Raw genomic sequence first — 72089 nt, 5'->3', positions numbered from 1 at the left:
TTTTCCTCTCACCTGCTCTTTAGTTGAATGGTAAGTCATTGTCTTTGAGCCCTTTGTGTCCAGCTCTTGCCTTCCATTTAATTCAATTGGGAGAGCTACCCAATTCATTACAGTGACACCAGCCTACAATGTGGATGACTACCTACCTAATCATAAAATACATTACACCAGCCATATTATATATCTATATACTATCTATAATATATATATATATATATATATATATATATATATATATATATATATATATATATATATATATATATATATATATATATATTCCCTGAGTAAAATGTATTTATTTTTATTTTTTTTATTTACCACAAAGTAAAACTTTAGTTTAGTTAGTACTTGTATTATACTTTTTAAAAAATCTCCCAAAACTAAACAAAAAGTATTGAATTGAGTGTTCACAACAGTATATGTCGTAGAAAGAGACCAGAGGTGGAGTAGTTTATACAAACTAGGGAGTCTCCAGGGCTTTCTTCCAAGCACATCTTTAGCTAATGGAAGTGCAACATCGCTAAGATTTATGTAATTATTTTGTTAGCTATGATTACTTTAATGGTGGTTGGAGTCTGAGTTCTGCTGAGGTTTAAAAAGTTTGCAAAGTATCCTGCAGGATGTATTGATTTATAATCCTTATAGGAATAAATGAGGCAGTCAATTCCACTGTTATATCATTTGAGAAAATCAGACTCGAGTATTTGAAATTCACCCTACCAATTACAGTGCTTCCATGTTATGAGACAGGCATTTATATACCTGGAAGAAGCCAATAGGCTGTATGGTCATGGCTCCCGTTTGTCCCATAATGCCATTATACTAGGCTGAAAAACAAATTGCATGGTCTCTTACTTATGGCTCCACTGCCCCACTCTGACCTTTAATGATCACTCCCCAAAGTTGATAGAATATCAGCACTTTTAATAACCCAAAGGGTGACTTCAATTGCTTCAGGATTACATAGCTAATGGGTGATGCAGGGAGGCAGACAAGTGCCTGCCACAGATGTGACCTAATAAAATGAGGTGGAAGGAGGGCAAACCTAATAAAGCCTTTTATTTCCCAAATTGTGATTGTAACTGGTAAATTCCTCTCTGCTGGTAGGTTGACAGGCTTTGTGGTTGGCTGTCAAAGAGGAACCTCATGAGAATGTTTGCCATGATAGATGGTTGACAGGTTTATAGAGTGGCCTGCCTAAAAATACTAGTCTGTCGCTGTAAGGCAAAAAAGCCTGCCTACCTCTACCTTCTGGATATTAATAGTTTGGTCATCAGTGGCTGTTACACACCACGGTAAAAACCAAACAGAGTTCAACATGTAAACAACAAAAACAGACACAAGATGATAAGATGCCAGTGGCCATGGAACTCCCTCTATGGTCAATTTGACCTTTTTTTTATTAAAAACTGTAAATCCACATTGAAGCACTGTAAAATGTAATCGAGGGAGATGGACTGTTTAGTTTCATAGACCCCAATCAGGACTAATATGAGACTGCGCAACATCTGGTAGCCCAAGATGAGAGCTAATCAGAGTCTGTGAAACCAGCTGTAAGAGTGGTCCTGTGTTTAAAATGCCAGGGCACAGTACCCCGTGCAAAGCAAAAAAATGAGGTCCCACTTTCTGTTGGTGAGTTGCACAGATGCAAATATTGTTTTTTCCAGGATACAAGATCATATGGAGTTATATGGATAACCCAGATTCAAATCAACCACTGCATCTTCTTTTTTATTACAAGAGTTTTCAGAATACATCCTGTAAACATAAAAGTACCTTATTTCTTCCAGGTTACAGTTCACGTTTACCTTAGCTTGTAAAGCTGTTTGTGGCGAGTGTTTCTGCTCTTGTGGCATCACCATGAGCTCAATCTACAACCACACTCAAATCGCTGCTCTGTAGTGATACACAAAATTCCAGACAAAGGAATTGTTAGATTTGTGAATTGCAGAGTGTGGTTCTGGATTTCTCTGTCTATCTAACGAACCTGAGTGAGCTCAAATTTGTCTGAATTCTCCCAGACTGGTATGCAGAACAGGTTAAAGGAGCGCTGGACGAGGGAAAGAATGTGTCAGATGTCAAAGTAAGAATGGCATTTCCATCAAAGGATTTTAAAAATCTGGAATTGATCTGATGCGATCAGAAACCCAGAGGCACTGTAAACTGTGCCTGTTACTGTAGTACGACAAGGGTTTAATTAACAGCTAAAATTGTTTATGCCAGACTTGTTAGAAAATCTGTAGCAAAATGGTTGATTTTTATTGTAGATATGTTGTAAATATTACTAAGACTGCACCCAATGTGCAAAACGTTAAAATAAATGAGTTCTGCACCATATAAAACAGAAGTGATTTTACCTGTGCTTGCTAGTCTAACTAATTAGAAGGCCTTTTTTGTTCTCCAAGTTGCTGCAGTGACATTGTAGATGCTAGTATACCGAGCTACTGTAAATGAGATACTTCTTTAGCAGGCAGATTTTATTAACTAAACATTTATTTGAATCTTTTTAGAATTAAAAGTATAAATGCAAAACTGTGTTGCATTTTTCTTTGCGACCATGCTAAGTGAAAAATGGCAATTCCAAAACCGTCAAAATCCCTCCAACATAGCAAATCAGGCAAATTTAATATCAGCCAAAATGTCCTGTTATTTGGTATGTTCCTGCACCTTACAGCATTTTTAATTAATGTTTAGCGATGCAATTTCCTCCCAACCTGAATTCAGACTTTAGTATTCAGGCCAGCCCGAGGATTGAAATCGGACCAGAGAATTCGGGCTCCCGCTCGAATTGGGCGTCAACTTGAGTAATTTAAAAACATGGAAACAGAGGTGTGGGTGGGGGGCAACTCAAGCACGTTTCCAGGTAATGTGGCTCATGGAAATCTGATATAAGGCTCAACTGCAGGTGTGGCAATACAGCTTTTAACCTCATCTCATCCACAGAGGTAAGCATCTGTAAGACAGTGCATCACGCAACAGTGCTTGGTACAATCTCCCCTTTAACCTTGACCAGCGGAAATGAGATGCCTAATTGTATTTCATTTCAACTTCTGTTTGTTTTTATTTATTTATTTATTTATTTTTTAATCTGCATTTTATAGTCTATTTTTGAGTTATTTAATTATTCATATGCAATTGCTGCAGGGAAAGTGTTCTGCTTTCTTTTCAATGTTATTTTGAGATTGAAGATTAAATTATTTTTTTTGCATGTGTCTGTAGCAATGTAGAGCACACTGATGTACTCTTTAGCAGCAGAATAGATCTGCAAAGTTATAAGTTTGATTGCTGTAGTTCTACCAGGCTTTCTAGTCTGATAGTGTCACACAACACATGGGGGTCTATTCAATTGATCTAAACAGCGGTGGATCTAAAGACCATTTAAGTCTTTAAAAGTTTTCATAGTTTATATTCTTCAGCCCTCTGTTAATTATTTAAACAGTGGCAATATTTATATCAGTAGAATACAGAGTAGTGTGTGTTTAAAAAAACAAACAAAAAACAAGCGGAAATTAGACACATTTGTTCCATTTCAGAAATATCCTCTTTAAAAATCAGTGTTTATATCTATTTTGAAATTTGCTCATGCCCATGCTATTAGAGGGTCTAGATGTAAGGTGTGATAAATGTACACAGAAATGCAGTTTTTGGGAAGGTTGTGATTAGTGAATTAAAGCAGCCTTTGCCAGAGTGTTACAGTGGTGGCTAAAATAAAAGCTAGAGATTAGTATTGAAATGTTCCCATCCTGGTTTGCTGATCACAGGCCAGGTGTTTGTCAGTCTTGTTGAAGACTCGGAAAGGTCTGTGGTGTTTTTGCATGGATGATTCAACTTCTAAAACACTGCTGTTACTCCAATACCAAATAGATTACTGTGAAGAACGGTTTTCATAGACAGCAGGTTTATATCCAGCTGAAGAATTAACACTTTACTTGGATCAACGCTATGCACAGCCGTTGTTTGCTTCCCAATAGAAGCTGCTTTCTACAATCAAAGTCTGGTGCTCAGATTGAACGCCTGCTGTGGGAACAAAAAAGCAGATTTGTTGTTGGAAGGAGGTTTTATTGGATGCAAACACAGGATGTATGAATGCAAAAACTTTTTTGTTGATACAAGCACCTGCAAAATTATGTGAATATTTGAACAAGTGAATACTCATATCAAAGCAATCAGATAACTTTGAAAAAGATGAGTGTTATAGGTATAAAATCCTTTAACTGACATTAAACATGCTTTGTGCTTATCTGGAGAATTGTAAGTGCCAGCAATGAAAAGCGACAATGTAACCCTTTACCCCTCTTAGCTCCACCTATATAGACAAAGAGACTTTGGGGCTGACAGTCGAAAAGTTATTTCTCAGCACTCAATGCCAGATAAAGGCTGATTTAGGGCAAAACACAAAAACTCTGGAGAAACATAACCCACAACCACTCAGAATTATTACAAACACAATATAATAGTAATGTGAATGTAAAACAAAACATGTGACATGACATTTGAAGCTACTTAGTTTAAGTACTGTACCATGGCGAGTCTATTATAAAAGTTGTAGGGTTTTCGACAACCCTGTAAATGATCAAGATACACAAAAGAAGCTGAAGTAAACAAAACGGCAGCTTAAGAAGCGTAGGGAAAAAAAATGAAATGTCCGGGGCATAAAACCCTGGTGAAGCTGCTAATTTAACAAACAGAAATCTTCTCTATACACCATAGGATTCTTGTAATCATGTTAAAAAAGGAAAAAAAAAAAAAAAAAAAACGCTTACTGAAATGACAATTTAAGAACATAATGTGGAATTTGGAAATGTGAAGTCCAGATGTGAATATAACATTTTAAACACATGAAACAGACTTCAAATCTGTTGATAACTAAGACAAAAGGATAGTTTGACAAAATAAGTTAAATACATTTACCAAATTAAACACAAACACATTGTGTAATGTTTGCTTGAATCAGGTTCTGTATTCCTCAAGTTAACTTGTGTTACCTAACCTACTTTTCCCTTTGCACCTGTGTCAGAAAGTAAAGATACTTTAGTGTTATTTATCATGTTCTGTCTCTGTTTTGTTCTGTTTGTGTTGGTTTATTCCAGCATTCATTTCCTCTTCAGTTGCAGGCAGAAACATTCTGTTTTTAATAAGTCGAAACAGACGGCAGGAAATGGAGGTCCCAGTGCTTTGCCAGAATGTATCTTGGTGTGTAACCAACAATCTGTGTCATGTGTTGACAGAATGGGGCCAGAGGAAGTGAAAGAATAGGGAAGATGCTACTTGCTGCACAGATACACTCATTTTAGCGACATGCAAGAAAACATGGTATTTTTTAGACATGTGGTCCTTTTTTAGATTAAGTTTCATAAAAAGATAAGTTGCACACCAAAGGAATTAATATTTTATAATCCATTTTCTTACATATTATTATCATATTTATCTCTGGATTCCTGTTCTGTGTTTCCTCCCTGCACGTTATTTTAAATCTAGAGAGGCATATAGACAAGTCTTGCATGCTGAATAACAGTTTGATTGAGGATATACAAACATTCACCCATATCTACTGTCCCATCAACTTTGCATCTAACTCCACTTCCTGCTAACGATAAACGATGAACCTTTCATGTCAAAAAACAACTTAAAGGGAAAGGGAATATACTAGTGGTTTGCAGATACTTGTATTTCCTTTTAGGTAGTTATAAATTGTTAGGTATTAATTCGATGTAATAAAACATGATAATTACATTCCGTCAGTTGTCTTGTTTACACAATGACTCATAACAATCTGGCAGTACGATTTGATACACAACCTAACATGATCAAACTATTTAAACTATGTAATACAAAAATGACTACAAAAGATTTAGAAGTGAGTAGTTTTTCGAGATTTACGATTATACTGTATTTACAGTATAATCGTAAATCTCGAAAAACTACTCAATTCTAAATCTTTTGTAGTCATTTTTGTATTACTTTAGTATAAATACATGTTAATTTGGATTCATATGTTGTTTTTTTCTGACTTTATGTGAACGAAAAGACACACATTTGCCCGTTTTCCCATTGGAAATAGTGATATTTTGAAATATCACTGTCCTGGTCACAAAAGCAAAGTTTGTGGGGAATAATAGCCATTTTCTATACCTTCGAGGCATAAGCAATTAGGAAACAACACTTACTACCCAGGAACAAAAAAAAAAAAAAAAAAAAAAAAAAAAAAAAATTGTTACACGGTGTAATAAAACAAAAAAACTATAAAAACACTATATATATATATATATATATATATATATATATATATATATATATATATATATATATATTATATATATATATATATATACACACACACACACACACACACACACACACACACACACACACACACACACACACACTGAGTGTACATAACATTAGGAACACCTTCCTAATATTGAGTTGCACTCCCTTTTCCCTCAGAACAGCCTCAATTCATCAGGGTATGAACTCTACAAGGTGTCGAAAGCGTTCCACAGGGATGCTGGCCCATGTTGACTCCAATGCTTCCCACAGTTGTGTCAAGTTGGCTGGTAGTGGATCTCTACTCCGAATAGCTCGTTCCATCTCATCCCACAGATGCTCAATTGGATTGAGATCTGGTGACTGGGCAGGCCACTGCAGTAAGCTAAATTCACTGTCATGTTCGTGGAACCATTCCTGGACAATCCTAGTCTTGTGGCATGGGGCATTATCCTGCTGAAAAAATCCATTAGCAGATGGATACACTGCTGCCATGAAGGGATGCACCTGACTGGCGATGATGTTCAGATATCCTGTGGCATTCAAACGTTGCTCCACTTTTATCAAGAGTCACAATGTGTGCCATGAAAACACATCCCACACCATCATACCGCCACCACCAACCTGCAATGTTGACACATGGCATGATGGATGCATGTACTCATGTGGTTTTATCCATACCCTAGTTTTCCCAATCCTTCAGTGTTCAGTGTTTTTGTTCCTTAGCCCACTGCAACCGCAGTTTTTTGTGTTTTGCTGAAAGAAGTGGAACTCTGTTAGGTCGTCGGCTGCCATACCCCATTTGTGTCAAGGTATGACGAGTTGTGCATTCTTTTATGGGTCTTTCGGCACCAATGTTGTACTGGACTGTCGGTTGACTAACTGTAGCCCGTCTGTTGCTCTGCATAATTCGTGTCAGCCTCCTTTGGCCTCTTTCATCAATGAGCTGTTTTCAACCAGTGGCCTACCATTGGCTGGTTGTCCTTTGGGTGGTGGACCATCCTTGATACACATGGGAAACTGTGGAGCGTGAAAACCCCAGCAGCGTTGCAGTTCTTGACACACTCAAACCAGCTCGCCTGGCACCTACTACCATATCCCATTCAAAGGCACTTAAATCTTTTGTCTTGCCCATTTACCCTCTGAATGGCACATATACACAATCCATGTCTCAACTGTGTCAAGGCTTAAAAATCCTTCTTTAATGTACGGCATAGTACCATAAGTGGGCTTTCATTTGACATAAATGCATGCGTCATGATGTTGAAGTTGTTAAATTAGATCTAGGGTATGTTCATGTGTATGTAAAGAATGAATTGCATTTGCTAATTTTGCAACATTTTTTCATTAGCAGTTTACAGCCTCTGTATGGCAATAAAAACATGTCAGCATCTCGGGTGGAATTAAAACTAGCTTACAATCACTTTTTAAATCACTCAGTGAGGAAGTAAATTGTCATTGATTATACTTCATTGCACTCGTGAGAGAAAGGCAGCTTTTCTTCTTGTGAAATTAGTACATTCATTATAAATCTTAATTTAATACCTGCTGACAATACTGAGAAAATACAAATATTGACACACTCCTACAATATAGTGTATAACTGCAGAAACAAGTACATGGGCTTATGCACCACAATTTACTATGCTGTTGTATAGTAATGCCAATTCCTGTAAAAGTTTATTATGGAACTATTGCACTGTAGTTTTGCAGTTTTTTCATGGCTACACAATATGCATTTATCATAGTTTATCATGATTTTCCATGTTTTTTTTTTTGGTTTTGTTTTCTTAAAAATATGCTTCCCCATACCTCTATGAGCTTTACCATTCTTACCTGTGCTTTATTTGACTATGATTTCAGAACTGATGGGTTTAGAAAAACTAATATATGAAGCTAAGACAAAAGCAAATACATGGGTATGAGCTTATACACCTACAGTATTTCTGTTATCATACTGTACAGCTTAAAATGCCATTTGCACGTTTGTTTGGTTATTAGTTCTGCTTCTTCAATATGAAAAACAACAAGAAACTCATTGCAAAAGACACAGCAATATCATACAATACATCAGAGAACCCTTTCCAAAGAACCTTCAAGCTGACTCGCTATAGTGGAAAATGATTAGATTTAAAAACTGAACACTTTATTTTTAACAGCACGATTCTTAGATTTTTAATACTGTTGCTTTTTAAAGACATGGACAAAAAAATTAAATGAAAATGTGTTATGTAATGTGACCATAATAAAAATAAACAAATGAAATCCAACGGCAGGTACTGCAACAACTCAAAATATCGAAAATATGAATTAAACAAAATCTATTGAGCTCTAACTGCAGAACACCATTAAAAAAAAAAAAAAAGTTTTATTAAAGCATAGATGGCACAATAGCCCCAAAACTGGCACAACCCACAGTGTAATTAACCTGTTTGTTTCAAGCATCCATTTTATGTGATTCTGTGATTTTGCAGCTATCATTTCAGTAAAATCCAGAAAATGCTTGAGACTTGACACTGTTCTTAAAAAAAAAAAAAAAAAAAAAAAAAAAACAGCGCTATGAGTGTTTCAACCAGTGACCCTTAATTAACCCCGGATTCCATGTGCAGCACAGACGAAGGAAACTTAATTAGTAACCTCCACCAGAGTGCAGCTTGCCTTAGGCTCAAAAGTGACATGAAGCCTCACCAGCATATTGCTTCTTTTCATTGAAAAAGCAAGCAGTATCATAACAGCATTAAATCTGCTTGCTTTTTCAAGGATATAATTTTATTTTTTTGGTAGAAGGTGGCGTGTCAAGCTGAATACTGTCAGTGCCTGTCAAAACAGTTCAATGTAAGTTCTTCATTCCAAGTAATGGCAAATTACCACCTAAAAAATAGATGTTGCTCATTTCACCTACTCAGAATATCAGGGGCAGGCCTTCACAGTGGTTGCATGTGTCAAAGTATACTTTTGTGACTAGAAGGATTTCCTATACCCTCTATATGTTATTGAGAATCAACAATCACTAACTACTGTAAGTTACATATACTCACTGTGTCCCTCAGCTATTACTATATGTGTATAAAACAAAAATAATTACCTTACAATTACAGTTTAACAATCCTATAACTGCATTGTGTTTTCTAACAATTAGTCAGTAATTATAATGTTCGATGTGTTTCAAACAGGAAATACAGTGTTCTATTAAAAAGAAATCACAAAGCCAAGTCCATGAGGTCTAATAACTACATATGCATGTGATGTACCCATGCACCAAGCTTCAGTGCCAGGCAGCTCTCTGGTGAGGTGACCCCTGTCAATTTTTGGTGTATATTTTGGGTTCTGATAGCAGTTTGGCAGGCCCCTATTTCCCTCCATTCCAGCCATGTGAGAATGGCTGTAATGGGGGAAACTGGGGATTTGATTGATTGCTCAGTTCTCCAATCACTCAGTTTGATTAATGAACCCACAGTTGAATAGAAAAGGATATAGAAGCCAAGTTCAGGGAACTAGTCTATAAAAATAGCTTGTATTGTAAGCAGCAGAAGCACCGATGAAATGCTTGACATGCTGATAAAAGATTATTTGCTCAAGGTAAGAAAGAGCTCCTGGGCTTGATGGTCTGCATGACAGTCTGTATCTGTGCCAGAGGAAGCTGCACCTCCCCTTTAAAATAGCCTGAAGATAACAACCTGATTTTTTGTTAGCCAACAATAAAAGTGATCTGTAATCATTTCTTTATATTATACCTGCCATGCCTGCCTGACTATTGTCCATCCTGTCACACTCCTTCCAACATTATGAGTAAGATAACATGCCTGGCTGCTATTGTGGAGCCATCACAGCGTAACAGTTACCAGAGAATGATCGGCTTTCTATACATTTGCAAACCGTGTGGAATTGAAAAGTGTAAAGAAAGGCTATCTGGCCATGTTTAACCCACAATCACCAGTCCAAAACAGTCTCTCTTGCTTGCCTTGCACAATATATTGTAAAAAAAATGTATATCTTAAAGCTGGCTTTAAGCCAAGTTCTTAGATGTTAAAAAGTGAAGAAGTGGTGGGGTAATGACAACAAGCTTGATGTAAATGACATTTACCAATCTTTTTTTATACATAACAGCTCACAGTAATAATGTCCATGTGAAAACATGCTGCTTCCAAACTTAATTTACTGATGCTGATTTTATTCTCTGTAATTAGTTGAAAACATTTGATAATGTACTTAATTCATGTGCATGTTACCCTTTTTGATTTTTATTAAAGAAGCAAAAAATAAAGCATTGATACTATATATATATATATATATATATATATATATATATATATATATATATATATATATATATATAGGGAAGTAAAGTCATTCACAAAACATGAAGGTTTTAAAAAGCATAAAATACATTCTAGAGTCATTTCTCACAGTTTTTAAATTACAGTCATGTATATAAGCTATATTGTGATCATTTTATTGAGGTACCACAATGCACAAAGAAAAAGAAAAGAAAAGAAAAAAAACAAATCAGTCCCTCCCTCTGGAAACAGGCTGGATCCAGCAGAACAAAGGCCAGATACTTGTTTCTGCCTGGCCTAGTTTGACATAGAACAGCAAGTTTCTCTTAAAACCCTAGCAAAAAATAGTTGTATAAAAAACTGCAAATGAAATCTCAAATAAATTAAATACGGTGCTTCTTAATGGGTCTCTGCGGTTTAGTGAATAGTTCATACCAATGAGCTGCTCTTTACAGACATGTTATTTCTTTGTGTGTATGTGGGGGGAGAGGGGGGAGTTCTCTCTCAATCTCAGTTCTAAATATAGCATTTCACTTTTTACTAAACAGTGAATTTAACAACGTCCGCATGCCACAGACTGTATGCATGCATGCACAGTATATAGGACTATGTCATTTATTTTAGGCTTATGCCCATAATTTGGATTCTTGTTACTGTCCTGGTCCATGGAGGAACAATACTGTCAGTATGAATTATCAGGGGAAAAAAAGTTCAAAATGCAGAATATATACGTATTGTTTTGTACTGTACCTCCCGGTTAACCTTTGTACACAAAGGATATGTTTTAATTTTTTTTTATGACATTTGTGTCCGTGAGCAGGTAAAGACAGTCGTTATGACATGTGCTTCCCACAAAGGTTGGTGTTCATCTGGCACAGGCATGGTCAGGCCCCTGGGAATCCCACATCTATTTCAATATCAGTTCTCTACAAAGAGACTGAGCACTACTGGAGTGGGGTCAAGGAAGAACTCAAGTGAGATTGAACTTTCTCCAGGTTACGAAAATAATGGTGGACACAGCTGATAATTTAGTATTCTACAGCGGGTTCATTTGTAGAATTTGTTTTACTCTGGGACATCTATAAAGCATTTACCAAAGCATTTATACCAACAATAGTGTAAAAGTAGCCCAGGAATAAATGCCAAATCAATTATAAACTTGCAAAAGATAGCATCAGAGTTTTTGATGAATTTATAAATTATGAAACTGAAAATCTAAAGAGCTGTCTTCCACCAGTTTATAAATCACTCTTACTATATATATATATATATATATATATATATATATATATATAGTATAGATATCATATACTAAATATATGTGTATATACATATATCACGGTAGTCGTGTTTATAGAGCAAATAATCAAAATACTTTTTTTGAATCAAAAATAAAACTTAATTTTCCAACCTAGTTTAAAATGGTTCAATAAATAAGTACAACGAACCATCAAAGTTGCGAAAAAAAAGACATGATTTTTTCAACGCTTTTTAAGGCTTTAAGGTCTTTTTTTTGAGAAAAGTACGGGGAGACGCCCAGGCTACACTTAAAAACTCTTTTCATGCCCTCTGCTGTCCGAGTATATAACACGCTCTGCTGCAAGACTTTTTTTTGAATGAAAGCGGTTCAGAAACTAAAACTGTAAAGATTTTGTATATTTGAAAGCTGTACAAAAACGGCTATGGGTTCCTTTTCGACATGCAGGTGAGAAGAGCTAGGACCTATGCATTCTGAAATATTAACATTACAGATTTGGCATTGCATTACTTTTGAGCATTACATCACAAGGAAATAAAATTACAAAAGTAACTATGTTATAAATATGTTATTCTTTGGTTTGCTGGTTATCTTCTACAGCATTTGCAGTGAAAAAAAGTTGTTCAAAAAAAAATTAGCCTTTACGTGATGGCAGGCTGGTGAGTGGATAGAGGCCCAGAGACAGTCTGCAGTTCAAAAAAATAACAATTTTATTATAAAAAAACAAAAATAAAGTGCACAAGGGCAAAATAACAGATACTCAAACACAAATAAAGCAAAAACAAAACTCACAAAAATAAAGTTTCCAGGCTGGGCAATGCCTTCACTGGATTTAGAAAATTCAAAAACCACAAAACAAACACACCAACCTGCTTCCTCAGCTCCCTCCTCCCAAATGAGAAGCAGAGGCCTCCTTTTATATCAGGTGGCTGGGCGCTGATTGATCGTTAATCAACCTAATCAACTAATCAACCCCAGCCACCTGAACATAATAAACCCAGGCAGGCAGGGGAAGTTAACCCCATCCCTGCCAATTTAAAGGGCAGAGCTTTGCTCTGCCACACACCTCCCCCCATGTACAACGTACACCGGCCGCAATCGGCCAACTCCCCCCTTCCCCCCACCCCCCAAGAGTCCAATTATGTCCCTTGGGTGGGCTGTTATGGTGGGTGGTGGTGGGCGGGGTTGATGTCGGAGCCCCCAAGCCTTCTTTGGTTGAGGGGGCCCCGAATGTCCAAGGTAGCATGGCGACGGCGGCCCGGCTCCCTCTGGTGGCGGAGGCGGCGACGGCGGCGGCCCGGCTCCCTCTGGTGGCGGAGGCGGCGACGGCGGCGGCCCGGCTCCCTCTGGTGGCGGAGGCGGCGACGGCGGCGGCCCGGCTCCCTCTGGTGGCGGAGGCGGCGGCGGCGGCCCGGCTCCCTCTGGTGGCGGAGGCGGCGGCCCGGCTCCCTCTGGTGGCGGAGGCGGCGGCCCGGCTCCCTCTGGTGGCGGAGGCGGCGGCCCGGCTCCCTCTGGTGGCGGAGGCGGCGGCCCGGCTCCCTCTGGTGGCGGAGGCGGCGGCCCGGCTCCCTCTGGTGGCGGAGGCGGCGACTGCGGCCCCCTCCCTTCCTCTGGTGGCGGAGGCGGCGGCCCCGCCTCCCTCCGGCGCCGGCGGGGCGGCGGCGGCCCCGCCCCCCCCTGGGCGGCGGCGGCGGCCCCGCCCCCTCCGGCTCTGCGAGCGGCGGCGGGGGCTCCTCCCTCTCTGGCTCTGAGAGTGGCGGCGGCTCCTCCTCCCTCTCTGGCTCTGGGAGCGGCGGCGGCGGCTCCTCCCTCTCTGGCTCTGGGGACGACGGCAGATCCTCCTCCCTCTCTGGCTCTGGGAGCGACGGAGGCTCCTCACCCCTCTCTGGCTCTGGGAACGACGGCAGCTCCTCACCCCTCTCTCTGGGAGCGACGGCAGCTCCTCACTCCTCTCTGGCTCTGGGAGTGACGGCGGATCCTCCTCCCTCTCTGGCTCTGGGAGCGACGGCAGATCCTCCTCCCTCTCTGGCTCTGGGAGCGACGGCAGATCCTCCTCCCTCTCTGGCTCTGGCTCGGCGGCGGCGGCTCCTCCTCACCCCTCTCTGGCTCTGGGAGCGACGGCAGATCCTCCTCCCTCTCTGGCTCTGGGAGCGACGGCAGCTCCTCACCCCTCTCTGGCTCTGGGAGCGACGGCAGCTCCTCACCCCTCTCTGGCTCTGGGAGCGACGGCGGCTCCTCCTCCTCTCTGGCTCTGGGAGCGACGGCAGCTCCTCCTCCCTCTCTGGCTCTGGGAGCGACGGCAGATCCTCCTCCCTCTCTGGCTCTGGGAGCGACGGCAGCTCCTCCTCCCTCTCTGGCTCTGGGAGCGACGGCAGCTCCTCACCCCTCTCTGGCTCTGGGAGCGACGGCAGCTCCTCACCCCTCTCTGGCTCTGGGACGACGGCAGCTCCTCCTCCCTCTCTGGCTCTGGGAGCGACGGCAGATCCTCCTCCCTCTCTGGCTCTGGGAGCGACGGCAGCTCCTCCTCCCTCTCTGGCTCTGGGAGCGACGGCAGCTCCTCACCCCTCTCTGGCTCTGGGAGCGACGGCAGCTCCTCACCCCTCTCTGGCTCTGGGGAGCGACGGAGGCTCCTCCTCCCTCTCTGGCTCTGGGAGCGACGGCAGATCCTCCTCCCTCTCTGGCTCTGGGAGCGACGGCAGATCCTCCTCCCTCTCTGGCTCTGGGAGCGACGGCAGATCCTCACCCCTCTCTGGCTCTGGGAGCGACGGCAGCTCCTCACCCCTCTCTGGCTCTGGGAGCGACGGCAGCTCCTCACCCCTCTCTGGCTCTGGGAGCGACGGCGGCTCCTCACCCCTCTCTGGCTCTGGGAGCGACGGCGGCTCCTCACCCCTCTCTGGCTCTGGGAGCGACGGCGGCTCCTCCTCCCTCTCTGGCTCTGGGAGCGACGGCGGCTCCTCCCCCTCTCTGGCTCTGGGAGCGACGGCAGCTCCTCACCCCTCTCTGGCTCTGGGAGCGACGGCAGCTCCTCACCCCTCTCTGGCTCTGGGAGCGACGGCAGCTCCTCACCCCTCTCTGGCTCTGGGGGCGACGGCAGCTCCTCACCCCTCTCTGGCTCTGGGGGCGACGGCAGCTCCTCACCCCTCTCTGGCTCTGGGGACGACGGCAGCTCCTCACCCCTCTCTGGCTCTGGGGACGACGGCAGCTCCTCACCCCTCTCTGGCTCTGGGAGCGACGGCAGCTCCTCACCCCTCTCTGGCTCTGGGGGCGACGGCAGCTCCTCACCCCCTCTCTGGCTCTGGGAGCGACGGCAGCTCCTCACCCCTCTCTGGCTCTGGGAGCGACGGCAGCTCCTCACCCCTCTCTGGCTCTGGGAGCGACGGCAGCTCCTCCCCCTCTCTGGCTCTGGGAGCGACGGCTCACCCCTCTTTATTGGAGTGACCGGGGCATCTCCCATGTCTACCGCCAGGTAATTAACCACCATGAGAGCAACCTCTGGGAAGGACATTGGGTGGTGTTGTTCCTCCCACTGTTCCCACCTCTCCCCATCCCGACGCCACAGCGTGTTGATAACTATGGGGAGATCGTGGACGAGGTCTGCCTCAGGGTGCATCAACCAGTCCCAGATCTCCTGGGATGGTGGTGAAGGTGGTGGTGCTGGAGGTAGTGGGGTGGCCCCTGATGCCCGGGGTGAACACTGCACCTCTTCCTGGGCCTGGTTGTAGGGGCATCCTGCCCAGTTGTGGCCGTCCTCCTCACACCAGCCACACCAGTTTGCCGGTGGCACATCTGGGCAGGACCGCCAACGATGGTCCTCCTTCCCGCACCAGGAACACCAGGGGAAGAGGCTGGCCGGGTCCTCCAGCAGGTGGCTGCAGCAGCTTACATTTCTTCAGCTGCTGCTTGTCCTGCCTTTGCCACTGTCTGCTCTTCTTTCCCATTTTTACAAAAAAAAAAAATAAATAAATAAATAAATACTGCTCTGAGCCTCTAGGTGGCGCTATCCCACTTCTGACACCAAATGTGGCAGGCTGGCGAGTGGATAGAGGCCCAGAGACAGTCTGCAGTTCAAAAAAAAATAACAATTTTATTATAAATAAACAAAAATAAAGTGCACAAGGGCAAAATAACAGATACTCAAACACAAATAAAGCAAAAACAAAACTCACAAAAATAAAGTTTTCCAGGCTGGGCAATGCCTTCACTGGATTTAGAAAATTCAAAAAACCACAAAACAAACACCAACCTGCTTCCTCAGCTCCCTTCTCCCCAAATGAGAAGCAGAGGCCTCCTTTTATATCAGGTGGCTGGGCGCTGATTGATCGTTAATCAACCTAATCAACTAATCAACCCCAGCCACCTGAACATAATAAACCCAGGCAGGCAGGGGAAGTTAACCCCATCCCTGCCAATTTAAAGGGCAGAGCTTTGCTCTGCCACAGGTACATATAACGGTACTTTATGTGAAAGCTAATTCACCTCAAAAGTATGTAGAACACCAGCAGTTTCTTAAACGTGAACTGTAACAGACTAAAGTATAATTGAAAAATGGGGCTTGTGATGGCCTTATATTCTTCAGTGGAATCCTGCAGTAATTTTTTATTAAGTTTTGTTCCAAGGCTTCAGGGTATTAAAAAGCTCAGCTGCTTTTTGTGCATATGCAGATATGTGCTTTCTTTGTCTCTTTGGTGTCCCACTGTGTGATAGACCTTGAAGAATCTCTTTATCAGCCTTTGGCAATGGTTCTAGCTACAGCATTACCGAGGAGTCAGAATCAAAAGAATAGCTGGCTGTACACGTGTACTGACAATGAGTGAGCAGTGAGCATGTAGTGAAGCAATCTGTTCCCACAACTGTGGGTTGGTAGGTACGTAATAATAGACCGCTGGCCCCGTTCATTCCCAGTCCCCATATGACATGATCTATTATCTTATTATTTGGCTGTCATGAGACGTCTGACAGACACCCTGTTTGCTAGAGATGTCTTGTCATAAACAGTATTAATAATAAAACGCTTTTTTTTTTTCTCAAAAATTCATTTTGCAACACATTTTTGGGACCTTTGCTGATGTTTAAATCCCAATTCTTATAAAACTTAAATTAACTGACGTGCAAATGGCTTGTGTTAATAACATGTATTTAATTATTTGTTAGTGGTTAGTTCATATATTTATAAACATTTAGAAACTAATGTTGTCTTAAAAATGCCTTATAAACATATTTAAATCCCTTTTCATTAATAATCAAAGAGCTTAAGTAAAGCTGCACTTGGCTAGAAAATGAAAATAAACCACTGGATATTAACTAACCATAAAATAATCATTCAAAAACAGTAAAATAAAGATATTAACATGTTAATCAGCTAATTAGTAATACATTCTTAACTACTATAACGACCAGTAAAATAAATGTTCTCTTAGTCTCTTATACGAATTTTGTGTCAGGTGTAATTATTTTTGTGTAGGTCAAAAGGTGAAGAAATGCAATCAGTGTGAAAAAGCTTGAAATACAATTGGATACTGTTGATCTTTCATTTTTGTTCTTGGATGAAATCAATAATACAGTATGTTGTTTCAATAAATATGCATGCTTTGCAGTTCTCTTACTCAATTTTCATACAATAGTAACACTCAATTCAGGGTCAGTTGGAAATTGGCCATCTAGAAAGGGGGCGGAGTCATAATATCAGAAGTCATCGCCTTAATGCTGTAGGCGAGGTGTCAGTCATGGATTGGAGGATATGTGATTGCACTCGCTGATGGGGACTGCAGGTATATCAGGGGATGTGGCCAAGCAATCTGTTAATCTGTTATGGTTACAGAATGACCTGGAGGAGTAACGAGAAACTGTGAGTGTTTAGTGTTGCACTGTCTGTCTGTTTAACTGTTCTTATTTTTCATTGTAGACAGCTAAATATCGGGGAGCACTGCATCACCTCTACATCTGTGCAATACAAACCACTTTGCCACAGACATACAGACAGATTGATTATTGGACAGACATCCCTCTATAGCCACATAATCGGGTATTCTCAATAACTTAACCAAAATTCATAACAATTTGATAAATGGTTCTCCAGATATACAGCACACAAAAATGTAAGGGTGACATACAAATGGATGGACAGATAGCCACACCTTTTAACCCTAGATATTTTTTAATAACTTGCACTAAATAATGTTAATACCACGTTTCATAACAATTGGATATGCGATTTTCCGGATATATGGAGAATGTACTGGTACAAGAGTGGCCCCTACAGGGAAATGGAGGTTGTGCCGTTGTTTTTTGTGCAGTGGTTAGTAATGGGTTGTGGATACATCTTCTCATGTTCACATCCAGCCAACACCAGTGAAATATTACATAGAACAAGTTTTAAAGTTTTAAAAAGATATACATGATTAATAAGAGTTAGTAAGCACAATCTTTGTTTTGTGATTTAAAATACATTAATTTGCCATGTGTAGAGTGTCCCTTATCAGAAGTGTCCCAAACAGAAATTATTCTGCACACATGTCTTACAACCATAGGAGACACTCTACACAAAACGTATTAGCTATAACCTCAAATCAGCCAGATTCTGGAAGATTCTTTGAATAGTATCTTACAAACAATGTATCCCTTGTCAATCACAGCAAATTCCATCACACTATACCATAGTTCCTATTGTTGTAGAGTGAAATAATTGCTTGCTCTGTGTGATAAAATGCTCACAGACCTGAATATTTTCCGCTATTTCAGCTTCACAAGACTGAACAGATGATTAGACCAACAGAAGAGCTTCCATTTTGTTGCAGCTTCAACCAATTGGAGCATGTCAAGGCAATCTGGAATGCATGACCCCCTCCTTTAGCCTAAATGTTTATCATTATTACAGTAATGGTGGTAATGACAGCTTGTCACATTGTCACACCGAGTGACTGTCACTGAAACAAAGAAGAGATATATTTTGCCAGATTCATACAAATGCATTGAAGTTATTATAAATTGCCTTTATATTTGTGCATAACAATCTGTTTTTTTGAGACAAGGACATTCCTTATATTCAATAGCACTGGTCTCCTATTACTGCTGTTCGTCACCCATCAGATACAAAGTGCTTTAATAAAACACTGGAGAAAACTTTGCTTTTCTTTTATTATTTTTAGATAACATCTAAAGTATGTCTTTATATTTTGCAAAGTATGTGCCTTAAACACTTCAATCATGGGATTGTAATTGCTTTCTAATATTTTTTTTTTAGTGTACACAATCTTTTACCAGGATTATTCCACATTGAGTGATATAGACATGTCGATGCTTCTTCTGATGATTGACTTTCCAAATGCATACTTTCTTGTTATTATTGTTAAAACAATGTTATAGCAAAATGGTTAATTTGGTTAATTCATAGAGTACAGCCAGTTGTCTGTATCAATGAGATAGTGAAAGGGTTCATTTCAGTTCATAGAGTACAGCCAGTTGTCTGATATCAATTAGTTCGTGAAAGGGTTCATTTCGATTCATAGAGTACAGCCAGTTGTCTGTATCAATTAGGTAGTGAAAGGGTTGTTTTTTTAATGGACAACACTGGTAATGGAACTTAAGTGGGGAAATCTAATTATTTATAGCAAGACTAGGGGTAGGGATTTTATTGCCATTTTTCCTCACACAGACCTATTGTAGTACAATATATAATAACAGAAATGTGACGCTTGTTCCAGTGGACGCACTAATATCCTGTCAAAGATATTACAGAAACCACCTAGAGCCAATTCATTTGGGTGAATGAGGGTTCTTTGTTTGAGTACAATGTCTTGTTTCCACTTAACAAAAAAAACAGGAACCTTTTGATAAAAGCATGTATAAGTCAGGTTATGTTTCTACATCTCTTTTGGATTCATATCTTGTAGAGACTAGCTATTTTTGGATTATGTGGTATACAATGGTAGATTAACTAAAATATGGAAATTGAACCAAATGATCTGCAATGGCAAGGCAAGGTCTGTGTACTAAGGGGCAACAGTACTTGCAGTAGCAATGGTTGCCATGGCAATGTATCAGTGCCAGTGTTTATTGCGATTTTTTTATTGTATTGCTCTCCAATTTATTGTTAAAGTATTTTTTGGTCAGGATAATACATGGGGTATTATAATTGTATTCTGATAGTTTTTTCAGTAAGGGTAAGATATTGTAATCATTCAGCAAAAGGTACGAGTGACCAAGAACTTGGTCACCTCCAAGATTGGTAGTTTTTGTAGTAGCTGAACGGTAGTGAGATTCCCTTGTGTTTTACTAACTAAAACAACAACATTTTCATTTGCCAGGTGAGTGGGGAGAAGCTAAGTGTTTCTTTAATCTTTATTCCTGTTCAGAATAAGGTATAGAGTGTTTAATGGACAGAATTAGTAGGCTTGTAGGAGGCAAGAGGTCCTGCGTCTCTAACGTTACTCCTGCATAGAAAATTAAACTAAAAGCTTATCGGGTTGCCAAGACAATCTGATGTATATGATGTTGTGGGAGTGTTCCTGCTGCAGGACCGAAACATGAATCAAAACCTGAAACAAACTGGATTTACGTTGCAAAATTAACACAAATTAATATTTGAAAAGTTATATAAGGGGGTTCTTGAGTGGCTCACCTGATAAAGGCATGTCTACATGATGTGTAGGGTGAGTCATACAGTTAGGGGAGCTGGTTAGGGAACTAACATAACCAGGGACTGTTTTACTCTCCATGCTACAGTAATTACTACTAGCCAGGTGTCCAGTGAGCTGAAAGCGAACACCTGCAGGGCTGGCTTTTGTGCTCCAGGGTCCAGTAATCGCCTAGTTAAAGAAGTAATTGGCTTGGTCGTAAGATTAGAAAACCTTCATTCTGTTAAGCTGTTGTGTGGTTAGCTGCACTGAGGGATCATAAACTGGGGAGAAAAATGGCAGTAAAATAACTACAATGTTATATGATATTATAATACACTGTTGAAATATAAAAGAAAAATGGCTTGTTTTATAATTTAAATACTTTCAGGTAGTCTAGGTCAATGTGTTAATTTAATCATCAGAATCTTTTTCAATAGAAACAGAAGAATAAAAATAAGCAAACATAAGTGAATTTTAAACACCAAACTTAAAAAGGACTTTAATGATTAGGGCTGTTCCGAGCAACACCTCTGTTTGTGGTTACTGTCTGTTATACTGCTGCAATTGATTAAAATAAGATCGCAAATGAATGTCGTAGAGAGAATCACACTTCATTATCGCAAATCTGGCCAATATACTCCTTTGTTATTATTATATCAATTACATAATAATATTTTTAAAAAAGCAATGTCCAGCAGTAAATATTTACTCTTTACCAAAGAAGTTGTCCGAATAAATCATTAAGCATTTCTTTGATCTACATCTTACAAAGCTTACAGTATTTGATATCTGTTGCTATCATTAATTAATCATATTTGTAATAGCTAATTCATTTTATTATTCTAACCAGTGAATTAAAAAGAGGGTGATTAGGGTTGCATTCTTTTGAAGAAAAAGAAAAGTGGCAATTATTTTTTTAGTATTATTCAGATTTCAGAACGGTTGTGGGGAAAAAAAAAACAGCTTTGTTTTAATACTTTTATTGATACAGATCAATAAGTCCTGTCTTCAGGCACATGGACTGGCAATCATTTGTGCAGATCCATCTAATCCTTGTGCACTGATGTCAGAAAAGCTCTATTGAAGCCAAATGTGAGGCATGCTTACAGTGCATGCTATGAAGGGCAAGCTCTTGAAAAATGAAGGACAATTTCACCACTATGAAGGATGCTGTTTTTTTTTTTTTTTTGTTGTTGTTTTTTTTTTTTACATTTTTATATGTTTTTACCAAAGCTAGAAATTCATGTGCATTGATTTGATGCCTATTTATATTTCACCAAGGTTCTGTGACATAAAATCTCTAGGCTGTGTTTTTTAAATTATCTTAGCTCTTGTTTTAGTGAAGTTAGAGTTCCACGAGAAAGTGCAAAACCAACTTAAAGTGGCCAGTTAGCTAAAACTGCAATTAAGTGAATATAAGCAGTTACTGCAGTACATTTTCATAGTCATTTTGTATTTCCCTTTGCTTTTACTATGATTATATAATGCAGTTACCTTAGTTTAGGTTTGAATAACACAAAACACTGCATTAGACTGTGGTTTACTGTATAACCTGTATTTAGTTTAAGCTTGTAAATCTTAGAGGCACCTTGAATAAGCGATTATCACAGTTTTTAAATACATTGATCACAACTACATTATCACTGACCCCCCCCCCCCCCCCCATCTTCTGTTAAGATCTTTAAATTCTGATACAGGAACAAACGTGCAGATATTATCATTAGTGTTAAAAAATCCCGTTTTTAGGGCATGTGTCTTGTAGCACAGAAATGATTAGATGCCAGGTAGTTTCCTAAAACATTCTTCTGAAAATGTTGAAATATCAAGTTAAAGTATATAAAAAAAACGAAAACCAAATTATCTTTAACATATGAAAAGTTGGACCTGTGATAATTCTGCAAATGCTAATAAGAGGTCAGAAAACAGATTTTAAAACTCTTGTTTTGTTAGCAAACACAAACACTCTTGACTGGTTTCATGGACCCTGACGGTCTGTGAAACCAACCGTTCATTATTTTTCTGAGTGTTTCATTGTACTCCGCAGGAATTCATTCGGTATGAAAAATATTGTTGTGAAAGGGTAAGCCTCTTACTCAAACTGGCACATTTTCAGATTTTTTTTCAAAATTTAAACAACAGAGAGATTATCCACAGAGCAGTGTCTCAGATAAAAAAAAAAAGCAGGCAGAATATAAAAATGAATACAATAGCTGTCTTAGAGAAGCTGTTTATGAACATGTTTATATCATTGTTGAAGCAGCTCTCCATTTATGTAAATATTTCACTGAATCAATACTGTTTCCTCTGTCCACCAAGCTTTTAAACTATAATTAGAACTTTGAAGGATAGCGTATCCGTTTAGCATACATTACAGTTTCTACTTTCAAACACCAGCAATTAATCATTGGTTTAATGGCACTGTAACTATCAGCAGAAAAAACGTATTTCATTTTCAGTTCAAACAATTTCATCTTCAAAGGTGCAGCATCACACCACAACACTTAATTGGAAATTAATTTCTACTGCTGTGTTTTCTTTTCCATAAAGTTAATGGAAAAATAATCTCACTTCAGTGCATATAATTCACTTTCCCAAGATGGAGCAGGTAAGCTCTGACAAAGGAACTGTTTTAATTTTTGAACGTGCTTCATTGCCTCAGATTTCAGAAAAGTAGAGCTGACTAAGTACGAAGGTGAAAAATTCATTTTCTGAAAGTAGAAGAAGGTTTTTGCAGCGACTCATTGTCTTTCGTTACCAGATATGGCTACAGATGCCAGCGACAGTGGAAGTGCTGGCCGTCATAGCAATGGATTCAAGTAAAAGTCTATAGACTTCAGAAATAGTTGCTATCTATAATTGTTTACAGTAGAATCGTGCTAGTTCAACCCAGTTGGGACTACACCCTGTTCAGATAACTTATTTGTTCATGCTGATCACAATCTGTAACATACTATAAATGCTTTGTTGAGTTTCTGTTTTTTTTTTTTTTGTTTGTTTTTTTAATATAGCAAATGTCTTTTTCAAATGCTTTCAGCATGCTTTTATTATGGTTCAAGTTATAGGTCATTTTGTACTACTGGGGTTTGGAAAAGCAAGACTCTACTGTATTGACATTGCAATTTAAAATCACGGACTAATTTGTTGTTTATATAGTTCATGATAATACTTGGAAAACTTGGGTGGATTTCTGGAAAGAGAATCTGCCCTCTAATCAACACATCATATCCAAGCGCCAAAAAAAAAACTCGGTGTGGCTTTCATTCATGTTGCTTCTTTTGTTTGACCACTCAGTCACGTGCGGTGAGGCCAACAGGGAGACGGACGTCTTTAGAGCCTCAAGGAAGGGCTACCCTCAGCCATGGATTCCCTAAAGTTTCCTCCTACCAGCGAGTAGGGGGGGTTTCCTTACCTGAATGCCGAGCGGTTCGTATTTAGTTTCTGCAGGGTGCATGGCAGGCTGGAAAGGCCGGATTCTCCCGGCCTTTCCAGCATTTAATGATTGGGGGGTGGGCCCGTGTCTCAACTGTTTACTTTTCATTCATCCTTTTCCTATTTTTGGCAGGCATGGTTTGGTGGCTTTGTCTTTTGGGGGGAGGTGGCCCTACAAATCACTTCCTATCTGAAGCACTAGACTGCATGATGTCATTGTGTATTCGCAAGTCGGCCAACATTGTGGATAGCTGTCAGCACCCATGGACAAGGTCTTTGGCAAAATTCATCATCCGTCATAAATTGTCCGTTCAATTGCAATTTAAATCATCCACATTGCAGATTCTTTGTCCTGAAAACCCAGCGTCAGAAGTAATTTACAGCTCTCGCCAAATGTTTTGCATTACAGAGAATTTTAGGATTGAGACATAATTTAAAAGGAAAAACTATATGAACACAATTTAGATGTTTTATTAAACATCATGTAATCAAAGAAGCTACAAAATGATACTGTAAAAGTCTACTGGAAGCAATAGTAGTAGTACAGTAGTTCATGTTAAATTTCAGAATGTCACATTTTTCCATTGTTGTCAGTTTTTCATTAAGTATGTGAAAAACTACTGGTATGTAATTCAATATGTTAACTTAACATTATTTGGAAAGATTTAATTTGACTTTATGAAGCAAAATGAATTAATTCTGTAGGATGATGCAAAATCTTTGGCCATAGCTGTATAATCAATACTTCTAACAAATTAAACATGAATGTACCACTCTTTGAATGCACTTAAGATAGCTGAATCTAATTACTGTAAAATAATGGAAAGCATAATGTATAATGAACAAAAATAACTGATCTTTTGTCCATAAAAAAGTGAGTGTCCCCATTAAAGTGTTATAAAACACCCTTCGGTATTAGCAAGAAACACATTGCCTTTGCTGTGACACATGCAGGCTGTATCGCAGTGTATCCAGATCATGCTCCTTTCTGCAGCAATGCTGGTTTTCTGTTCCCACATTTCAATAACTCATTTCAATCAGAGCAACAACAGTGTTTCAGGAGAGAGCGCGATCTGGACACTGCAATGTTTACAAGAAGAAAAAAAAAACACTTTTTCCGGGATAATGCCCATGTGTAAAAGTTGAAAAAAAGTAATTCCTTCATTGATTTACCCATGATGTGTGAATTAAAATATCGAATCAATCGGGATTATGTTGAAAATATATTACAGCGATAAGATAAAGTAATAATTTTTTTAGTTTTTGTCTTTTTAAATTAGACTTAATTATACATAAGTACCATTCTTTTCAGACAGCACATATATTCAGATTGATAACACATTTATTAAATTTAAAAGCAACTGACCAATATTATAACAATTTATAATACAGTGAGGCCCAAATTTATAAAGCGTCAAAATAACAACCTATTTTATAATTAAGTAAAGCAGATGATTCTGCAATCAAACAATTTAGAGAATTACACACCTCTCACAATAAACAGCAGGTTTGGGTCAACCCTGCGTGTGTAGGTTACACATTCCAAAAGAAAATGAATGGCACACAAAGACCTCAGCCTGGTACTAGCCATGGTGATGAGAATGTTCGGAAGCGAAAACTGAAATTTACCAATATGGAATTGGAGAGTTTGGTACAAGCAGTACTTGTACACATGAAGATTTGTTACAAGCTTGACATACATCACCAGGACACATGAATAAAATATGGAATGTGCGATGGCTTCTTAATAAACAAATGTACCACTTCAGAATTTGTAGTAAGTTCCTTATACATTATGACGCATCATCCAGTTACTGTGCTTCGCATATTAGTTACAACTTCTTATTTCATGTAGAATAATTCCAGGCATATAGACTGTTATATATTACTCTGCAGGTGCAGAGGGTTGTTCGCATGCACAGCAGTTAAGAAATTGTTACAGTGAATATCAACAGGTGTAAGGCCGCGTGTTTGCTGAGTGCATCTAAACACATGTAGGGCCGTGTGTTAGGAGGGTATAAAAGGGGGTTCTTGGGGTTCTGAGTTCTGTGTGTAACTGTCTAAATAAACACTGTTTGATTTTGTACAGTTATCCTTGTCTGGGCTCACTTATTTCCAGACCCAAAATACATAACGTAGACTTTCAAACTTTAGAAATAATAGCTTTTATTTACTACATCCATGGCAGTCAAACAGGTGGATAATCCTTCCATCGTTGTACAGCAAATATGTTCAGCAACAATACAGCTGCATCAGTTTAACTAAGACATAGCTTCTTAAAGTCTTATGCAGTTATAACTCTCCTATTTCACAAGTATTGTTAAATACCAGAATGCCACATTACAAAAAATACATTCTGTAGGCATTACTAAAATAACAGTGGAGGATGAGCCCTCATTGTATATGAGACTTTATTTTTTTCTGTGTGCCTCGGAATACCATTTCATCTTTTCTTAATCTCCTCCACCGTTCTTTTAATAATGCCTACACTCTAAAAGTAAAGGCTCTCGTTAGAACCCTGCTATGGGGAGACCTTTTTAGGTGCTTCTAAGAACCAATTTTACATGGATTCTATATTCGCTATTTGCAGACTTTCTGTTTTGTCATGCAAGCTATGAAACGTATTGAAAATTGGAGTTTGCAAAAAATACGTTACTGAGATTATAAACCATAATTTACAAAATGACTTGCTAGAAGGGTTAAAAAATTAGCACTTTGCAAAATGTTATTAAATGTTTCTTTGTCCTTGAAAACAATGTCTCCTTGCTGCAGACAAGTCTCACACATCACCTTGCCTATTATATAGCCTACTGTCTGACTGTGGCAGATTAACACCTGCGTTCTTAAAATAATCACGCAAATACAAGGCCTGCAATTATCGGCAGCTTTAATAAATGAGAAGTAATATTTAATAGACCTCATTTGTATAATCCCCTCCCAATTTTAGAAGTTTCGTTCAGAATTGCCACAGAATTATATATGCATATTCAGAATTACGTATGCATCAAGGACTAAAACACACAGAGACATTGCCCCCGCAAATCATGTATTAATTGTGTTTTTATGCCATTGCGTGTGTTTTATAAATCCCATCCAAGAATTCAGAACCCTCAGTGCCCGTCTTGCGGTCATAAAACATATGGGCCTGAGACTGCATAGTCTTCCAAATCGTGTAGTGTTTTTTTTATATGATGTGTCAACTGGGGGCGCAGTTGAGACCACAAACTTGAGACCCAAGTGAATGTCACCAGCTCCCGATGTTTTAATGTGACAATACAGTAGCTTTTGTGAAATCTTTACAGCATCTTGGATGAAGATAGTGAAAACAGTGGCTATAGATTAGAAATAAGCAGCCAGGCTTCAGCTGTGATTAAATCTGAGGCAATGAGGTTCAAGGAGATGCCTTTTCCATCTGTAATTGAAGCATTAAACATGATTTATGCACAAATCATCTCTAGTATTTGGTTAGAAAAATGAATGAAACAAACAGTACCTTAGAAAATAGAAGAAAAGCTGAATTGAGTACATACTTATTGGTTTATTCTTCTAGTACCCTCCACCCCTGTGTCCAGGCTGGAAAGCAATATGTTTGTGTAATAATCTTTTTGACGGCTTCTTTGAGTTCCATATATTATATATAGATTATATATAGACCATATATAAATTATGTTAGGCCTCTATATTTTGAATTATTTTTTTTTTTTTTTTTTTTTTTTTTTTTTGGGGGGGGGGGGGGGGGTAATTTACAGCCTTTCATGATTACTTTGAATGTGAAGTGTAATAGGAAATCATTCAGATGATGTGAGGATTGCAGTATCACATAGATACAATTGCAAGGATATTGTTACCAAAGTTCCCATTAGTTCCCATTCACTGTGGCTGTACATGTTGCTCTGTGATGGAAATCAGCCTCCATTAGACTGCATCTATTCAAAGCAAATAATAAAATACAATTCGGAAAGGTATCAATATACTGTACAGTCCATATCCATCATGCATTACTGACATCAGTACCATGAGCACATGGTTTCCCAAACACATGTAGCTTAGCCTTCAATTGCTCAATCTGTCAGTAGTTGGTATTGTAAAAAAAAAAAAAAATAGGTTATACAGCTATACCAAGCCACAATGTCACTGCAATGTGATGATACAGTCAAACCTGTTTAATATCACCCTTCACTTATTAGCACCACTGTAGCAGGGTGGTAGGAAAGTCCTGCTGTTTAATGTATTTTGTTTATTTATTTTTAGAAGGGTTCTCCCCCCTCCACCCCTGTGTTATTTATGTATTATGATTTATTGTACTTGTTATAAATGAAGGCGTAGACGTGGGTTTTGTATATGTTTTGCAGCATGGATAGGAAGCCCCATCCACGTTGATTTAAAAAACCTTGTGTGAATGTGTGGCTGTCAGCTAGTGCATTGGTAAACTAGCTGGCAGTCACACATATTAATAAACGCATGCAGATTGTAGCCGAGGGGGTAATAGAATAATTACGAACTAGTTAAACCCCTCGGCCAGGGTATTTAAGGGTGCAGCTCTGCTTGCTCTGGGTAGCTGTATGGAGGAGAGGGAGAGGGAAATTTAAAATAAGTATAGGATCAGTGAAGGTGAATGCCCAGCCTAACCTGGAGTTTATTCTTTTGTTTGTGATTCTTGTTTACATATTTTGTTTTGCTCTGTGAGCAAGTGTTTATTTTTGTTTAAATATTAAATTTTGTTTTGGTTGTTTGAATAAAAGACGCACGCAGTGTCTTTTTCAGTGTAGTACCTGTTTGGTTGTTATTCTTCCACCTTCTGGTCTGAGGTCACTGCTCTGCCATTTCCTGCCACAACCACATTGAGATGTCCCAGCCAGAATAAAATGGGTGGCAATAGCAACCTGATAATGTCACTTTGGTTATAATAACACTCTATAGACTCGACGTAGATTACATACAACTGTCATTTAACAGTCAAACTGATTTCCACTCCACTTATTATCACAATACAGCACACGGAACCCTGTAATGAGTATGTTATTCTGTGTTGTAATTCTTATAGTGTCAGGTTGTTGGTGAACTCCTGATAAAGTCATCTCTGCTTATTGTCATTGTCGAGGCTTTAACAAGGTTTCACTGTATTCTAAAATATGATGTTTTTAGTATTGGCTATTGAGTCTGATTTGAAATCCGAATAATAAAGTACATACCAAATTTTCTAAAATACATGTGGTCAAAAATAATTCCAGATACCATATGTGCAAATATATACTCCAAGAAACCTTTAACCCCCAGGGATCCCTGAGTCGCTCATCCAGTTAAAGCACTGCTTGGATGGCGCCGGTTCGCACCCAGGCTGTGCAAAGAGGCCAAACTTTGCTGGAGACTCCGAAGGGGAAGCACATTGGCTCTGATGCTCCCAGGGTGGGGGGTGGGAAACCGGCAGGGACTCTTTCTCTTCATTGCGCAACATCAAACCCTAATGGTCAGACACCGTCAGAGTGGATTAAAAGCAGGTCTGGCCTCTGTTCTTTGGGATCGGTCGACCTCCTACTTCTGCTCTGTATTACTCAGTGTAAAAGCGGTTCTGGCTTTAGGCTTGTGAGATCAGAGGACGCTCACATGCCCTCAGAACGTGTGTGCTGTGTGGGGACCCGCTGTTGTGAGAAAAAAAAAAAAAAAGAATTGGACATTCCAAATTGGTGGAAAAATAAATACAATTAATAACTGGTCAGTATAAATACAAATTTAAATTAAAAATGAAACCTCTAACACATGCTTTGCTCCTGGAACTGGCTCCTGTGCTTCATGGAGACTGAATACAGTTAATGGACTGAACTGTTATTCATTTTAACACATGTACAGGAGTTTGCCCTTAAGGCTTACTTTATTCGTCGTTTGTTTATTTCTACATTTTATATTTAGTGATTATCAATTAGATGTTAATGTCTGACATAGCAGGAATTGTGGCTACAGTGAGTGCCCTCAAACACAAGGTCAAATATGTAGCAGATAAAGCCTGCTGTGGTAGATAATGTCATTGTGAACTGAAAATAATTGTGTCTGAGGACATTGTTTTGTTTTTTGGCTTTATTTTTTTGTAGTTGACATAAAGCTCCAAGGCATGTTACCTGAGTATCATGACCTTTCCTCATAGAACCCAAGTGCATAAAAATGTGTGGTTTATAAAATGATAAGGACGTTTTACAATGTATCAGTTTCTCATCTGTTTAACCTTCCCTAAGTGAGCATTGTTGAGATGTTATTCTCATCTGCTTACATTTGTGTGTGCCTCATGTGCTTCTGTCCTTGTCTGCTGTACATCATTCTTTGACTGAAAGGCATACCTCCTTGTTTATTTTGTGAATTACACTTCTGTTGTCTACCTTTTGTAGAGGTCTTCAGAGAGATAGATTACTTGGCTGCCCCCTTCTTTCTAACCCCTCTAAATGTAGCTCTTGGCTGCATTCCTGTTCCTTGGAGTTATGTACTCAGACAGCGTGTTCAATTGCACCAGAATTCTCAACACCATTAAGCCCTTGAAGCCTGGGTCCATTGCTTACATTTTAGAATATCTGTCTGAGCTTATGTATCGACCCAAATTACACCTGGGAGCCATGTCACAGAACAGTGGTTAATACGTGTATGTAAAATAAAATAAAATAAAAGACCAGAATCACAGCCTTAAAAAAAGAGAAAAATAAACTCACCGAGCAGATTTGCTCACCCAGGAGAGTCAAAAGAACTAATAATCTCACAATCGCTCAATTCAGTATGTTGTTATAAAACAAAAGTTTAATACAAGACTCAAATATTGCATGTACTATTTTTTTTTTTTTTACAATCACTTCAAACGGACTGAACATAATGCGATGGAGTTGACATCACCACTAACCTGTGAAAATAAGGATTTAAACAAACAGGTGCCTGTATTGCTGCTGAACTCAATATAGTGCTAGGTATTGGATTGATTGCAATAGTGTCCATGTACATTGTGCAACACATTATAATAACCTGTAAGGATACCCATCACACATGTGCTACTTTATTTATATTCAATGGACTACAGCAACGTACTTGCATGTAAGCCTTCTAATCATGCTTTTATTTCACATAGTGATATGAAGTGGAGTGGCAATCAGTTGTATCAGTAAATGTAGGTGATAATAACCAAAGTGATATTATAAGAATCTTGTTTCAATTGATATTCTGGCTGGGACATTTTCGATGCAGTGACAACAAGCCTGTGTGACATTAAAGACATATTTCTGATAAAGGAATAAAATGACAAACTCCTAAGTTCAATTTAATAGAGAACTATTCTCTTTATTGTTGGTTTTAAACCAATTTTCCCTCCTTCAACAAATGCCTTTTACTTTGTACTTCAAAATATGGCCCAATGTCCAAAATCTACGCTTCACAGCACAGTGGAGATATTAAGCCAGTAGTGGTTACTCCTCAAGCCAGGTTTCTAAGCTGCACAAAGTTGGCAAGTTGCTGAAGGTCATTTTAAAGGAAACATTTAGTATTGAAGAGCTCATCAATTTCTTTCCCAGCCCTGAAAGATAAGCTTCTTTCTGACATAAAATGAATACAAAACCCAACAAAATGAAGACCTTGAAACTATTGGCAGGAATGTGTTTTCTGTTCAAGGTTTTCATTTACTTTAATCTTTTTTTTTCTTAACTAACACATTTCATGATCACTTACCTTAATATCGTGGGTTCAGTAATTGATTTGTACAAATGAGGAAACTTATTAATTAAAAAGTAAACATTTGCAAACATTCACTAGCCTTGGTTTGTGTCTGCTGCACAAATAATTCCTCCCACAGATGCCTAGTATAGATTTTTACTGTCTTTTGTTTCTCCTCTGTGATGATGTATTGAAGGCACTATAGCTAATGAAATGATTTCATAAATCTTAGCTGATGTGCACTGTGTATGTCTTACATTTGTCTTTTTTTTAAAGAACTACAGACATATTGACTCTTTTAAACAAATAATGTCTGGCACCATATTAGGTTAAAGAAAGCTCTATAATCAAATGACACTTTCTTTCTTGTCATTACCCTTGTAAAAGTTACACTATAGTAAAAGCATCACAAAGTGTAATAAAACATACAGTAAACAACAGGTAAGCAATATAAAGAATGACTGGGTATGATAAAAAAAAAAGGCAAACCAGGTTAAACTATGGTAAAAGCATAGTATAATCATGGGGGAAGTATGATCAAACTTCAAAAATACTGTGCACAAATAATGTTATAAATGGCATAATATAAATATAATTAAGCCACATAAGTGGCATAAATTATTGTATATCATATATATGTATAACAGAAGAAAGAATGACCTTATAGTCTGAATTATTTTGAATGAACTGCTAATTAGGCAGTGGTATAATTGCTGGAGACTACTGTAATTAAATTGGTAAGCTCAACCAATTTTGTCTTTGATACTGCATTCCCCTCATGTTTTGTTTTTTTACATTTGAATTTGAAACCAAACAGTTATCTGAAGCAAGTCTGCTCAGCCTTGCCTTAATTCAGAATATTCCAAAATAAACACAATTTGTTTCTCATACAATGCACTGATTTGAAAACTGGAACACATGATTGCAGACCAATACTGTACATTTAAAGCAGTTCCATTTATTTAAGAACAAGTATTATAGACAAAAAAGTTGTATACAGGTTCACATATACAAATAGCCGCATCTTTACATACAGTACAGTAGTACACTTGGTTAATGATCAAACATTTTTTTTCCCCTTTCGATTTTTTTTCCTGTATTTATATATTTATTTTTTGAAGACACTAGAGTTGTATAAAGGCAACTTCTATAAGAATCAAAAGTAGGTAAATCCTTTATTAATATGTCAGTTATAAAGTCCTTTTCACTTGTCAATATTGTTAAATAAGCAAATTATTATTTTGACTGGAGTGTCAAAAATAGTCCTGTCCACAAGTGAGTGCGAATGAGGGACAGAGCACCATCCATCTTTTAATGCCAGTCAAATGAACGGTTGACCATTCTATAAAAGTTCTGGTTGTGATCTTTGAAGTAGGCTTGGAGCTGCTCCAGCACGGTACTGTTCACCATAGGATGGGGACGACCTTTGGACTCATGCAAACATCTCTCCCGCCCATCACTCCGGATGCAGTAAAACCCCTTGGTTTGATTGAAGTAGAAGTTTGAAGACATTATCCTGGGACGCAGATTGAGGAACTTTTCCACTTTTTGTAACTCTGGTAGTGGGTCTCTAATCAGGGTGTCCCCATCTACTATATGAATTTGGTCTAAGGAGAAATATTTCAGCCAGTTCTCCATATGGACATCATAGAGACTCCTCTGAATCGCCTTGTATTTTGTGTTCAGTGCCCCATTCCGAATCACGATCTCTTCGATCACCTGGACAGGTTTGCGATTTTCCAATCGGTTGTAATAGACCTGCGTGTAGTCAGATATTACTCTTTCTGTGGGATCCCTCAGAATCAGCAGAAGTTTGATAGAGCTGTTCATCTCATGAATCCTTTCCGGGGCCAGGGATGAAGTGAAGTAGCCCGGTGTCTTCTCCACTGTGATTTGGTTTTCATAAGAAAAAGGCATCATATTCTTGTACCACTTGAATCCTTTTGAGTAGTTCTCATCCCAGTCAAAGAAATGAACCTCGGTGGTGGCCACTACAATCTCAGGATGGATGTCCAACATTTCTAGCAAGGCTCTGGTCCCTCCTTTACGAACCCCAATGATAATACTTTGAGGAATTCTTCGGTTTGTCCCTGGAGGTTGGACCTGTGGGGAGTAGTTCTCAGTTTCATTAGTGAGCAATCCCACTTGCAGTTTCAGGGAGTCCAATAGCGCTCCTCCCTGCTGAGAATATTCTTTAGGAGCGCCGTGTGCCTGAGCCACAAGTAAGAAAGCCAAAACCAGTAGGTAGGCCATGAGGAAAAACAACACAAAAAAGTAAAGGACTTTAAAAGAGGGAAGTTTCCACTGAAATGCTGGACGAGCCTCCGAGATCAAACCACCTGAGCAGGAAATCTTGAGCTAGCATCTGATGGAGCACTTGGGAAAGTTGATTAGGGGATGCCAATTTGAAGTACATCTGTCAGGAACAAAGAAGTAAAAATGAATTAAATACATTTTATTCAATTGCATTATGATTTTGCTTTAAAAGAACAACTTATAAGTACGCAAATCCAAGGACTATGATAGTAAACCATTTATCCCCAAAGTGGACTTCTTGAATGTATTCCTCTTGACAATAATAAGAACTGTTTTAAACTAGATAACTGCAAAGAACAGTCACTTTGAGCTACTCTGCAAGGAATGCTCTGAGAAGGAGGAATAAGGCAATGCACTACCAATGTTGGATGTGTATATATACAAACAATGATTATCTAATTTACCATTGAAAAACATTTCAATCATTGTATTATTTTATTGTTAACATATATTTTTTTTTACTCTGCATTTTGGTATTAACTGAATATTGTACTGGGAAATCTGAATAAAACTAATTCAAAAATAAAATGAACATACACATTTGTCATAACCTGTCCTTGGAAATTTATATAGGTGGAAATGTAACACTAAATGCAGGACAGTAATTGGGTTACAGTTAGCTGGATTTAGTGTTCAGGAATAATTCAAAACAAATTGAGAAACCAAATTGCACAGGCCTAGACGCAGCAAAGGAACATCTTGAAGCCATCCTTCCCCTCATTTATAATGACAGGGTTCATTAAGAACCTAACAACAAAAACAGAATAGATTTTTGCCTCCCAGGAAACCCAATCTATGGACTTCCTAGTCTAGATACCACATGCTGTAAATCACGACTCTTGAGAGATGCAACCTAAAAAAAATATAACTTTTAAAATCCTCACATCTGTTCATTATTGTGAAGGTTATATAGTCATGATGTGACTGCAGCTCTGTTAATAGCACACAGAGAGCGTGACAGAGAGCGAATGAGTCTGAGTCAACAATCTCCCTCCCAACCTGTGAGGGCATGGTTTAACAGGAACAGTGTGCCCCGGACTGGATGGTTTGACATTTCATTCCAGGGTCAGTCGGAAGTCGGCCACCCAAAAAGAGGGCAAAGCCACAATACTAGAAGACAGCGCCTTAATGCGGTAGACGATGTGTCAGTCATGGACTGGAGGAGACGTCACTGTACTCACTAACAAAGGGGGAGTGATTGAAGGTATATCAAGGGATTTGGCCAAGCAATCTGTTCAAGCAAGTATGTTTTCATGTATTAGATGCATGAAACATATCATTAGCCAACACCAGAACAGTTGTTATTGATTCCATCAAAACATACTTTAAATTACCCATAAGTTTTGTAAATACAAACCCTTTTACACTGTAATAAAATGGCACTTTTTTAAATCAGTGTGTATCTAAACTATATTCTCAAACATTACATTTAAGTAGATGTTATTTATTTATTGAGCATACACAATTATTTCACCTGTTTCTCTCCTAATTCCCCCCCGCCTTTACACCTAGGAGTTCAAGAGCAGATGCTGGCAAGCTAGTGGCCACTGGAGGAATGAAGGTCAGCCCTGAATGTGTCTGCTTGAGCTCACTGGTGGGTTGGCTGTAGCATTGTCAAGTTATTTGTTCTTTGGGTTTTAACAATGACAATTGGAAATGTCTTGCGCCACTAATTCTTTTAATAAGCTTTATCTTCAGAAATGTCATAGGAAGCAGATAATAGACAAGCAAAAAGGCCTTCTCTATTTAAAGAAAGAAATTAATACTTCTCAATATTGAAGCAACTTCACTGAGAATGACTGCAAACAATATAAAAAAAGGTGAAAAAAATCCAAACATTAAAATGTAGTTATCCTCTGACCTCATGAATATTTTTTGTCAGATTTTCAGAAAACCATAAGATTTACTTTTCTGGTTCTTGCAATACCATAGTTCACTAATTCAGTTGGGAACGTCAGGTTGCAACATGTCAAGTTTCATAAAGGGCTGGTGTTTGGTTTCGCATGCATGGACAACAAGCAATGTGTTATAATACCCAAAGGTAAAGCTCCTGGGTCTTGTTACTGCAAGTCAAGCTTAGATTTCTGAACAGATTTTGCACATTAAAGTGATAGATTGTAGTAGAAGTACTACTCTTGCAGCGAAATAATGTACAGACCAAGTAGCGAGACCATGCAGTATCTGACACCGACAAAAACTACAGCCGGGCTTCAAGAGCCTGTTGTCTTTAAGCCGGTTGCCAATAACAGCTTTGGCCTCACATCTGCCATCGCTTTCTCTTTTAAGGTACAATTGTAATTCTTATATCACACAATGAAGCAGGTTGAATGGGCACTTTGATGATCACAGCAGGCTTAGTATGCATTACGGGCTGGTACTTTTATTTATTTTCTCTTATAATCTCCGATCTAGTTTCCCACATAATGCGGCTCTGTATCTTTAATGTAATTAGGTTGCTGTAAGTTTTCTTTTACATTTATTGCCAACAAAGAGCAACCAGATGAATACTGGGGCTTAAATGAATGTGCTATGAAGATTGGTTGAGGGAATTTAATGTATTTAGGACAGAAAGTAGGAGACACTTCCTTATACAAAGTTTTGAGATCAATCAGTAACTTGGAATCAGACATGCACTGACAGGCCAAAACGCCTACTCTTGTTCGTACATTTTCTTAAGTTGTTAAAAGAAAATATTAACACATTAAATTAAGGTTGATATTAATAAACTGTTTAACAAAAGGCTTGAACATTCTCATGCATATACAACTGTATTTAACCCAAGAAACCAGCTTTAATAAATGTAATAATCTAAACAGTGATCTAACTCTTTAACTGCTGGTGTTTTCCCCTAGGTGTTATTGATACACCACCTTTTATTAACTTCAGTTACTAAATATACACTACCTGGCTACTTTATTTGGACCTGTCTACCCTATTGGATTGGGCATCGCTCTGTATTAGAGATGGAAATTAGGCTGATATAGTGATCCCTGCAGCACTTTAAAGTAGTAGGAGCAACATAGCTGCAAACAGTCAACCAGAAATGGGGAAAGGCAAAGATCTAACAGCATTTGACAGTGGCACGGCAATGGATGAACATCGAGCAGGTGCCACAGTAGTGAGAACAGTCATGGTTGTAGGGCAATAGCAAAACAAAGGGACTGGTTGCCAAGAGAGACAGTTGTGGCTGCAAAAGGTTGGTGATAGACAGAGAGAAAAGACTAGAGAGGCTTGTTAAGTCTTGGGCCAACCTGATATTAGGCAGCAGTCCTAATAAAGTGGATAGGAGTGTATATAAAAAATAGGTCAGAGACAGCAGGGGTGAATTTCCAATTTAAAAAAAAAATAAAAAAATCTAGTCCTTTCAACAAGCACCCAGGATTCAGGCCCTGTGGATTGATTTGTTTGAATGCAGGAGCTATAGAACGATCCATTGTTGGGGTAATGTTGGCTGCTCTACTTTAGAGTGGTAAAATAAAAGCAGAATGTCAAGGTTTTTAAAATGTGTATCACAATTAAGCTGCCTTTTATCTTAAATGTATGCCAGATAAGCTTTATGGAGAATGATGAAAACTCCCAGCCCCAATGCCCATAGAAATCACAATATAATAGAAAAAATAAACTGACCTATTACATGTTCATATTTACACTTGAATAACAATATTTTTACTAGATTTTAGCACCCCCTGGTGGACAGATATCCCAATTTGACTATTTTGACCATTTAAAACTTTCTAATTTGAATGCATTATGGTGTGATATTCAGTAAATACTTTTATATCAATGGGCTTGTGACAGGGTGACTGGTCCCTGTTACTATTTAGAATCTAGTCTCTGTAAAGGACTGTAAAATGTATTGTGTAGATCTGGCAAGGATAGGATTTACCCTGTAAGGTAAATTGACGCATACTTTCTTTCTAACTGGGCAGGCCAGTCAAACATGTGCAGAGTGTGTGTGTGTGTGTGTGTGTGTGTGTGTGTGTGTGTGTGTGTGTGTGTGTGTGTGTGTGTTTGGTTACGAAGCCTGACCTAATTGGAAGAGAATGAAAAACAAGTGCAGAATGTGTTCAGGTTAAAGTGACAACTTGATTGCCAATTTAAACTGGCTGCAAGTTTTAAAGCCCAAGGCTGACTAAGACAGTTCAGGGAAGATACTTGTGGGGAGAGGACAACATCAAGTGGCTTGGTACAGCTTCAAAGAGTTTATTTGCAAAGTATCTTTTGTTTTGCATTTTGGTTGAAATGTAAGTTTATTTGTTTATTATAAAATAAAGTGTGTCCTGTGCCTAAATACATTAATGACTCCTGCATGACCAACAGTTGTTACAGGGCTCATACTTTCTAAGGTATTTATAGAAATTAAATTAGAATTTGAAAGACTATCCCAAGAAGTCAGCACCTTTGCCAATGAAGAGCATAAAGGCACAGAAATGCCACAATACAAGGTACAGGACAAAAGAATTCCACAGGAGAATGACGCAAATCTCAATTTCAAGAGTATCTAAAACGAGCTAGAGAATCAAACCATGTGACGGTGATTTAAGTAAACTATAGAATATTTTATCAATACATAATTGTAAATGCCTTGAAGCATCCTCATCAATACACACAAAATCTGATGTACAGAGGAATTGAAAATGACTGGATAATTAAGTACAGCTTTGCTTTCAATTATCCAGATTAGCATTAAGTGAGACCTTGAGAACCATTGCTTTAATGTGCATAGTTAATCTCATCCTTATAACTACCCATGCCGATTTCTATATATATATTTGTAGGGTTACATCTGATTCATTTACATGTTCAAAGTGTGCATTTACCATGTTATTTCTAAACAGTAAATAGCTTTGTGTTTATTTTTCTTCTTTTTTTTTTTTTTTTTTTAAACGATCTCCTCAATTACTATGCATTTTTTTATTCTTTGATAAGTTTGTTTGAAGGTGCTTTCACCTGAGTTCAGGGACTGCTCTTTCGTTCTAGTTGCTTGACAGATACATCTATGGAATTAGGAGCTATTACTAGTAATCTTCTCATCCTGTGTTTTGTTGTTTTGTTGGTAATACACTGCTGTGCATTAGATGGTGCTGGCACCTTCTAATATAAAGACACTTGGCTGATCTAGCCTATATTAAATATTCCTATGGCAGGCCACTAGGGGATGATGTAAGTAAAGGTGCAATGCAAATAATTGTGGATGCAAAATTGAAATTGCATTGCGGCCAGGCAATTATTTTGGATGCAAAATTGAAATTGCATTGCGTCCATACAATTATTTTGCACTGTGCCCCATGTAAGCTCAAGACCATTGCAAATTACTCAACAAGCACAAGTAATGAGACGCAATTATGATAATGAAGGTCTCAATGAGCGCATTAGTCTATTTAGCGGCCACACTTGCAGAGTTAGAAGTACAGAGAGCGGTAGTTGCTGTATGACATTTGTGAAGCACGAAAATACAAAATAAAAATAAATAAAAAAAAAATATGTCACACGAAGGGCAGCAAAGTCCTCTTGGCACACATTTTCTAAGAAGGAGCTGAGAGGCCTTATGAGGTCACTTAACATGAAACTGAGTTGTTGGGAAAGCCTCGGCCAACATCAGTTATGCTAATATCCTTAGAAAATATATATATATATATATATATATATATATATATATATATATATATATATATATATATATATATATATATATGCCTACCTGAGACCTTTTTAGCATGACATCCAGACATTTGCCTAGCACTCTGGAAAAGGTGAATTGGGCTATTCCGCCAGACATTCCAGTTGTGGTCTGAAAGGAACCAGAGGCTAAATAGTGTAGCTCATCCCTCAATTCAGCTATGAGGTCAAGGATGACCTGCGGAGTGAGATGACAACGCTCTAGTACCGTATTCTCCAGCATCCCAAACAAAGTGACCCTGGGATTGAATATGCAGGGTCTTCTTCGACTTGCCCTTCTCCTCCTAACGTGTTCATGCCTCTCCTCAACAAGAGCCCAGTGTCGCCGCATCAGGAATTGTAACACAGCAGCCATTCAGAAGCCAATACAGCTGTTAGTTACTCGCGTCTACAATGGTTTGCATGTTGTAAGAAGAGGTGTAAAGTTCTTTACCTTTACCACTTCTGATCCAAGGTATTTAAAGCCATCAACCTGTTTCAGTTTTCCTCCATTTGTCTCCTCAACAGTGGTCATAGTATCTCCTCTTCTCTCCATTACCATTATTTCAGATTTTTCTGCATTCATTTTCAGTCCACCCTTTTCCAGACTCCTCTGCCATTTGAACACTTTCTCCTGTAGTTCTACTTCTGAATCTGCCATCAGTGCCACATCATCAGCAAAGATGAGTTCCCAAGGCACTTCTGTTCTTGCCTCCTCTGTCAGTGTGTCAATAATGTTTATAAAAAGGAAAGGACTTAGTGCTGATCCTTGGTGTACTCCAACTGTGATTTCAAACTCTTTTGTCTCTCCCCGTTGTGTGATCACCTTTGTAGTTGCATCTCTATAGGTTGCTTGAACTAACTTCACCATGCCTTCTGGTACTCCTTTCTTCCTCAAGCACCAATACACCACCTCTCTGGGCACACGGTCATATGCCTTCTCCAAGTCCAGAAAGGCCACATACATCTTTTTCCCTTTCTCTAGTGTCTTCTCCTGTAACTGTCTCATCACAAAAATGGCATCTGTTGTGCTTTTCCCCGCTGAGAATCCAAATTGTGAGTTGTGGATCCTGACTATCTTCCTGAGTCTCTTGTCCAGAATTTTTTCCAGGATTTTCAATCCATGTTCCAGAGGTTTTATTCCTCTATAGTTTTTACACTCCATTGGGTCTCCTTTCTCCTTGTAGATGGTAACCATACTGCTTTTTGTCCATTCTTCTGGAATTCTCTCTTCGTTTGCAATATTGTTTAGCAATCTCGTCAGCCACTGAATCCCCTCTTCATCAAGGTTTTTAAAGTGTTCTGCTGCTATTCCTGATGGTCCAGTTGCTTTGCCCACTTTCATCTCTTTGATAGCTTCTGTCACTTCCTTTACTGAGAATTCTTGGATTGGTCCACACACTACTTCTGCCTTCTCCATCCTTGAGTACTGCCACCCGGATAATATCTTTTTTCTGTCTCGCTCTATGTTTAGCAATCTTGTAGATTTGGTCATCTCCTTCCTTTGTTTCAAGTTTCTCATACCATTCTTACCAGGCTCTTTCCTTTGCTCTTGCTACATTTCTTTTTGCTACCTTCTTTAGTCTCTTATATTCTTGTAGTTCTCCAGTGCCACCTTTCAGTGCTTTGTATGCTTTTTTCTTTTCCTTCAGTGTTTCCTGAACTTCCAAATCCCACCACCACTCTTCATTTTCCCTCAGTCTGCCTCCTCTTGTCTTTCCACAAACCCTGGTAGCAGCCTCTTCTAGGATGTGGCTCATCTCAGTCCACTCTTCTTCAACTGAAGGCTCCTCTGTTTCCTCTGTGTTGTTTTTCATTTCTCTCACCAGCCTGTTGAAATCTACTTTGTTTTCTCTCAGTTTCCACACTTTTGTTCGTGCTGGGCATTTTCTCTGCTTTATTCTTCGCTCCTTCAATATTGTGATGTCCATCACTAGTAGCCTGTGTTGTCTGGTAACAGCCTCATAGGGCAGGACTTTAGCATCTTGGACTTTCGCTCTATCAGTTTTTCTCACTAATATGCAGTCTATTTGGGTATCATGGCCTCCACTCCTGTATGTCACCTTTTGCTCATAATTCTTCGTGAACCCTGTGATCACTGCAAACAATTCAAGAGCTTGGAGTGTTTCTAGTAGCCTTCCGCCTTCTTCATTTCTCTCTCCTAGCCCTCTCTGACCATGTTCATCTGGATAATCTGGGCATTTCTCTCCTAAATGTGCATTGAAGTCTCTTCCAATTACCACCATTTCATTTCCTGGGATTCTGATAACCACTTCTTCGAGATCTTCCAAGAAGCTATCCTTTTCCTCCTGTGATCTTCCTACCTGTGGTGCATATACAGAGATGATATTCCACAACCCGCTCTCAAAGGCCACCTGTACATTGATAATCCTGTCTGAGTGTCTGACCACCCTCACTATCTTGTCTGCTAGGTCTTTGCATACTATCACACCCACTCCATTCATTTTTGTACTCTTTCCAGCGTATAGAATCTTGTATCCCTCTCCTAGGTGTCTTGAGCTGTTTCCTTTCCACTTGGTTTCTTGCACACACAAGATCTCCACTTTTCTCCTTGCCATAGTTTCAACCAATTATCTCCCTCTCCCTGTCATGGTACCAACATTCCAACTCCCCACTCTCATTGACTTAACATTCCTTTCAGGGCCCTTCACCTTGTTTCTTTTCTGTAGACCCCACTCTACAGTTTTCCCCACAGTAGCATAATTTCCATTAGTACCCTGTTGGGACACAGCACTAATGGCAGCCGTTGTTAACCCAGGCCCCGACTGATCCGGTATGTGATTTGTGTTCTTTGCAACCATGGTTTTGGCAAGATGGTCTTACGTCGGATGCCCTTCCTGACACAACCCTTTTAGTCGCCTCTTACGACAGGCAGGGATACCCAGGAGGTATTCTGATCCCCCTCCCGAGGGACAGCAGTTGCCTAAGTGCAAGACAAAATCCTTACATCATATTATAATGTTTGTACCTGCTTAGTATCCAGATCCTACCCAGTTCCAAACCGTTTTCTTCATTTTAATAAATTTCAATATCATTTTAATGGATTAATGATGGCAAAGTGCAAATTTGATAGCAGGTGCACCACAGCACTTCAACACCATTCTTTACATAAGCCATATTTTTGTAGCTGGTAAAAGCTGACTTTACGGAGGCTAAACACAATTTACGGGAGCACTATGGGGGTTCTGCACACGCAAATCACTTTCCACATATCCTTGTCCTTGCACATAAAATGTTTTTGAGATATCTTTAAATCTTTCAGATATTTCTAAATCATTTCGATATATCTCTAAATGACTTCCTGTTAATTTCAAGATATCTCTAAATGGGTCTAGCGAGAGACCCATAGAAAAACAAATAGGCTAACATAACAAATACTGTACAACCACTCCCTCATTTTATCGGGGGAGACAGGGTCCAGTATAAATCCTCTACGCAATCTGCTTTTTCTAATTTTTTTGTAAAAAAAAAAAGCAGCACACCATTTTAATTCGTACAGCAGAGGGTAATTGCTTCTCATCAACTTCAGTCTCCAATAAAATTTATTGAATCTTCCACTCCTTTCTCTAATGCACAAACCCGCTGCATTGAAAGATCCATTTCCAACAATAACAAAGGAGGCTTGTTGCTAGGGGGCTGACGTCACTGCCTTGTTGCTTTTGCTAGTGTCTTGTTGCCACACATGAACACCACGTTGGCTAAAATAAAGACCGCTTCAGCAAGTAGATATTTCATTTGCATTGTGTTACTGAGCAATACGTGTGTATATGATAACAGTACAATATTAATGCTTTGTTTTTAATTGTTTTGTACGTTGTTGTTTGTGATGTGCAGTACGAGATAAAACGAACAGTAATTCTAAGTGCCTATGTATATTGCAGCTAAGGCATACGCAGTCAATAGTAAAAATAGTGAGCCAACTCCAGGACCGCGATATATCCAAATCCGCAGGGGTGGGTGTATCTCTAAATATTTCAAGATATCTTAAAGTGCATTTTGAGATATCTGTAATTGATAATCTGGCTTGTCATGTGTTTCATCTCTCTAGAGCAAACCAGCATTGTAGGGTTGGTTGCAATATTATAACGAAAATAGCACACACGAAAGGAGGGTCCTATTATGCACTACATTCATCTAAAGCTTAATATTTCTAAGCAGGTGCATGGTAGGATGTTACTGCAACGTTGCATAATCAACAGATTATAACTAATTGCAACCTAGGTCTAAAGAAGGCTAGAAATTATTTTGAGAATTCAAGGCAGTTAATATTGCTGACATGATCAGTGCATAAGGGTCTACATTTTAATGAGAAATTAAGATTTCTACATCTTATACATTATATATATATATATATATATATATATCAGGCTCCCTTGAGAAAGATATGTACAACATATCGAAATGTTGGGCAGCTGGCTCTTTGAGCTAATATATATATATATATATATATATATATATATATATATATATATATATATATATATATATATATATATATATATATAGGTTAGCTCTTAGAATAACTGAAGGTATTAATTAAAAAGCACAATTTCATATCAGCTCAATTTAAACTATCGATTCACCTAATTTCCTTATCTACTCACGTCAAGTGAAATCCAATTCACCTTTAAGCAAAGCGCACAGTTCATTTAAAGGTGTTGCCTCTGAGGTTTTTAAATCTATCCTCCTTTTTTAATAGCTTCAGAACTGTCTTTACTGTTTGCCTCATCATTATGCAGTTCGTTTCTAATGCATTTTCTCCACAGCAGCCCTCTCCTGCATGCTGGTATATAACAAGTAAAATCCCCTCTGCTTTTTTTGCTTGGACAGAGAGAAACCCTATCCAATTACATCCTCTTGTGCCATCAGTTAGAGCCCCTCATGCCATCTTGCTTTACTGAGGCTGTGGGGAAGTGAAACAGACATTCTGCCCAGCAGAGAAAGCATTAGGGGACTAAAAATGATATAGGGGTAGTGAAAAGGGTACCAACACTGAAGCCGTATTTCCAAACAATCACATTTCATATTCTAACATGGTTTCATCTGGGAGGTATTGATTCACAAATGTGACAGGTTTTATCTCTAAGTGCATTTATCGGAACTTAACTGATATTTTAATTAAATGACTTAAATCCACTTATTGTCAAACCGATATTAGCCGTTCGTAGAACTCATTAACACACTGCCTTGTAAAATACATAAATACAAGAGTTAATTGATATATATTTCTTTATATATCTTTGCATAAGAGATGAGAGAGCAGGAGACAGGGTGTGGAAACGGACAGGCTGTGTACAAAGGAGAAGAAAGTGCCCAAACCAAAGAAGAAAAAGAAAGGTAAACCCTTTTCAATCAGGCTGATTAAAACATTGATTGCTATGTTTGTTTCTAAAGCTAAATCTTAATTGACAGGATTATAGTAAGCATCCTTCTTTTTGTAGGATTATAGTTTCTGTCATATAAAGATTAAAAACAGTTGGATTAGACATGCTTACATCTGGATGAGGAAACTAATCGAAGACGTTTTTACATTCCACCTGAAGTACATTATATGTCAACAATATTGCACATCGTGTCAACTAGCCAAACGTCATTGTGGGTAACATAGATGCCTTTGAATGTATAGATAGTGTTGGATAAACTCAACCTACAGGTGAGTTTAAAATGAGTGAAGTATGATAGGGTAAGCTATCTCTGTGGATAACACAATACTTATTATAAGAAGTTGCCGTAGTGACCACATTTTGCTTGAGAGTTGCCTGTTAGACTGATTTTAGTTTTCTTGTCATTACACTGCAGTAAGACATAGTAAATTGTAGTAAAGCATAGTATCATAGTGGAAGAATGGAAAAGCACTGAAAAGCATGGTGCATTACTAGGAACAAATGTAAAAAACACAGTAAAAAAAGGTATTGTCAATGGGAAGGTTTAGGGATAGCTTAACCTGGAACATTAACATGGTAAACTTTTACAATACCACCAGCTGAACAACCACTGACAAATATGTAGACCAAAGCAAAATTTAGACGATGACAAAAACTGAGTGAAACTGCAGTAGTTTATATACAGTAAGAAGAGCCCAGTACAGTAGTTCTATAGTAACAAGATATACTGTACTGTGAATGACGGGAAATGAACCCAAAATAAGTAATCAACTCTAGCATTTTTCAGGGAAGTTGCTGGCATTATTTTAGGTATTAGGTATTATTTTCTGGCCATTACCTTATAAATAACTGACAACACTTTACAAAAAGCAAGTTCCAATATCTTCAGTTAATGGCAGAGGCATCTGCCAATGGGCGGAGACAATCCATGAGGTTTATAATTAAACTACATTCACCTCTTATAAATTCAAGAAGTTTACCTTCTGACTATGATGACAAAAACATTGCAGATGACATGATATTGTACTAGCTGACAGAGGCTATAAGGGCAGATGTAGCATTCAGGAATGATGTCTCCAAATTAAGAAGCACAAGCCTCTGAATGGATGTCACAAGGCAAGACTGTCATCCCAGCTGCCAGTGACATGGCTGTGCAAATAGCACACTACCATTGTGTTGTGTGGTGCACCACCTCATAAAGATGAAAGGGTTGCCATCCACCAATGCCATTGGCGCATGTACCAGGATCACTACATAAATCTTCAGCTTATAAGAGTTATTGATCCATTAAGTTATAATTAAAATGTTAATACAAAAGGAAATGTTAATACAAAGGGAAACGTTAACACAAGTTTGTCACCTGTTTACAGTGGCAAATGCTAATGGCCAGTGAACACTGTTAGTGGATGTTAGGTACACAGACAAAACATTATATTCACAACAATGGACACCACGTCAGGGTTGACTCCTTAAGCAGCACACCTATGCCTAGAACTTGATCTGCAAAATAAAATAAGACATGTCCTGTTGCATCCAGCATTCAATTAAGTATAAAACTGTGACAAAACCTAAATACTTTATTTCTTATTACCATCCCTAGGGAATGGAGTCTGCAAATTCCAACTCTTCAACATTAGACTTTAGAGAACCATCTAGTGTAAAGGCAGAACACGTCAGCAGTTTATTTTATTTATTTATTTTTTATCTAGAATGAAGACGCACAATTTTACACTTACAGGAAGGGTAATATCTCATAAGCCTGTGTTTAATCATTTTAGAGGTTTTTCTGGTAAAAAAACAAAAACAAAAACAAAAAACTTAGAAATATTATCAGTATAGAAAACATTTGAGTAAAAGGGAGATTTGCTGTTAAACTTTTCATTTCTAGTTAGTTTTCTTCACATTATTTAAAGGTTTAAAATTATGAAGCAGTCCTTTTTTTGGTTCTGCACCTGTTAGAGCCCCCCATGTTAGCATTGCTTGGGATGAGACATATTTTCATTTCCACCCCACATGCTGTGCAATCCTGCTTTACTCAAACTGTGGGGCCAGGTGAATTATATACCCGTTTCTTGTTTCTTCTGAAAGGGATACAAAGTGTCCAGCATGGTGGAATGGGATGCTCTGCTATATTATAAATTCAATAATATTTCAAACAGAAGATAATAAACTGAAAACCATTACAAAAGGGTACCATGGTACATTTGCATACTCACTTTGTAGTTTGTCATGGTTTTGCTATTCCTATTTTCTATGCATTTACAGTGTTTTACCAACTTATTAAAAAAAAAAAATGGGCTGATAGTTATTTTCAAACAAATTGTAAACTGTCCACTTTTATTGGCCTTTGTGAATGTGGCTTCTCACACACAACCAAATATACTGTACATCTGCAATTCAATTTTGTTCTATTAGTCCTTTTGTATTTTACACTTGTCATTGAAAATCCAAAAGACGTGGCTAGGTTTGACAGTAACATAGTGCTTTCAAATATATTTAAATTTCTATGTTGGTTGTACCATTTGCTACCAGGGAGGGATGTGGGTTCTCGAGGTCCTCTTTGGGGGATGGTTAGGGGTGGGTAGAAGGGTGGGTGGAAAATTGGAACTTAGGATCTTGTACTGTTTTTGCTCTTGTAATATGCTAATGTTCAAAAATAAAAATAAAAATTGATGACAAAAAAATTATATATTTAAATTTCTGCAAGTACACTGTTCAGCACTGTTAGGACCAAGTTCTATCAGTGGTAGTATAGATGTATAGTTGTCTGTGAAAATAAATGTGACACAAACATACTTTTATTCCCTTTACAGTTACTAGAAATACAATCCACTCTTCCACAACTTTGCCCACCTCAATGTAAGACCCCATACTTGTTGCATGACCTAAATTGGCATTACAAAACTTAAGTTTTCAAATAAAAAAATAAAAACTATAAAAAATTTATATAAATAATATACAAAAGTTTATATTTTGTGGATGGAGGGCAGCTATAGATAGATAGATAGATAGATAGATAGATAGATAGATAGATAGATAGATAGATAGATAGATAGATAGATAGATAGATAAAATTGAATTTATAATAAACCACAAAACAATTCTATGCAATCATATATTTCCCTGAAACAATCACAGTTTAAATCAAATCTAATTTCAGTCTAAAAGTATTATTTGTCTAGATTTGCAAACAGAAAGAATATTAGGATCTTTCCATTTACTTCAGTTTTAGAATAATAGATTTCCATTAATTGTCATGTGGTTTCATATTTAGCCAACTATGTAACCATTCCATTATAAAACCCCAGAGACACATGCAGCATCTGTGGACAAACACCATAATATAAATACAAAAGACAATAACATACATTGCAATGTAATATGATTGTGTGTATATAAAGTATTTGGGAGTATGTGAATGGGCTGGCTGGTGTTGATACCAAGGATTTTTCCAATGGCAATGCTGTCAGTGGACATGCTGACAGCAAGGCGAAGTCCTCCTCCCATGGCCCTGCTGGCAGCGGAAAGAAATGCATTGGAAATGCTACCCGTGGCAACGTTAGCAGCGGCAAGGCAATGCTGTCAGTGGACATGCTACCAGCTCTAAGGCTGGCTCTTCCAGCACAGACAGGTGTGGCAGTGGACCAACAGCAGAAATGCGGACAGCGGCGTGGCCCACTCCATCAAAGGCCACAGCAAATGACCCCCAGACGGTGACAAAGAGGCCTCCCTGGGTGACTGCGAGCAGGCCTCCCCAGGCGACGGTGAGCAGGGCTCCCCAGGTGATGGCGAGCAGGCCTCCCCAGTGGCAGCCATAGGCTTTGCAGGCTTAGCAGTCCTAGGTAGTGTAGGCTTGGCAGCCCTAGGCGGTGCAGGTTCGGGCAGTTGACGTTTGTGCTCCTTAGCTCGCCTCTTGAGGTGTAACCAGTCATCCAAGGTGTGCATCTCTTCTCAGTGGACCAACTCCCAGAAAATGGGGTCTTTGTATGGGCAGTCCCCTCAGAGATACCCAAACTCTTTGCACTATTCACACTGGAGTGCCCCCTTGTCCTTCTGCTGCAGCTGATTACAGAACCAGGTCTCATAGGTCTTTTTCTTTCACAGGCCCAGTGAAAAAAAACTATTTAAAAAAATTGCAATAGCAATACTTCTCCTGGCTTGAGTCTTAGAGGTGCCGTTATCCCGGTTCACCATATGTGAACTGACTGGCTGGTGGTTACGTCAAGCCAGGAAATACAGGACACAGAGTGGTGAGTGAATTGCACTGTTGCGCCAGATTCTTATAAATAAAAGACTTAAACAAAACAAAACACTGAGACACCAAAATAAACGCCACGTTGGCAAAAACAAACAGACACTAAACAAACACGGTGAGACAACCCATAAACAAGTAACATGCTGATTTAAAGTCAGCACGAAGAGCAATTGTGAGTCTTTTCTGGACCTCCCTACTCTTGTCCCCACTGAAGACCCAACCCTGAGTGAGTGATTTGTGCATCTATATATATATATATATATATATATATATATATATATATATATATATATATATATATATATATATATTATACATACATACATACACACACACACACACACACACACACACACACACACACACACACACACACACACACATTAAACATTCACTTGAATCCCAGCACCATTATTTTAAAATCATATCCTAGGATTAATTATGGTGCCACAATCCTTCTCCATAGCTTTGAAAACAAATATCTATGAAAGGTTTAATTTTTATTGTACAACAATGATCAAAGTATATCATACATATGTGTACCATGTGTGAAGCCAATATCTCAAAGACTTAGTCCTTATCACTCACAGGAGCCCAATATGGCTTAGGTCTAAAGTTCTGAAAGGGATACTAAGTGTGCAACATAGTGGAGTGGGATGCTCTGCAGTGTTATACCTTTAATAACGTTTCAAATAAAAGATACTAACATGTAAAGTTGACAGGTGAAATGGTTTATGAGATATTAGCAAACCCACACAGCCCCTCACGAGGATTCCTCTGTATAATTAGATGCATTCTATCTCTGTTGAACAAGACTGTAAACTAAGCATTTTAATAAAAGTGTAGCACAAAAAATATATTGTATATTAATGGGTCATATTAATTGTTTTAAGCACAATTTTGGGACATCTGTTTTTTTTTTTTTATTCAGATAAAATTAGGCAACAGATGTGCATCAACAAAGAAGGATAAGAAAAGCTGTCATTTTAAAGTACATTTTAATTTGTAGTTTATGCCAACCTCCTCTTCAACAGCACTAAAACACAAGCTTGCATTATTGCTGCATTTGTTTTTCAGTCTATTTGCTCCAATAATTAGCTATTAAAATGTCATTCCATATCTTTACACAGGAGACTACTCAGCATCTAAATGCACCTCAAATCAAAGTGCTCAAAATCTCATTCACAATTATGCATGAATTTAATAGGAACATTATCTTAACATTACACCTTTATCTTCGTATCCTTGTTTTTTTTTCATTACACTGTCTTGTGCATAAGACTAGAATATTACTGTTTATTTTATTCCCCGTGTATATGAAGTTGTTATAAGTTTACCTATTTCTAAAGTATGTTTGTCAGAGCTATGGGTAATATGGGAAGGTCATTGTTGCAATAGACATTTTTTTTACTCATCGGACTTTGCATAAGAGTTGTAAGGATATAATTACATACAATTATATATATTATATATATATATATATATATATATATTTGCAATTTTGTTTGCATTTGGAACAGTGTGTCACTTTACTACAAGCCAGATTGTAGCAACATTATTACCAGTTTAATTGTATTCAGTCACATACAAGCACTTACTGGAATGGATGCGATTCCTGTACATACAGTAGCACACTTTTCAAAAGCATTTTATCATGTAGAGGTTTTTTTTTTTTTTTTTTTTTTTGTATTCCTGGAATGTGTATTTCTTTACTGTACAACAACAAAGAACTGTCTATCAGTTAAACTGGCCTTGTAAGAAGTGTATAGTATTTTACCTTTTGCATTTTATACATTTTTGGATTTTTTTTATTATTATTGTTCAAAAGTAAAATTTAATGTAATGCCTAAGTCTAGGACAATATATGATAATTATGATTATGATGCAGATGTTGATATTATATTAATTCAAAAGTTTTCAAAGTTAAACTAGAAAGTGGTATTATAGTAAGTAAAACAGAACTCAAAACAGTCCTGTTTGTATTAATTTCAATGGGTTTTAGAGTTTATCAGTTGGGCTGATGCCACCTCTGAATGAATGAGGGGTATAGAACAATAAGTAAAATAAGATGAACAGGAAGCAGGGGTAAACAAAAATCCTTACATCACTGTGTATAGTCAGTCTTATTATTTAAAGCAACAAAAAAAAAAAACTTTGTTTTCACCATTGGCCTGTTGTTGGACTGTTGTTGCTAAGCAATGCCTCACATCTACACCTGTGTACTACAAACCACTTTGCCACAAACAAATATCTTTGAAAATTTTCAAACAAGCTGTTCCCTCAGCTATGTCACCTGTAAGATTATTTTGGGTTTGAATTGAACCATGGGCATTCTACAGACTCTGTATTAAAACATTATCTATGCTTGTTTACTGGTCTGTGGATATTTTTTATTTTTGGAACAGCTCTCATTACTAATAAAAATAATCTCTCTCTCTCTCTCTCTGAAGAGAATTACTGAATTACAAATGGTACATTGAAATTTCATGTTGGAAAATGTTGTTAAGAAAAATAAAAAACTGAAATATCTTGTTTGCATAAGTATTCAACCCCCACACATTAATATTTGGTAGAGCCACCTTTCGCTGCAATAACAGCTTTAAATCTTTTGGGGTAAGCATGTACCAGCTTTGCACACAGTGTCAGAGTGATTTTGGCCCATTCTTCTTCATAGATTTGCTCCAGGTTGTTCAGGTTGGTTGAACGATGTTTGTGGACCGCAATTTTCAAATAGTGCCACAGATTCTCAATGGGATTGAGATCAAGACTTTGACTGGGCCACTGAGATCAGGACTTTGACTGAGCTACTCCAATGTTGCTTTGGTCTTGTTCTTGGGATCACTGTCCTCCCGAAAGGTGAACATCCTCTCAATCTTCAGTTTTTTAGCGGACTGAAGCAGATGCTGCCACCACCATACTTCACTGTAGGGATGGTGTGCCTTGAGGCATGGGCAGTGTTAGGTTTGCGCCACACATAGCGCTTTGAGTCTTGGCCAAAAAGCTCTATCTTGGTCTCATCTGACCACAAAACCTTTTCCCACATCACAGCTGGGTCACTCTCATGCTTTCTGGCAAACTCCAGACATGCTTTCAGATGGTACTTTTTGAGTAACGGCTTCTTTCTTGCCACCCTCCCATACAGGCCAGTGTTATGCAGAGCTCTTGATATGGTTGGCAGAGCAACTTTAATGACTGGAGGCCAATGGTAAGGTAACTGTGTCCTCGTTAGGGCAATTTCTTTCATCGATGCAAACTGGGAGCTTCCACAGCACAGGAGTTGAATACTTATGCAAGCAAAATATTTCAGTTTTTTATTTTTCTTAAAAATATTTCCCAACATAAAACCAATGTCACCTTACAATAACTGATTCTGAGTTTCAGTGTTTAAAAATAAAATATCAAACAGAATGAAATTTCAATGTACCATTTGTAATTCAGTAATATGAGAGAATTGGTCAGGGGTCTGAATACTTTTGCAAGCCACTGTATGCTGTTCTAATGAGCTTGGGAGTCCTGTGACAATGTCATTGGGACTATTATTTGCTTAATCACTACAGATTTTGCAGCTTTAGACTGCAGGAGGCACATTTCCACATTTGGTGGTCTCTGTAATTAATCAATGTGACCTTTCAGCTATGCTAACCCTATCCCAAACTTTAAAATCAGAGTGTAATAAAGCCTAGTGAAAAGAATGGTAAAGCACAGGTAAGCATTTTAAAGCCCAGAGAGGTTATGGTAAACCTTGATAAGCCCAGACAAGCTGAAAGCTTGGTAAAGGCAGGTTTAGATAAAATGCTAGCTTGTGTGGTCGTTCCTCAAATTAAACTGTATGTGCTAACACAGTATGCACCTCAGTAGGACGGAAGATTGAGTGTGGGTCTTCTCTTGCTAAAGCTTAATATTCTAAACACCATAAAAGAGTAAGTGGAATGTAAAAACAGCAATTAGAATGAAATGTGAAGCTACTTACTCTTTAAAGCACTAACTATATCATAATTTAAAAAAAACAATAAATAAAATAAAAGGCATTCAGTACCAATATAATTCCTGTCTGATTGAAACATTCAGCCATACTATTCAGTAAGTTATGATAGACAAATGTTGAATGACATTTAGGGAGGCTTGTTTTTGTATTAATGAGCATTATGATTGAGTGTATAAAGGTATGACCAATTTAAGGATGTTAATATAGTAAAAAAAGTGCTCTGTCTGAAGTGCTGTTTCTTCACTTGTAACTTTGTCATATCTCCCCAAAGCAATTACAGTTTTATGAAATGTATGGGAAATGCATACATGTACAAATGTATGACACATGTGTACATGTATGATGTATATATACAGTGCCTCGTTATAGTGTGGAATCGGCTATAACACGGTAGGGTTGTGGCTCCCGTTTGCTCCATAATGCCATTACAGTAGCCCTTTTATACTCGTTATAAGGTGGAACACAAATAGCATGGTCTTATAACTATGGCTGCCCACTATAGCATTATAAAGGGTGAGTACTCTGTGTGTGTGTGTGTGTGTGTGTGTGTGTGTGTGTGTGTGTGTGTGTGTGTGTGTGTGTGTGTGTGTGTGTGTGTATATATATATATATATATATATATATATATATATATATATATATATACACACCCGCACACACACAGTAGATCATAACTTAAGCTGAGAATTTTATAGATTTTTTTTTTTTTTTAGTTTTGCCAGGCTTTAATATCTCTTTTCCAAGCATGACTTTGCACTTTGATGAAATAATTAGTAGAAGCTGAACTGGTTTGTTAAATACTAAAGACAGTACTGTATATAATATCCATTAGAGATACTGTATAGGCAGTTTCTGAGGTATTCCAAGTCAATACAATTGGATAAGCGGTTGGTTCTCCAGATATATGCAAGAATGCACAGTAGGTATATTTTACCGATGTAGGGACAGACAGACACCCCTACATATCTCAAGAATCTGATATTCTCAATAACTCAAACTAAATAATGTTAATACAGTGCTCCAGATTTTTCAGATATATGCAAAAAGGGTTAAAGTGTGGCTTAGGTACATAGGACCGACTCACCTACATCTTCACAGGGGATTTTCAGCTGACTTACTCCTACATTTCTTATGTCACTTGACTATAGAGGTCAAAAACTAAAAAGTTGTTGAAGGGATCGGGACATTTTCACTCTCTTTGTGAAATGAGTGAGGAAGTATAAGACAACCTGCAAGTAAGGTGACCAATCAGAGCTTTAACCTAGTACTGTACCAGATATCATTATTTATATGAAATTACAGGTTTGCGCAATTCAAAATTGCACAAAGCGAATGAACATGAACTACTTCTTAAGTAGCTATAATCCCTTTAAACACAACATTTCTAGAAAAAAAAAACATTTCTGGATCAAATTTCTAGAAAAAATGCAAATATACATAATTTCCTTTCAGTGAAAAAAAAAAAAAACATATTCAAGTCAACACCATTACTGGTACATTGACTTTTATTGCTCTTCACTTGAATTTTGAAGAAAATTAGTCAGTCAATTATCACAGAGTATGTTAACATACAGTACACAAGCCCAGTCTGCATCTACAGCCAGGTTTCCATGCAGCTTAGAAAGTCGTCATTATTTATGCGACATAACACGCACGGACCACGCACATTCCACGTGCTGTGAAAAGTGCGCATCTAAAACATTGTATGACTTCAAGGGGTTGGTAAATCGTCTTCTCACACTAAAAAGCTGTACAATTGACCAAAAAAAAGTGAAATCCTGTTTGTGAAGTAACCTCACGCAACTTTGTACTATAACTGAAGGTCGTGCCAAGCAATCTTTTATTGGGACGCTTCTTTGACCAAATATGGAAAAAAGCATAATTACGAGGTGTTTGAAGATCCCTTCATTCAGTGTTTGTTTTATTTTTATTTTTACGTGACACCATTTATTCAACGTTTCAGATTATTGCCATTTGACTTAAAAGTGCTTTATAGTTAAGTTGTTTTATAAGCAAGGTTATAAAAATACTGAAGCTACTACAAATAAAACTAAATCTTTGCAATAAATACATTCATAAATAACAAAGCCCTTCTTTGCACTTACTTTTGTTATCTTAGTCATTGGTCGTCAGATTGCTGATTGCTTTAGCCTAGATTGCTTGTCCCCCTTAGCAACAAGATGCAATTCACTGTACAGTAGCTTAAGTACCATCTATCTTGGGTACTTAAAAAGTCATGTTTGTACCATAAATTTGTCTCGCTGTATTATTGCTGCTGTCTACTAGGCTTGAGCAAATTCATTGAGCAAGATTTGTTTTAAAGTACAAAAACAAAACGGTTCCACAAATTTGTTAAAAAAGACCAATACAGTTCTTAAAAGCAGCTTACTGCAAGACTAACTACATTACGAAGTTCCAGAAGTCTTGGTGGACAGCACTGAGAAATGTGCAGACTACCAATATACTGGTTCACTGATAACAACAAAAACAAAATATATTATATTACAAACACATTCTGCCGGTGAGAGACTTGTACTGTCACTGCAGGATTCAGATATGTCTTGTAACTATTATTATTATTATTATTATTATTATTATTATTATTATTATTATTATTATTATTACTACTACTAGTGTATATGATAGGTTTAGAATACATGTATATCTATATATATATATATATATATATTCTAGAATATATATATATATATATATATATGCACGTCAGTTTTTAAAAATCGTTTATTATGTAAGGATTCTTTCGCGACACATGATATCCGCTGTAATTCCAATCTAAAGAATGACTTACAAAACAAAATACGAAACAAAGCACGTTTATTTAGTACTGTGCTCAGGTTTTTATTACATTTTCTTGGTGGCCAAGTGAGGCAGACTGCACTTTCACTGTTTTAAATTGTGTTGGCCTAAAAACTTTGTGTGAAACCCAGTTTAATCAGTCGTGCAAGGCCAAATTGGAATTCAGACACAAACATTTAAATATACCCACCCATATTTTAATATTAATTAGGTTATTTGCATTTGGAATGACAATTTCTCCGGCTAAAAAAATAAAATAAATAATACATGGAAACACGTACAACCCGAAAGTACTACCAACATTGAGTGAGAAAAATGTCATACTTATTTATATTTTTCCATGGAAATTGCCCCTATGTTAACCCAGCCAATGTAACATTGCAATTAAGCACTCAATATACTGTGATAAATCTGCCTGCAACGTCTCTAATGATGACATTTATTCCCACTTTATTACTTATGCTGCGATAGATTTCCTTGACCTAGACCATCACTAAAATATACAGCTATAAGTGTTTCTCTGCAAGAAACCATTTGGACATTTCAAGAGTTTACCAAGGGTAATGATAATAAATCACAGTTTTAAAAAAAGGGGGAAAAAAGCTTCTGGTTATTAAAGAGAAAAAAAAAGCCATTCAATGAATACAGCTGCTTATGTCATTTTAAATGGTCTTGCAACGTTGACATCCTGCTCTCTCGCCAGTTCCTCATGTTTACAGTCAATGGGTGTGTGAAATGTGCTTGTTAATTAGGCATGGTACAAGCCAATTTGGGGTGTAAATGCCCGATAACTAGAAATGTACTGGGGAAAACAAGCCTTGATTTCAGATGTTTCACTTGAGGATTTTGTCTCAAGCCAGATAATAGGTTTTGAATTGAAAAGTTGATCTGATACATAATTAGCTGAAGAGATTTAGCTGAATGACATAACTGACTTTATTTTAGTTAGTAGGTACCCAAGATACCTGCTTAATTATTAAATGGCATTTCATTATAATCTACGGTAATTATCAGTATTTGGGGTCCAGTCATCTCATCAGGGGCATAATTTGGATCACTAAAAGATGGGGAATTGGTGAAAGTCAACATCTGTAAGGGTTGACAGATTTGGTTCTAATCTCACATTTTAACGGTGGCAGTATTTAGACACGCTACTGTTTAAAGTGATCTGTTATCATTACATATTGATCCAAATTCTTTGCAAGCAATGACAAGCCAAATGACATCTTCACATATACTAGGTTTCCTACATCAGGCAGCATTCCTCACATTTGCCTGCCTACAGCCAATCGCATTAGTGTTACAATGTCACTTGTAAACAACACACGCAGACTTAATGCAAAGAGGGTAGATGCCATGGACCTTGCTCTGCAAGCAGTGTGGACTGTTTTTATAAAATGTCAACTTGAAATGCTGGAAAGTTTAAATCGATAGACATTTGTGCCAATAGGTTATACAGGAAACGTCCGATTTATGGTTCTCCCTCATTTGAGACCCAGCAATAGTGTATTTAGTATTTGATTCAGAGATTCAGATTTCAGGGTAATTTTCAACAGGGTAAACATTTCTGGTTATGCAGACTGATTTCTAGTACAGTCACCACTGCTTAGAATGGCTACGTTTGTGTTAACGTGATTCACCAACAGTATGCAATGGATGGTATAAACTCCCACACAATAACCTGACATTCAACATGTCCCCCAGTCACCAGGACAGTGACAAACCAAACAAGCGTGTGTGCGGCTAAATCTTTAAGACACTCATTACACTAATAAAAAAGATGTATTAAAGCCTATGAATGTAATAAAAAGTATGTGGAAAAAAGTAATGCAAGTGCAGAAAATTACAGAACAAGTAGACTACATTGCTGGAAATTGTTTCCAGTGAAGAATTCTGATTCGCATCTGGACGATCTTTTTTTGCAAGTATGGATGACAAGTGTTCACCGTTTTAAAAAATATCCCAATTCGGCTTTATAGCAAGCCGCAGTGTTACAGCGCAGCACACACGCTTACGTCATCTGTGTCTGTTTCAGGTAGGGAGTCGCTAAGGTGACGCAGCTGAGAATTCTTTCTTCTGTGGTGTTGTCAGTGTTTCAGTTTCGGCTGCATTTTTGTCAGCACTCTCCTCCTCACCTACATTAAACCCAGCTTGTCTGAAGCAATGTTGCATTGCTTGCTGATTGACAGAGTTCCAAGCATGCTTTAGCAAGTGCACAGCATCTAACAGACATTTTATTTATACTGAATTTTTGTGCAGATGCTCATCGCTTTTCTCTTTCCAGCCATGCTTGCTGTTGCAGTCAGTGTAGTTTGTTTCAAACTGTAAACCCGACACTGCGTACAGGATTAAATAGCCAAGGTACAGTACAGGGGTAATCACTCAGTAACCAGGTGCAAACAGTTGATTGATCAATCTGTCAAGCTTTTACTACAGTAAAGTGCTGCCTTTTGTATTGAAATCTATGTGAATGGCAAGGTAACGGGGTGAAAACAGCTGATTGGTGGATTAGTAAGAGCGATTCCCACATTAATAAGCAGTGTGTTCGTTATTTAAATCTATGTGAATGACATATAACGGGATCCAAACAGTTGAGTTTGCCCAAAATATACATTGTGCTTAACATGGTATAAATTTTGCCTTTGTTATTGAAATTGATGGGAATGGCAAACGGTAAACACTATTTGTCTGATATAAACTGTTGCCCGTTTATTTAATAAATACAATTTATGGGAAAAAGTAAGTTTAAATCTAAATTAAACATCTGAATGAACACGTTTTGTATAATAGTGTATATTCCAGTAACAGAGAGTTGGTTATGTGCTTGGGTGAACCAGGGTCCAGCTGTGGAGAGGTTTTAACTGGCTGATGTGTGTACAAAGGTCTTTAGTGTGTTACTTGGCGTTACTGCTATGGGAAAAAAAAAAAAAAAAAACATTTAAAGCAATACATCTTGTAGACTCGGGGTGATAGTCTTGTTGCTCATCCTTTTGTGCTTCCACTTTCTGTGCTATAAGTATTTATTTTCCGCAACAGAAGTATGAAGAAGCCAAGTTACTTTATTACAACCCTTCACTTTCATGATTTGACCTTTGTTTCCTCGATATTAATCTCAACAGGCCTTTCTGGAAAATTATCATTATTACTAAACACACGGAAGTAGTGCGGAGACAAATATTCAAATGTTCAATCAAAACATTCCATAAAATATATTCATAGGCAAAATATACTTTTGTATTTGTCCATATAACATTATTTATAAATGAGTGTGCCAAACACATTCTACCATATGGAAATGTGTTTCTCTCTTATTTATAAGGTAATGCAATACTGTTTGTTTGTTTTTTGTTTGTGCGATTTTTTTTTACCCCAGAGAGATTTATTATTTCAATTTATCATTTCAAAATCTTTCTACCAAATTTGAAATGCAGTTTGAATACCGTCTCACCTCTGCAACCCACCCTGATCAGTACGACAATGCCAGACTTATCTAACCAATGGATATTACCAAGCTACTGAACCCTGGAGGCAAGGACCCAACCTGGAAATCCCTGGCGAGACTCGTTGGGTACATGACCACCAGTAGGGGTCTGTGACATGAGAGGCCCCAGCACTGACTCTCATAGGACTTGGAGTCGGCTACTGGATTGAAACGGTTCCCAATGGGAGAAGTGTTGGTTCCAGGTGCAGCACATCCTGAACTGAACAGTGGGCACAGCTCAGTGGGGAAGCTGGTGTTTTAGAAGCAAACTGACTGATAATCTGAAAAGGGCCAGGCGCTCTCTTAGCTTTGTTCCTTGTGCAGCTCTGATAGCTTTGTTTCTTGAATTGAGTCAGGATTAGTAGGCTTTGTAACATTTGCATCTTAACCAAGGTAAACAGTTAGCTGGATTATGTTACAGAAACAGAAACAATTTATTTTTGTTACTGCATAGGAAAGAGCTATATAGGGAGTGGTCCTGCGCAGATGCACATTGTCAGCCCACTGCCATTAGTGGCAGCACAGGATTTATTTCTTTTTTTTTTTTTATGTTCAAGCGACAGTTTGCTACATGTATTAAAATGTCAGTGATTTGTGCGTAAATAAACCATGGCCAGCTGAGCAGCGTTTCAAATACAACGTTCAAACCATCTCTCTAAACCAGTCATGGATGGCAATGGATTATTTTAATATTCAAAAATACACACTGGGGTTCATCAAGATATGTATAGTAGCTGACAGAATGAATTCCAACTTTATCATTTGGGAAAATAGAATAATAATAAGAATCTACTGTGAATCAAAACTTGCCAAATTATTTATTTAAAGATAAAAGTCAAATCAGGAATAATAATTGGTTTTGCATGATATATGTTAACTGATCGCCTGAAACAATATATTTTACTTCATTTTTTTTTTCACCTCATTTAAAATGATTGGAATCTGATTTAAAAAAAAAATTATGAATCCATTATTTCTGCATGCTTTATTCATTCCTAAATTCAGCTTCCAAATATAGAAGATATCCTATAAATTGCGGGGAAAAAGATTGCTTTTTTTCTATTAAAATGCCATTCATAGCCTGATGAACGTGTTCCTTCATTCCTAAATTCAGCTTCCAAATATAGAAGATATCCTATAAATTGCGGGGAAAAAGATTGCTTTTTTTCTATTAAAATGCCATTCATAGCCTGATGAACGTGTTCCTTAATTAACAATTCAATGAGGCTGAATAGCTAAAAGTAATTGGAGCTGTATTATCAGGACACCACTCATAATGAGAACATATTTCAAGAAAGCTGAATCTTTTATGAATATAGTCAATGCATCCTTCCATTGATGTATTGTTTAATAAACTTTGGATAAGCCTGAATCATTACTTTTCATATATGTATCATCCCACAGGCAAATTAAAAGTCCTGTTTTATCAAACAAGTGTGATAAACTGGAAATAATTCTGTATTTGTATTTATTGTGCTATATCATTGTTTCAACTATCATTTTTATTGACTTGATTTTTTTTACATTAGAATCTGCCTGTACATGGCAAACACTATAAACAAGTAAGGTGCATTTAACATAAAGTAATTCAAATGACATTTAAAGCGTCTTACTTGTTTAATTTACCGGGTGTAAGTTCACCCTTTGGGGCACATAAATTTCATTAAAGAACATATGGCTCTGAATTATCCATAGACATTTACTGAATCATTATCTCCAGAAATGGAGTCCCATTATCTCAATACAATGGAAAAAAATAAACAAAATAACTTCTGATAGCTTCAACGAGTGCTGTTTATAAAATAACTGAACTCCCCAAACATTCACAATGTGTAGTCACTGGTCTGTAAAATAAATGGATATCCCAGCTATGGTTCACAGTGATGAATTAAGGCATTTTAACTTGATATGATGAAATAAAACTGAACTCATGACTTGAGCCAATTGAACGATGTAGTAGTTTTATTCTATAAAAAGATAGTAAGTATCTCATTAGCATTCACTCATTGGCTCCATAGTGTTACAGACTTAGCAGCCTGGAGCTAAATGCAGAAACACCCTGCTGCGTGTGCAACAATTTCAGAGATATCATTTTGAAAAACAAAAATAATTATATACATGAATGCCAGTCTCTAGGGTTGCAATTGCAGAAACCCGTTTTGAGTAAGGGATGGGGTTAGAATGAATAACAAACGTCTTCTCCAGTCTAAATGGATCATATTTAAAATAATTGCCTATTTAGGAATACCTCAGTATTTGGCATGCAAGGGGTCTGAGTGGGATACATTGGACAATAAAGTGGCTATGCAGTCACAGAAAATGGTTAGCTTGTTTGGGAACTGCTGCACTTGTCAGATGTATTGCTCATTAAACTCTGATATATTTTTGAGAATAATTTAATGATCTATTCAGCGATACCAAGGTATAGAGTAAGCAAGTGGTCTGAGTTTGGTGTTGTCGGATCATCTCAGACATTGCTAGAAAAACTCAGCTGGGGGTTTTCGTGGCTGCTGAGTTAAGAAATGTTTTTTTTTTTTTTTCTTTTAGTTTTTTTTCTTTCGAGCTGTGACCTGGCAAAAGTCAACCTAAAGTGACCCTCACCAGAAAAATCACCCTGGGCTCAACTTAGATGCTACCATCATGTGTAGCACCTTGTTTCGACTAGGACTTTCTAGAAAAGCATCCTGTAGGGAATACAGGTCCTAAAATGTTAGTATTGCTGTAAGAACTTTAGGGACAACTTTTCCAAATTTTATGAAACACTTTTGGTTTCAAATCGGCTCCGGGTGAAATGCTGGGTGACGCACACTTTGTGGCTTGAATGAACTGAAGAAAGAATAAGAAACAAAAACAAAGGGAGAAAGTAAAAATAAACACAATGTTTATTATTTGTGTTCTCTGTATTCATTCGTGTTAATTATTCTTTCTTCTCTCTCATTCTCTCACCTGTTTCTTTGAGACTGCATGTTCACTGCAAGGATATTTCGTCACTTTTTGCTTTCGACACCGCTCGCTGGCGCATGCGTGTTTCAGAGCCAGATGTGCAGTTGAAATGAAATTTCATAATTCTGAATTAGGTGCTCGTTCATTTTGTGGAGGCAAAGGCATTGAGCAAACCCTCCACAAGTAATAAACAAAAGTATGAGGCTTTAAACTAGACTGGTAAACCTGTGTCTGTTTCATCTGCAACAAATCATACAAACTGTAGCCTGTACAACAAGGCAAGCAACCTCAAATGTCAAGAAAACACATTTTCATCTTAATTTTCTCCTGGATCAGGCTTAAATTTACAATTATTGTCTGCGTGAACTGGAACGGGGAGCGAGATTTTCTTCACAATGTCCTTCCAGTCATAGAAAAGTCTGTCCTCAGAAAAGGGTCATACTGGATGCACACTTCTCCAGGGAACATGTTACGGTCATAGAACATCTTCACCCAGTCACCAACTTGTAGATGCAGCTGAGCTGGATCTTACTGGACAACTGCAGCTTTCAACACAGGTTATGTGTTGAAAGCTGCATTCAAATTTCATTCACATTTCTGAATTCAAATTTCAGAGGGGGTTAGACTTGAAACCAAAAGTGTTTCACAAAATTTGGACGAGTGCTCCCTAAGGTTCTTACAGTAATACTAACATTTGAGGACCTGCGTCTCCTACTGGGTAAAGGGTTGAGCTGAAATTCGAATAAAACTCCTCATCTGGCAACTTTCCAGGAGTGAGTTAGGTGCTCCTGGTATTTTTTTCTCGAAAACCCTATTCATTACAAGTCAAACGAGGTGCTACACATAATGGTAGCATCTAAGTGGAGCCCAGATTTTTCTGGTCAGGGTCACTTTTTCACGTCAGGTTGACCTTTGCCATGTCACAGCTCGAAGGGGAAATAAAAAACTAAAATCTGAGACGGTCGGGCAATGGCTCTGGATGAGTTGGTATGGAATGACCGTCATATTTATTTTGGGTGGAGAAAAAACTTATTTGATAAGCTAAAGGTAATACAGGTGACTTGTGCTACAGGTATTCCCTATTCTCAATGGAAGAGCTTTCTGAAAAAAAACGAGTCCTTTACAGAGGAGCAAGGTGCGACAAAATAGTGGCAAGAACAAAAGCCCAACTGCATCTTGTGTGATGAGCTAGCAAAAAAAAAAGAAAAAAACTTGATATTTAGAAAGAACAGAATTAGAGTTGGATAATCCACAAAAAAAAAAAAAAACATGAAATGGTTAATGCCTTGGCACAGAAAAGTACGTAAGTAAGTAAGTGTGTCAATATTATTATGCATACTTTTTTTTGTTATTGTTTCTAGTGTGGCCTAATAAACTGAACACAAACTTATACTGCACAGATCTAGTCAAAAAAATATAATGCTGCATATAACTTAAATGGTATATAAGGACCTTTTTTATTTTATTGTGTTACATGTTCCCAAGTGTTGCTACAAGTGTTTAAATAAGGTGTGTGTATTGTTTTATTTTTATTTTTTAACATTTTGACCACTTTTTTACGTTTTTAAATTGCATTCCCTGCTTCAAGATGGCTTCACATGTACCTGCATGGACCTCTCAGAACTACATTTCCTATTATCCTCCTGCTCACTGGTAAATCCATCTCAGTTACATATGTGAGCAGGAGGATGATGGGAAATGTAGTTCTGAGAGGTCCATGTGAAGCCATCTTGAGACAGGGAATGCAATTTAAAAGTGGTCAAAATGTAAAAAAAAGAAAACGATACACACACCTTACATAAACAGTTGTAGTAACACATGGGAACATGTAACACAATAAAATAAAAAGGTCCTTATATACCCCTTAGACCCAAGAGCTGGTACCTGCCTCTTTCGTATAGCGCAGACAGACCTTGGTAAAACGGCAACATTCCTAATGTAAATGTATATCACTGTGGTTCTAAACAACATTTACAGTTATGCAACCCCCCCCCCACACACACACACACACAAACACCACTCACATGCATTTATAATTACACATACAATACGTGTTGTTTATATAAATAACACACAAGTGATTTCCTAGATTTCCGTTCTAACTAAATGTTTTGCTTGTGTTGCAATGTTCCTGTATCTTCAGATAAAGGGCATTGTAACAGGACGAGCAGCCCTGTAGTTATTTATTTCGAACAGGGTTTCCCCCTCCGCCCCTGTGCAGTTTATTTTGTGCTTTGTATTATGATTTATTTATTTATTTGTTATATATATATATATATATGACGGCGATAGCCATGTTATGATTTATTTATGTATTTGTATATATGACGGCGAGGCGCCGTGTGTTTTTAATTTTGGAAATTTGTGTATTTTTAAATGACGGCGTAGCCACGTTAGTTATGTTATTTTGTTTTTATTTAGACGTGTTCTGTCAGAGGCAAGGAACTAACTCGTCCTCTGCCAGGAATGATTAAAAACCTTGTGCAGAAGGTGGCCATCTCCCAAATTAAGTGATTAATATGTTGCTAAATCGGGAGATGGTCACCTGTATATAAACCTGCAGCTCTCTGCACTCTGGGTGGGTGTTCGAGAGGCGGAACAAGAGCTAGGAGCGAGCAAGCGAGCAACAGAGAAAGTTAAAAATAATATAAAGGCTCCGTGAAGGCTACTGCCTACCCGGACCTGTATTTTGTGTTTGTGATTTGTTTTGTTAACACTTTTTATTTTCTGTGCTCTGCAAGTGTTTTGTTTTTGTTTAAACTGCAGTTACCTTGCCTTTATTTTCTTCCTGCATTCCGGCCTGACGTCACCACTCAGCCCTTTCCTGTCACAGGCATGTAGAATGGGGTAGCTTTATCTAGCCTACCTGTCGTATTGAAACACAATCCCTATTGATTGAAATATTTAAAAAGGCCGTAATTGATTGAGAGTTGCGGTTGTGGTTGAAAGGCCTACCATATTGGCACTATCTAGCTATAAAGAAACAACCCCCTGATCTGGAGATATGGACATGTCATTGGCAGCAGAGAGATTAATTTCCTCACTTCATTTCTGTTAACACTGTTAAGGACAAATTTTGTTCATTTTTGTAATAGTTTCGAAAAGGAGCTGCTGTATCATTTGTATACATATCAGATGTGAGATAATTCTCCTTGTGAAAATGTGCTGCAGGGGTACCTTCTTATCATCGTACCAAGCAGCAGCTCAGCTAAACAGTTCTCATTATCCTCAGGTCTCCTTCAAGTGAACCTGCCTATGTATACCATTACAGCCCATTTTAGTGAAATGTATTTAAATACAAATTATTTCTTCAACTATTCTGTACCGGATCCTACACAAAGGCCAAACGAAGGAGGAAGAAGGGCATGTTTAATAAACATGAGCTCATTTTCAAGTCAAAGATTTCTTCCATGTTCAAGAACATCTCTCACTTAGCTTCAAGCACTACCAATCTGCAAGAACCACCTCTGTTAAACATACATCCCTGTATCACAGGGAACAAAACATAAAAAGAAGGCTTGTTCCCAAAAATTGCTAACAAACAATAATAAATGAAACATTGGTTTGAAGGCTAGTTTCTTGCAAATTAATTTAGAGTACATCAAAAGCAAAGCATAATGGCTTTTAATTTTTCAGACAAACTCCAAATATCAACAAAAAATGCACATAAACAGATTTGTAAAGAAAAACAAGGTTTAAATAAAAAAAGAAAAGGCTGAAACACAAAATTTCTTTTGTGTTTTTCCTTCAGTGCATTAAATGTCATGAGACATATTAATCATTTTATAATGGAAGAAATCACAAAGCTTGTCATCTGAGAACCTTATGAAGCAGTCACCATCAAATAAAACTGATGACTGATTATGAGGTTCAGACATTGTTTCCAGTGAGGAGAGAAAAAAAAAACAGTATCTTTAACATGCATTATCAATTTAACAAAGCATGGTATCTTAGAAGTGAGTAGAATGACCAGTTCTAGCTCAGTGTGGCTCTACTTACACATTAATAAATAATACAACTATTTATTAATATGCAAATTACAGTACGAGTCCAGTTCCCCGGTAACTGGCAGTGACTTTTTAATAATATATGACCATCTGATAAAAGGAAAGACTTGCACTGCCATTATGGCATACGAGCACTCACTCTTAGAAGTTTAACAGCCAGATATAACAATGTAAAGGGGAATTATCATTGGTGGCAGCTCTAAATGCTAAAGCCACATGCTAAATGAGCTCTCTAGAGAATGCATTAGTTAATGCTTTCCCATCATAAACAAGCACTTCTATAGGATGTCATGCTCTTACAAGCTAACCATCATACTAACATCTCCCGGATCTAAAGGCTGATCTAAAATCTTGTCAGTTGCCCTCATGTCACTACCATTGCTGAATTGATTCATGGAATCATGATTATAACAGAGGTAGGGAGTCCCTATGTGTGTAATCTCTGGCAATGCCCTCCAGTGAAAACACTCAAAAGGATGAAAGTTTGAGTAACACTCGTAACTGAAATTGAAATCCAAACAGTGGCACCTATAGGGCTGGGATCTTGTTTTGCCCGTACGCTGTTCTTGCATAATGTATGACAGAATATTAATTAAACTTAGACATTAGAAAACTGTGCTGAAACTCACATGCATTATGCTGAAAAACACTGCTGCTTTTATGATGTCTTATCATTTCCAAAGGGACAACATTTTCTAGCCAAATTCTGAATACATTTACATCTTAAAATAGAGCATTTCCTTTAGCTTTTTCTATTCTTTATTGCATATAAATCACATGCATAACATTGGTTGGCGTTATTAAGACATATTCTTATTATTATTATCATTATTATGGTATATATTACTATGTAGCACCCCATTACGATGAAATACTAAAAAAAAAAAAAAAAAAAATGTTAATAATAAAAATAACATCTATGAAGCCACTGTCATCATGAACCTCTGTTCACCTTAATACAGAGTTCAGGCATTCATATTACCCAAACACAGTAGAAAACAAGCAACCTCTTCTAGAATAAATCAATGATCACATTTATACATGCTTGTACTGTTAACTAAACACCATGAATTACACTGATTCCCACAGACCACAGATAAAATACACTCAGCCTACCTACCAGCTCTTACCCCAAGGCCTCCTTTCATATGGTAAATATGCTTTAGTTTACTTTTGCATCAAGCTTTCAATAAACTGTGAGCCATTCAAAGAGTGCAGCAGAGTATGAAAATAACGAGCTTTCCTTCACTCACTTCATTCACCGTCGCACATGTCAAATACTGATTTTTTTTTTTCCCTCGAAGAGCAGAGTCCAGGGGAGGCTACACATAGAAACAGAGGCTCTTGTTTATTCTTTCTGCAAGTACAGCCAGCCCTGGGCTAGCTCACAAGCAGTATGAAACCAAAAAAAAAAAAAAAAAAAAAAAAATTAAAAACCCACATTTTCTGTGATGTGGGAGGCCCTGCCACTTAGATTTCTATCCGCCCCTATCACATTGTTCTTCTAGGGCTTTATGTAAAACTGTGAGAATGAAACTTTAAAAGTGAATTAATTGTGTTATATCTGTTTTGGATACTGGTTAGACACAATGTATAATATCCATGCATGCTTATATCTGGGTAAGGTGGCAATATCATTCATTCATCTTCAATTGCTTGATGCCACCAATTATCGGAAAACTTTGAATTTTTCTTTAATAGTTTTGGTAATGCAATCACAATTAGACCTTCTTACAGAACGGGTGGCTCTTATCCGACTCAGCATTCATACATGTAGGAATGGATGATAAGAACATTTTCAGTTACTGATTATCAGCTAATAACTATCATGATAATTATGATTATCTTAAATTATGTTTTGAATCCCATATACCATGACATTCTCCGTAGTAATTTTTCAAACTGGCCAGTGTATGAATGTAGAAGTAAAAAATCCCACCACGCAAGACATTAAAAACTAAAAGAAGGCACCCTTTTAGACTGTTGGTAAGCTCCTGTGTGTACTGTTAAAACCATTGCTTGATTAATCTTCCTCATTGGAAAAAAATGAAAGTTTTAATATGTTGGACTTTATGCCAGGCAGAATCAATTTGCATTTATTCATTTCCTAATTATTTTGACTTGGAGTAATTCCTTTCAACTCACAAACCTGCTGTATAGCATCACTAACCATTTTCTACCTCTGTAATTGTAATGTGTGCTGTTAATAAATCGATCAATAATTCCCCTCTGCTTGAAAACACCAATGGAAAACATAGCGCTAAAAGACACACTAAAATGTGTCTTCTCAACACTGTTCATTGTTTTTCCCATTTGAGGATACTGCAGAACACGTATTGCATTTTGAACATTTCTGACACAGTAACTTTGCATTAATTGTGTAGAAATCCAATTCGTAGAGTCTCTAACGTAACACTTGTCTTTCCCATCTGTCTGGATTTGATTTGAAAGTGATATAAAAACGATCCTGTTCACTTTATAATCGCAAGTTATACAAAATGTGATATGGAGAGGCAAGCCCTGACTGTAGCGTAAAGTTTGGTTGAAGTGTGTAAAAGCCATGGTCTGTTATTGGCACAAGATGAGATTCAGTTTTGCAGACTGGTTTCATGGCATTTTACAAGCTCTTGACTAAAATCATGTTTTTCCTCCTCCCTAAGTCTTATACATTTTTCTATGATCTTGACCTAAAATAAGACTCAATACAAGGGGATTTTAAAGTCAGTTAGCCACTTTGTGCTGCTATGGGGGGAAAAAAAGGTGTCACCAAATTGTACGCAACAAGATTACAGGACTACTGCCATGCGTCATAATGGGCCTTGTGGCAGACCCCCCCCCCCCCCCCCCCTAAAGTGCTACTGAATTAACAGCACATTATGGTATCATGTCAAGAAAAACAAAAACTGCAATATTTTCATAGGAACACACAGCAGCCCTTGAGAAGTGGCATACAGGTCAGGAACGGATTTTTTCCACAACAATATTGCAAGATATATAATAAAAGTGAATTTATAATCATACCAGTAATTATAGACCTGTACTGAATGAGTTCACATATTAAGAATTTGCTTTTAGTAATTTGCTATTGCTAGGATTCATACAGCACACAGATGCAGAACAGCTCAAATGCAATTAGCTGCAGGGAAAAACTCCTATGAGAGATTAAAGTTAAATCAATTTTCTGTTTCTCTTTCTGTTTATATCTATATCTATATCTATCTATCTATCTATCTATCTATCTATCTATCTATCTATCTATATATATATATATATATATATATATATATATATATATAATATAGTACTGGTACTGCATTCTAGAACACTTTATAATAATTCAGCTTTGTAATTGATATATGCACATGTACATGTATTTGTATTATGGATTATTTATAGTCAACTATTCGCAGCGTCACTTGTTCTTAACAACCAGTAAAACGCCAAAAAAGAAACACAAACACACACCACACCACACCACCACACCACACACACACACACACACACACACACACACACATATATATATATATATATATATATATATATATATATATATATATATATATATATATATATATATCCATAAATTTTTTAATAGGTGTTACCGGTATACAGCTGTTGGATATTGCTTTGTTAAACTTCATGAGGGAAAACAGAGTAATACACATTTTACTGTCCTGTCAATCAACATATTTAGAATAAAAGTTAAACATAGATAAGATTCATAAACATGTATCGAGGCATTTAAACGCAATCATTTTAAAACACTATTGAAAAACAGCCACCCTTCACTCACCCATGTAGCATAACTGAATTCTTTGTTGGCGCATCCTCATTGTTCAAGAATGTGAATGCGATACTTGCACGAGATAATATTCATCTCATTCCCTAAACACTTAAGTCCACAGTTGGAACCATAAACCAAGTCAAAGAGACGTGTCATGCTTCATCTGTAATTGATTTTGCCATTCCACAATTATAAACGAGTCGGACGTCTGTTAAAACTAGCTTATTTATTTACAGTAAAGAACCCGCTGTATCTACACATAGCTGCTAAACTGATAATGAAGCAAAACCGTACCGAAGCATTTTGTTTTTCTCGGAGCCAAAAGTTTCAGTCCCTTTCTTTAATTTAACAGTTGATATACATAAATAAATAAGAGCATCTTTCATTCTGATACAGTAGGTTGGTAGTTCTTGTGTGTTAGTGTGGTTATATAATAATAACAAGGGTAAAAACTGCATACATTGTTATTATCTTTACTATTTTTTTGTTGCTGTCATTTTCATTATTTATACATATATCTTAAAATAATGACCATATCTTCAGTTCTCTGAGTACAAATGCCCATAGAGGTTTGCTAACTTAGATAACCATTTCAGTCAAATGCCCCAACTGCTGTAATATCGCCATAAAATCATGAACCGATTAAAATAAAGTTTAACCCGTAAATTACAACTTAAATCAACAACAACACTATTACTACTACGACTAATAATAATAATAATAATAATAATAATAATAATAATAATAATAATAATATCGTTTATAAACATTTTTGCCAATCTTTGGACTTTAAATGCCAGTCCGTTGTGTAATGGTATTCTTTATTAAACACCAATGCTGTATTTATCTTGCTGAGATACATAATAAATTGCAAAAACTTACTCTAGGTTGAACAGATACTGACGTTACCTTGAAAGAAGCCAGTGGCTCTGAAGGAATCTCTTAAGTCATCATCGTCACGCTTAATGTTAGCAGCAGCTGAACCGAACCTCTCACTTTTCACCCCAGTCTGCAGGAGCTAAGGTTGCAGCCAGTTATACCACTGTCTCTCCCAAAGAAACAAATTAAAAACAGCAGCCTCTTCATTATTAATGAATTGAAAGCCAGAGACAAGGGAAGGGTACAGAAAAATACCGTTTCCTCCCCCAAGTGCTTAGTTTAACACAATCCCTTACCGCCTGCACTGAACCTCACCAACAATCACGACAGCCCATTCGTATACAATCAGTGAAGGGAGGAGTCCCGCGTCAGATGATCAGTTAAAATGGCTTTGTTTTCAATTGCTGCCAACCCTTACACTATAGAATACCTGCCAAATGTTTGTATTTAAAATGCTCAATCACAGAACAACACTATTCTGTGATTCTGACCTGACATTATTGAGCGTTTTCATTTCCTAGCTTGCCAAGAGATACAGTTGTGCTATATAATGTAGACAGACTCTTTAAACCACTCAGGCTACATATAAATCATCCGATCCTTTTATTTGTTTTTCATGATCCTTTGTTTGCTGAGAGTGGGTTGGGGTAGAACTTAAAAGACAAATTATCAAAACATAGATTTTTTTTAAAAAATCAAGCTTAGGGTCGAACAACCAAGTTACATGTCCTGTTGTCACGTAAGTTATTTAGGTCAGAATGAGATCAGCAATATAGGTAGATACTAGATCAGCCAGCAATATATATATATATATATATATATATATATATATATATATATATATATATATATATATATATATATATATATATAGGTACAGCATTCTTTAGAACTGAACCTACTGTAGATATTCTGAATGTATTTAAATTGCTAGTTTAATTATTCTACAGTGTATACCATTTCTTTTCAATGAATGTGCTAATGTTTTGTTGCCTTATTTTATCAAGCTAGTCTTAAAGAAAACTTACTA

General features: G+C 37.7%; 1 protein-coding gene across 3 annotated transcripts; it reads right to left on the bottom strand.

Moving 5' to 3' along the window:
• Nucleotides 1-32464: 32464 nt before the first annotated feature.
• Nucleotides 32465-71376, bottom strand: LOC121325253 (heparan sulfate glucosamine 3-O-sulfotransferase 1-like). Of its 3 annotated transcripts, none has more exons than XM_041267655.1 (2): nucleotides 71063-71376; nucleotides 32465-33942 (listed from the first exon to the last, which is right to left on the bottom strand). In XM_041267655.1, the coding sequence occupies exon 2, from the start codon at nucleotides 33777-33779 to the stop codon at nucleotides 32838-32840; it is 942 nt and encodes a 313-aa protein (XP_041123589.1). In that variant the 5' UTR covers nucleotides 33780-33942; nucleotides 71063-71376; the 3' UTR covers nucleotides 32465-32837. The 3 variants fall into 3 exon arrangements, with proteins under 3 accessions (XP_041123589.1, XP_041123587.1, XP_041123590.1); XM_041267653.1 differs by having other exon boundaries at nucleotides 71090-71376; XM_041267656.1 differs by lacking the exon at nucleotides 71063-71376 and adding an exon at nucleotides 70190-70239.
• Between the last annotated feature and the right edge of the window lie 713 nt (nucleotides 71377-72089).

This window comes from Polyodon spathula, chromosome 13 (genome assembly GCF_017654505.1).
Source record: "Polyodon spathula isolate WHYD16114869_AA chromosome 13, ASM1765450v1, whole genome shotgun sequence".
Classification (NCBI taxonomy): domain Eukaryota; kingdom Metazoa; phylum Chordata; class Actinopteri; order Acipenseriformes; family Polyodontidae; genus Polyodon; species Polyodon spathula.
This window is presented reverse-complemented; position numbering and strand designations above follow the sequence as displayed.

What these genes read in the sequence shown, in the direction of transcription:
- LOC121325253 (XM_041267655.1), bottom strand. Translation starts at nt 33,779, where the DNA reads ATGGCCTACCTACTGGTTTTGGCTTTCTTACTTGTGGCTCAGGCACAC.